At 44.2% G+C, this 60,948-nt stretch overlaps 3 long non-coding RNA genes across 4 annotated transcripts; all 3 read left to right on the top strand.

Moving 5' to 3' along the window:
* Positions 1-1,579: 1,579 nt before the first annotated feature.
* On the top strand, positions 1,580-16,428 carry LOC111934882 (uncharacterized). The gene is made up of 3 exons (XR_002867473.2): positions 1,580-1,668; positions 13,600-13,675; positions 15,193-16,428. It is a non-coding gene; the product is annotated as an uncharacterized LOC111934882 (long non-coding RNA).
* Positions 16,429-19,627: 3,199 nt separating this feature from the next.
* On the top strand, positions 19,628-26,523 carry LOC111934883 (uncharacterized). Of its 2 annotated transcripts, none has more exons than XR_002867475.2 (5): positions 19,628-19,809; positions 21,982-22,203; positions 22,311-22,353; positions 23,561-23,677; positions 26,388-26,523. It is a non-coding gene; the product is annotated as an uncharacterized LOC111934883 (long non-coding RNA). The 2 variants fall into 2 exon arrangements; XR_002867474.2 differs by having other exon boundaries at positions 22,311-22,552.
* A 17,650-nt stretch (positions 26,524-44,173) lies between these two features.
* On the top strand, positions 44,174-51,644 carry LOC147651052 (uncharacterized). Its single transcript, XR_015274959.1, has 2 exons — positions 44,174-49,171; positions 49,381-51,644. It is a non-coding gene; the product is annotated as an uncharacterized LOC147651052 (long non-coding RNA).
* Positions 51,645-60,948: the final 9,304 nt, after the last annotated feature.

Genomic DNA, 60,948 nt, shown 5'->3' with positions numbered 1-60,948 from the left:
CAGACTAGCCACCACTCTCCTGCTGCTGCCCCTTCCCTCACACCCATGGCTGGTTTTGCTGGTTTTGTGTCAGGGCCATGAAGGGAGTGGCTTTGGGAACTGCTGGGGATGAAAACCCTGCCCAACCCAAGCTCCCAGTGCCTCCAGCTCCCTGCCCAGACAGAAGCTGCTGCTGGAGGGAGATGCCACAGGGAGGGGAACTGCATCTTCAATTCAATTCCAGCTGCTGAATTGAAATGACCTCCCAGCCACGGTTTCACTCCCAGCCCCCTCTGATGATCTTTTGTGCTCTGATTTTTGTGCTTTTATGCTCTTCTGGGTGCCTGGAGCGTTCAGCTCTGGGGCCTCCAGCATAACAAGGATGTGGAGCTGTTGGAATAAGTCAAAAGGAGGCCACGAAATTAATGAAAGGGCCTGACCCCTCTGCTTTGGAGCCAGGCTGGGGGAGCTGGGGATGCTCAGCTGGGGAAGGCTCCAGGGAGAGCTCAGAGCCCCTTCCAGGGCCTAAAGGGGCTCCAGGAGAGCTGGAGAGGGACAGGGGACAAGGGATGGAGGGACAGGACACAGGGAATGGCTCCCAGTGCCAGAGGACAGGGTTAGATGGGGTTTTGGGAATAGATTGCTTCCTGTGAGGGTGGGAGGCCCTGGCACAGGTGCCCAGAGCAGCTGGGGCTGCCCCTGGATCCCTGGCAGTGCCCAAGGCCAGGCTGGACAGGGCTTGGAGCACCTGCGACAGTGAGAGGTGTCCCTGCCATGGCAGGGGTGGAGCTGGATGGGCTTTGAGGTCCCTCCCAACCCAAATTTTTCTATGATCCTTTGTAATACCTCTGTCCCATGCAGAGGGAGAAATTCTTCCTTTAATGCACAACACACTCATGAAAAAATCTGCTCTTTCCCCCTGAGGCACTCTCTTATACGGCAGCCTGCAACACAGGAAATGAAATTCTTTTCTTAAAGGCTTTTTCTCATCTTGACTACCCAAGCCTGGCTCTAATAAGGAAAATGTGCTATGGATTTTGACAAAACCTTTCCACTCCTCTCTGACTGTGCCACTCCTGGGTGCTTCTGTTTTACTGTGTGCCAGAAGCCAGAGCCAGGCCCCTGTTTCTCCCAAGATGTTGCTGTCAGCTGATGGAGAGGCTCCTTCCAGGCTGTGATCAGCTCCATGGCTTTTAGAATTAGGGAGTCCTTGTGGCATTCCAATTAAAAAAGGATAGTCGAGAATTCCTTGCTAGCAATGGTTAATGACAAAATACCGGAGTGTGCTGGTTAATCCAGCCCCTCAATCCCCTCTCCATCCCACTCTGGAAGAGGCACAGCAGCTTTTCTTCAACACTGTTGTAAAACATCTGAGGAGCTCTGAGATCGGGGGCTGCCGACACCCCCTTCCTTCCCCTGCTCCTCACGAATGAATCATCCCTCCCTCTTCCCAAAGGGCTGGAAACTGTCTGCAGTGGAGGCATGCCATGCTCAGAAGAGCAAACAGCAGCTATTTGGGCAGGCAGCTCCAGGCCAGGGCTAATTTTGGCAGCAGCAGCAGTGACGTGGGACTGCTGAGCCCTGGTGTCCCAGCCCTGGCACCCACACACCCAGCGGGGCAGGGAGGGGGGCACGGCCAAGCCACGGCCCCTGTGCCCTCACCAGGACTCACAATGGAAGCCAGGACAGGTTTGTCTTCACAAGCAAACTGGGGGTCTGCTGGTGGATGAAGCTAGGTGCTGAGGGATGGCAGAAGCAATGGGAGGAACCAGAAATTCCATGGGAAAAGAAAAAAATGGGGGTATGCATTAGAAGGGGGTCTGTATTTAGGTGGTCTGGGGAGCCTGTACTTCTCAAGCACCTCAGGCAGTGGGGAAAGGGAGAGGGAAACGTGGCTGGGAAATTAGGATAAAAAGGAGGCTGTGTCCTCTAAAAATCTGAGAGACCCCACAGGAAATGCCCCATGGCCTCTCCCTTTATTCAATAAAGAGGACTCCTCTGCCTCCTTTATGGACACAAACCTCTGGTGTTTGTGGATTGATTTCCCTGACAAGGACAGGCTTTCTGTGGGTTATTCACTCGTGACAGGGGGGTCAGGGCTGTGTTTGTGCTCACAGCCCTCTGTGGCTGGAGCAACAAGAGTTCTGCCTGCTCTGGAGACACCCAGAAGAACAAATGTGCAAACTCCAACAGAAACCTCCCCAGGAATTATTCTGGGCTTTATCAGCTTGCTGGTTTTTGGTGCTTTGGTTTCCTTTCCCAGCTTTTTTTGCCAGAGTTGAAATGCAGGCAAAAAAATCACAAGCCAAAGGACTCGGGACCAGCTCAGAAGACAGAAATAAGAGCAGAATAGGCCATTAAGATAAAACAGGAACAAGGAACCTCTGTGTGCTGTTTGCAGGGATGAAGGCATGATGTGATACAAGTGGCACTTAAATCAGCTTTCAATTTTTCCTGCTTATTTTTAGATCTCATTTCCAGCAAACCAGCCCAGGTTGTGCTTAGAAGTCTCTGCTTGTTTGCCAAGCTCTTTCCTGAGACTTCACAGGAAACTTTTTTGGGTTCCTGGGGCACAGATTCCTCCTCTCCCACCTCCTGTAGGTACCACTTTTGTCCTTGCCCTTCTCTACATCTGAGCCTCCCCTTCAACATGTTCAGCTGCCAGTGCAGCCTCTGCTGCTGGAGCAGAAGGGGAAAGGGCTGTTGGAGGCTATTAGCTAATTGCATTAATTAAAATAATTTGGCTGCACACAATGACCGTGATTGGGGAAGGAGGATGAAGTGACAGGGAGAGAAGGCAGGAAGAGGTTGAATTTTTGGGAAGAAGCTGGAAGGAGGAACTGTGGGAGAGCTGTGGTCTCTCCTTCCTTTGAGCACACAGCAAGGAGGGGTGGCAGTTTGATTTTTCAGCTAATTTTCTAGTGTTGTTACTTCTGGAGTTTGTGGTTTTGTTCGTCGGTTTCTCAGAGGCCTTTTTGTGATTTGAATTGGCAAATTTTTTTGTGGGTTTTAGATTCACAGAATGTGCAAGTTTTTCCTCAATTATTCCCACGCTTGGCAAGCTCAGCCTCCTCAAACCCCTGTTTTATCCACCCCACCCCTGCAGGTTGAATTGCAAACCTGCTCTGTGTATTCCAGTGCTGTTACTAATTTAAAAAAATCCTAATTATTTGACTAATTCAAGTAAAGTGGTTTAAATTTTAAAATTGTTGGAATTAAAGGGTTGTTTTTTTTTTTCAGGAGATATTGACAAAGCCAAGTGTGTTTTTGTTGGGAATGTAACACATAGTCTGGACTAACCCTATTGTGCCTCTCTGGCCTGATAAGTGTCCTTTGAGTTGTTGTAGCTAGGTGAAATAAATCTTTATCTATCCAGCTGAAGGAGTTCAATTTACCTGTATTTTTATAGAGTTTGGGGGTTTTGTGTGAAATGATCCAATCAATGGGAAGCTGTGTTGTGAGCTCTGTTTTGGGAAGGAATCTGCGGGCAGGAGGGAGGGAGGAGGCAGCACTGGGGGCAGGAAATGTGGTTCTACTTCTCTGGGTTTGTTACTAAATAAATGTGGATATTTCATGGGCTGATAGGACTGTCTGAGGAACCCTCAGACTCAGGGAACTGTGCACACTGCAATTCTGCTTCCTGCAGCAGCCGCCACTCTGCCTTTACGTGGAATTATCCGAGACGGATTATTTCTTCTCATCAAGGATATAGGGAGTGAAATCTGACACAAAAATCAGATTTCTCCCAGCTGCAAGTTCCATTTCAGAACAGAAACTGTAGGAAGCTTTCTGTGCTGCATTTGCTGTGCAGGGCAGGGAGGCAGCAGCTCCCTGGGGAAGGCTCCTGTGCTGCTGGGGCAGAGTGCAGGTGCAGGGCAGCCTCAGCCCCGGGCTGCAGGTGCTCCTCAACCTTTGCACAGAATTTCTGCGGTGCTCTGGGGACACCTTTTGGTTAGAAGCAGTCTGAACCTGGCTTTGGATCCAATCCCCACCTCACACCCAGCTCTTCCCTCTGCTTTTCCCACATGGATTTGTCCTCCCCCTTTCGGGTGATAAAATTTATAAATCCCTTCTGCAGCTGGATGGGCTTTTTTAAAATGCCATTCTGAGGGTTTTTTCTTCCAAAGTTTTGGTTTCCATATCATTAGATGGCAGCACATGCCAACACAAAATCGGTTTGTCCACAAAGCTGAAAGACAGAGGGTCAGGAGAGGTTTCCTTGGATCTGAATAATGATGCAAAGAATGCAGTGAGTCTTTACAAGAGGATATAATGAAACTTCTTTCTTAAATATCCATAAAGCTTCAGGCTGAACTGCCCTGAGCTGCCAGTGAGACTGGTATAGATGTTTAAATTATGGGGAATAACGCGTGGTGTGAGGGAAAACCATGACATCCTGTGGGAAAGGCCTCCCATAAATTTCATGTCTGGGTTTGTTGCTCAGGTCAGATTACATGAACCTGGAAAGTCAAATTCAAATTTGACTTTTTTTTTTTTTTTCCTTCACTTTATTCTTGCTCTGTCTGAGCCCTGCCCAATATTTATCTCAGAACAGCCAGTCTGCACAACTAAAATGTCCCCACTGTGGGGGGGACAGTGGTTGTGAGGTTCCTCATTGAATATTTGGGAATCAGAGCATTAACAGTTTCATATTTAATTTAATTTAACAATATTTAATTAAGAGCAGGTGTAATTAACACCCACAGACAGTTTTGTATCCAGGTGTGAGGTGATGAGGCCCAGGTGAAAACCAGCAGGCGAAGGAAAATGGGAACAAAGTGCAATTTGTATTTAATTGTGTTCATGCTTGCATTTTCAGCACAGCCTTCCCTATCTCTGTGTCTTCTTTGTGACCAGGGCTGAAAAGCAGCTTTGTGACAGGAGAAAAGCACCTGAGATGGGCCAGGACATGGCTAAGAGGAGGGAAGTCAGGATTAATTCACACTGAGGCTCCAGCTGAGAGACCATGGTGGTCACTGGCAGGTTTCTCATTCAGGACCTTTGGCAGCTGGACCTTTGGCAGTCTGTCAAGGACCTTCAGCTCTAATTTATGGGAATTCCTTGAAATCCCCAGCTTGGACCCTCAGGGTTTGCCCTGGGAATTCTGGGATCCTGCAAAGGATCTGCATTGCTGAGTTTTTGTCAATATCAGTCAAAATTCTCCTGCTCTCTCAAACCCCTCACCTTGTTAATGCCTCCAAATTTAGTCTTGGATTGGAGCCCTGAACATCCTCAGATAATCTGAATTGTCTTGTCACTTCTGACTAGAGTATTTCTTTTTCAGACAGGAATAAATATGTATCTCTTACGATTTCACATGGAAAGGAAATTACCTCAGCACAGTTCTGAACAAAGAGCCAGATTTACAATCCTGAGGTGGCCTTGCTTCCATTACTACCAATAAACCCCAGAAGCTGGTGACTATTTCAGGCCCCAAATCGCTCCTGCTTTTTCTCCTGACAAGCTTGCACATTGATTCTGACATGCAGACTGACAGCTCTGTGGCATTTTGGAATGTTCCAACTGCACTGAGGATGTGCTACTATTTATTTCACTGCCCCCATTCCCAGAGCAGCCACTGACTCACAAGAAAAAGCTAAGAGCAATATTTGGCATTTGTTTCCTGTGCAGTACAATTTGCCTGGTTCATTAACCTTCTTTATGTAGATGTAAATTCTGAGTCTGACATGGCTATTTTGGGGGAGCATGTCAGAACCAGATTTGTCTGTCTGAGCAGCATTTGCTTCGGAAAAATGTTTGAAATTGCTTCGGCAATTTTGTCTTTTGAAGCAAATTTTGCATTGGTTAAGCTGTGTTTGTGTTGTACTTTTGGCTCTTCAGCACCATTAAACTTGCAGGACAAATTGTGTCTAAAGCACCAGCTGGAGGACAGTGTCCTGTGTCTGTTAAACCAGAAATAGTTCCTTTTCTCGTGCATCCCAGCAGATTGATGGAGGCTGAGCCTAAATTCTGCTGTCACTTTTACCTGGAGTACCAGAACAGTGCTGGCATAGTGGCTGGGCTCAGTCCTAGGGGGCATTTCCAGCCTAAATGGTTCTGTGATAGTTCTGTCATCCCTCAACACCTTTTCTACATTTTTCTCCCTGTTTCACCAAGAACTGTGTGGGAAAGGAAGGAGAGGGACAGAGGGAAACCCACTGGCCTGTTCTGCTGCTAATTTTGTGGTTTTGTCTCACCCTAAATTTGACTTCAGCTCTGATTCTCCACTCCAGTGGCTCCTTCCTTGGAAAAGATCCTCCCTCTCTGTCCTTCTTGTGCTGTCCTTTGTAGCATCAGATTACACCGAGGAACTGGGCTCACATGGGTGTGCATTCTCCACATCAGTGCAAAATTAGTTTTAGAAAGACTATATTCTGGATAGAGCTTGGTTCTGCCATCAACAGCGTGAACTGTGCTCTGCTGTTGGAATTGGTTGAGAGATTTGGCCTGTCTATATAAGAAAAAAGAAACACTGAATTAATCTGGATCCTAAGCTAGCAGAAGCAGCAGGCAGTAGACCAGGTTATAATTTATACTGGAATGGCAAAACTTGTCCAAGTTGTTCCAATACCTCCTTTCTGGCCTGTGACATCTGCCTCAAACTGGAGCCTTTCCTGCTTTCAGTGTGTCCTGTGTGGAGAAGTGTTTCATCTCCCTGTTGGTCTTTTGACCATTAAAAAATTAATTGATTAATTAATTCCTTTTTGCAAGGCTTGGAGCAAGATGTGTACAGGGATCTGGTTCTGAGGTTCTGCTGCCTTTTCTGTGTTTTCTGTGTAAAAAGCTGTGCCAGAAGAGAGATTTTCCCACGTTAAAGTCTGCAGGTCCCAGGAGAGTGTGAGGTTATTGCATTAATGGGCTTTGCTGAGGTGTTTTAAGGGTGTCTTTGAACCCAGTGAGCTGTGATTTCCAGATCTTCAGAAATTTCCATTAATCCCATAATCAAGTGGAGGGTTCTGCTTTTCTCAACACCAGCAGGTAATTTATATAAATATATCATCACTTTCCATGTCCTACTTTAACCTGGAGAGTTCAGCTGATGCATTTGCTTCTCCTGTTCTGGTCACTGACCTGATCCTGAGCAGAAATGTTTGCACAGCTGCTCCTGCTCAAATAGAGATTTCTCTGCTTTATGCTGCCACAAGCAAGAAAGCTTTCAGTGCCACTGGATGTCACCCTAACAAAGCTCAGAGTGCTTTGGCAATCCAAATCCTCACGTTTCCATTGTAACTCAGGGTGTCTTAAACTCTGGGCTCCTCAGCAAAAGGGGTGAAATAATTCAGAAGTTCCCATGTAGGATGTGGATAGCTCAAACATTATACCAGGCAAAAACATCCCAGGTTTCATTTTGGGTTTCATTCTGGGTTTTCATTTGGGTTTTTGTATCATCTTGGCTGTTTCAGGAGTTCTTTCTAGAGCCTCACTGTGCTGCAGGGGCTGTTTGGGATGTACAAAGAAGGAAAATGTCAACTCTGACTGTTTTTCTGTCCCATTTCCTGACCTGTTTGAGAGTTTCTGAGCAGTGTGGAAGTTGGGTGTTCAAATCAAATCCAAAGTCAGTAAAACCTGACCCTGCCCTCAACTTTCCATTTTCAAAGAAGGCAAAAGTTAATTTAGTTCAGGGACCATGAATGGTGCCATGATAAAACTCAAACACAAAATATCTCTGTAGAAGAGTGACTCTCCTGAGGACCAGCAGCGAGTGATGAGGTTGGGTTGCTGCACAGAGATCTTGAACCACAAATCAGCCAAAAATTATAAATTGAGGGTGGGCTCCTAAAAGAGATAGAGAATCATCTTTTCAGGTGCTTGGGAGGGTGGAGAAGCATTAAGGGCACCGGAGGAGCCCCTCCATTCATGAATTACTGCTGGAATAATTTGGATAATACATTTTAAATTATCCAGGTGTGTTGTCTTGACCTCTGCTGAGCAGAGTTGCTGTGACTCTCTTACCCTTCCCACCTTGATTAACTTTTACAAACCCCTGGTCCAATTCACTGCCACACAGCCTGGGCTGGTTCTCCCTCCCTCTTCCACCTCCTTTTTACTCCCAGTGTGACAAAAGGTGCTGAAATAATTGCACAGAGGCTGCAGACAGCGCTTAAAATCTAAAGAGACTCCCTAATTACTCCTAAAATATGTTTAATAGCAGATAGAGATAGCTGGAAAATCCAGTGAATGCTGTTCTATGGCAAGCTGGGTAATTTCACCATATATTACAACAGAATGGAATGTCAGGGCACTGTACAAAAATTTAATTATGTCATTAGTTGACTGAGTCACACAAGTTTCTCTCTTTACTCAAGCCTTGCTGTGGAGGGGTTTGGCAGGCAGGGAGCTCTTTCCTGGTGGATGCTCCTCTGGAATTTTGGTAGAAATCTCAGAGGGACCATGCTAGAAATCGCAATCTGGGGCTCCTTTGGGAGAGATGCAAGGTGAGGTGAGATCAGGGGTGCCAGACAGCTCCTGCTGCAGAGGGGTGATTCTCTTGGGTCATTAATGACCTGCAGTTGACTCAGTGACTCCAAGTGAAAATCTCTGAATTCCATTACCCTGCTCATCTCTGGGCAATCGATGAATGTCTCCCCAGGGACACATAAATAGCTCAGCCCTTTAAACAAGTGTCAGGAAAGGGCCTTCATTTCCCCCGTGTGCCTCTTTATGGTTCATTTAAATGGGCAGGAAAACGCAGCCCTTGGATGTTTCCAAAGGCACATTAATACAAAATGCAAGATGCACAGACCAGGGGGGAAAAAAAAACCCAAATCTCTTTTTCTGTTCATGTGTGAGGGCTGTCATCAAAGAGGGGACGTGCCTGCTATTCTGGAAATATCCCCACAGGTTTTCTTTCTTATTTTGGAGGCTGTGCCAGCTCATGGCTTGTGGTGCTCCGTGGGCTGGTGTGGCCACTGCCAAAACCCCATTCCCAGCCTTTTAGAAGGGCTGGATGTGCTCAGCTCGGTTTCAAATCCAGGTTTGTGGTGAGAAAAGGCTGCAGAGACCAGAGCCAGAGAGGAAATGTGCTCTGACACTGGGGGCTTTGAGGTGCTTCCACCTTCTGCCACAAAATTGAGCCTGGAGGGATGAAAGGCTGCTGCAAACTCCTCTGAAAGGAGTCCAACACCAGTGATGCTTTTTGGGGGTTCTCTGATACTCTTTCAAATGTTAAACTGCTGGGGAGGTGGGGGTGGGCAATAAAAGCCCTTGTGAGGCAATGGTGCAGCCATTGGTGCAAAATAAATGCTTATTTTATTTTTTTTTTTCTTTTGCTTGGATTCTTGATTGTCTCAACACCACAGAGATGTTTTGTTTTATCCACCAAGCAACATTGGCCTCAGTTATCCATAAATACATTTATACCTGGCCTTGCTTTGGCAGCTCCCTCTCTGCTTCTGTCTTTCTTTTACTGCACCTCCCCAAGGTTTGAGTTAAACAGCAATAAAAATAAAACAAAAACTGATTTGTAACAGGTAGTTGTGGTGCATTCCAAGCTATTTTGGTTGATTAGGAGCTTGATTACACTGGCTGATTGTTGGTGCATTTTACTGCAAGTTTTACAAACCACTCCAGTGGCCCTCAACATCATTTACGTGCCTGAAGCAGCAATGAAACCCTTTCTGGAAGTCCTTTTAGGAATGGGAGCAACCCCTTGCATTATTCTGGCATTCTGGCCATGCCAAAACCTCACAGGGTGTAGGGGGGTGGTTTTTTATGGGACCTGCTGTGGGTGCAGAAGGAACATGAGAGGCTTTGTCCAAAGCTTGGCCTCCTCAAGTCTGGTCTGTGAATGTCACACCAAACCTTAAACCCACCCCAGCTCCACCTAAACAGGTTTGCAGTTCATATAAACAGCCCTGAGCTGGGATTCTGGACAAAACCAGGATTGGAGCAAGGTTCTCAGCCAGGGGAGGCTCCTTGGTGCTCCGAGGGATGAATGTGGTGGCTCTGCAGGCAGCACCTGTCCTGCTGCACCTGGGGAGATTCAGAACCCTCAGAAATCCAGATCAACACGTCCAAAAGGAAATTTGCAGGGTGAGTAGCCTGGAAAAGGCTTTCTGTGCAAAGTTTCTGGTGACTTCAGGAAAATCTGCTTAAGAGATTTCGGGGGAATATTCCTGCTTAATTCAGCAGAGCTCTTCAAGTGGGGAGATGGTGCTTCTGGGCTCAGTTTAATTTTGTATCTGCAGTGGATTGTGGAGGGTTTGTAAGAGCTCTCCTGGATGCAAGTGGAGCTGAAAATTTTGCCCTCAACCTGATGTGGTCAAAAGACTTTTGATTTCTTGTTCCCATTTAAGCTCATGCAGGCTGATTTTTCATCATTAAATTTGCATTATGATGCCAGGAGTCTGAGCAGATCCACAGCCCCAGAGCCTGTTGTGCACAGGGAATTCTGGTTTGGGTGGGAAGGGGCTCTAAAGGTCATTCCTGCCATGGGCAGGGACCCTTCCAGCAGAGCAGGCTGCTCAGAGCTCGTCCTGGGATGTTCCCAGCAATCACAGGCTCTGCAGCCTGTGGGCAATCTGGTGTTACACCACCCTCACGGCAAGAAAAATCCTGGAACACTTCTGGCTTAGTTCCAACCCACCCCAAGACAGCCCTGTTGTGTTTGGATGCCCCATTTCCTGGTAAAAACAGAAAATGATCAGCACTAGGAACAGAGATATCCCATTTTTAGGTCCTTGACGTGTACACCTATGGAAAAACGTATATCATCCTTTAAAAACCTTTCTGAATTGCACTCATAGCTGAGGCACAGGTGGAAAGTTTGGGTTTTTTTTTTCTTTCTTTTGTGGTTTGCTCACATCTAATTGTGCCTCACTGATGGGAGACACAGCTCAGTAAACGTGAGGGGTTTTCAGTCTCAACTCAGAGCCAGGCAAGATTCAGCCTTGACTGCCTGTTTGTTTTTTTTCATTTCTGCATTACAAGTGTCCAGTTATCTGTGGGTTTAGATAAAGATTTCCTGCAGCTCTTATCAGTGAGAGGCTGGCAATAACAGGCAGCACGCCGAGCTCTTGCAGAGCACAAATATTGTTTTTGGGACAGCACTTGGTGCTGTTGGAATCCTGTTGAACACTTCAAATTACAGCAGCTTCTCCTGAGAGGAGGAAGCAGATTGTAGGCACCTCTTGTCCTTTTCTAACGCTTCTAAAGTGTAAACCCTCCAAAACTTTGTGCGTGGTGGTAAAATGGAGATGCTCAGTTGATTTCTGCTTGCTGTCTGAAGCCCCTACCACCCTGTAATTTGAATTTTTCCTGCTGGTAATTGTTTCTTTAGGCTCTTCTCACTGCCTGAGTGCTGTCCTGGTTAAATGTCTGCATGTCTGAGCGCACCCAACCATTGAAAGTTGGCAACAAATAGTGAAAAATAGTAAATTAATAGTAAATAGACAGCAAAAGATGCTTAGCCAGTCTTTTTTCAGACAATATGTAATTTTTGCTCAGGTAAAAGGGTTTGAATAGTGAAAGGCCACTTGTCTAATGACCCAAGGTATTTTGGTTTTTCACTTGTCTGAGCCAGTGTATTGACCAGAGTGCCATCAGATCTTTAATATAATTTTATTTGTGTTGGTGCTTAATTTCCAGCTGTTATCTCCAACTTCCACTGGCAATACTTGAGGAGCTTCTTCCCTTCTGATAGTAAATATTCCAGTAGCTCCCCATAGAAAACCTGTGCCCACCACAAGCCAGGTAATTCCTGCAGTAAATTGAATAATATCTTCAAAGACCGATGCAGAGTGTGCCAATCCTTAAATTAAATCCATGGATATCTAACATGGAGATCCAGATAATGTGTGTTTGGGAATAACTTTTGGGACCACTGGGAGTTTCTCAGGTGGGACAAAGCCCTCCCACAGCCAAGTCTGAGCTGTGGAAGCAAGAACTGCTGGCCAAGAGAAGAATCCACTGCAAGCTTTTCCCCAAACTGTGTCTCTGACCCAGAAACAGCTCCGGCCTGAGATCAGTTGTTGCATTGAGTATCCAGTGGTTGTGAGGAAAATGATACCCTGAGCACCCCCTAACTATAGATTAGAGAAGTGCTGAAGCAGTTTTATTTCTGGAAATGTATAATCTCCTTACATCAGCCTCGTGCCTTTGTGCAGAGGATTATTTGCACCGAGTGGCTGGGGCTGGGACAGGTTTGCAAGGAGGGAGTGCTGAGGGTGCTGCCTGCTCCCAAATTGCATCCCCAGTTGCTTGGTAACAGATGCTGAGCTCCCGAGGGACTGGGAGCACTGGGACTGTGTGGCTGTGTCCTTGGACAGCCCTCCTGGAGGCTTTTTCAGAGCCAGGAAACCAAACCCCTCTTCTCTGGAAATCAGGTTTTTTATGCAGTTGTCAATATTCCAGGTCTGGTTGTGGAGTTTGTTCTCTGCAGGCATTTCTTAGGCAATTATGAAAGCTGGGGAGGTGAACTCGGTGCTCACTTGTCCCTCAGCTCCCAAACTCGAGTCAGACAAAAAAAAAAGAATAATTCTTACTTGTGGGGATTAAACTGTTCTATTTTATACAGAGAAATGTTCACTGGGCCATGGTTAAACAATGGCCACCTCAGAAAACTGAGTCAACCTAGAGATCATAATCTTTTGAGTCAGTGATGCTCTTGGTTGGCCTAGATTAAGTATAAATTGTAATAAAAATTGTAATATCAATTGTAATATAAATAGATTAAGTATAAATTGTAACATTCTTGGCCATATTCAAACCACCACATTGTCCATGATAACGTGGCAGCAGTGACTGAGCTGGAATCTGCCTTTGCAGGGCACCTCAGCTCAGCTCTTCCCCAGAATCCCCATTTGCAGCAGTTAAGGGAAACCTGGGTTTTAGCAGGAGGAAAATTCCTGGCTTTCTGGCACAGGAATTCAAGAGTCTCTTTGGAAACTATTCCAGCAGGTAGCCACCTTCCAGTAGAATCCAGGATAATTTAGATTCCAAGCAGAGCAGCAGCTCACTACCCAGGCCATAAAAGCTTCTCCCTTTCCACTGACTTTGCAGCAAAAGAGAATTAAAGACTGGGGTTTTGTGAGAAGGAGTGAGATTCATCTAATCCTGTTATCACAGACTGAAATCACCCTGCAACACCACTCAGCTGATAAAAGGAGGAATGTGAGGAGCTTTAACTCTGTGCTGGGGAAAAAGAAACGCCAAGAGGTTTTCAAGACATGAGAATTTCTGCTCACCAAATAAACCACCAGTGAATGTGGCAGCCCAAGAGCCAGGTGAGCGTTCTGCTCTCACCTGCAACTTGGATTCCCAAAGAAATCTCACCTGAAAGATGGACAAACACATCTTTCAATGAATCCATAAAAGTAAACACTGGGAAGGATGGAGACCACCAACTTGAGCAAAATGATGGCTCCAGGAAAAACACCCAGCCTTCCTCAGTGCTTTTTGATAACATTTGCAAGGGCCTGGAGTGACAGGATAAGGGGATGGCTTCAAGCTGACAGAGAGTGGTTTCAGAGTAAATATTAGGACAAACCTCTTCCCTGTGAGGGTGGGGAGGCACAGGGGGCCCCAGAGAAGCTGTGGCTGCCCCTGGATCCTGGAAGAGTCCAAGGCCAATCTTTGGCAGTTTATTCTCTACCTTAAAAATGCCTTTTCTTTTTTCTCTAGACAGCTCCTGAGGAATTGCTTCTGGACCCTGGGCATGAAAAATGAAGCCCAAACACACGGAATAAGCAAGGTTTTGGTGAGAACACTGAATAAATTATTTGATAGCAAAGATGAAACTCACACCTGCTGTGAGATAAGACATCTTGTGGCCATTTTTGTATTGGGTAACTAAGGACCAACATTATTTCACAAAGTTATCTCCAGCTGAGCAAAACACCTGAGTGTATTCTTAATTTTTAAGCCCACAAATCAATATATGGCCCTTCACTTTCTGTTCTTTATTGCTGTGTAAAATCCTGAGCTCCTTCCTCAGAGATTTTTTTTTGCTTCTCCTTTCTCCTAATCAGGCAAAACTCCCAATAATTCCGTAACACTCTTGAGGCATTATGCAGGTTATTTATAGCTGCTTTTAACAGAAATAACTTGGACAGATCCATCGTGCAGAGACTTCCAAGCAGCAGCAGCAGGGTGCAAAGTTCCCTCTGCCTCTTTTCTGTGCATCCACAATAGAAACTGGAAGGGCAAATGGGGTAATTTGGGCCCTGGGAAGGATCCTGTGTGCAGCTCCAGGGTGTGCTGGGGAATGGAGTCATGGAATGGGTAGGGGTGGGAAGGACCTTGAGGGCTGAATCCAATCTTTAATCCAGCTAAATCCACGCTAAACTGTGGCCACAAGTGCCACATCCAAGTGTCTTTTGAAAATTCCCAGGGATGGGGATTCCACCAGCCCCTTCCAACGTCTGACCAGCCTTTCAGAGAAAAGATTTTCCCCATATCCAACCTCAACCTCCCCTGGTGCAACCTGAGGCCATTTCTTGTCCTGCCCCTTGTTCCCTGAGAGAGATCATCTTCCACTTTACTACATCCCCTCTTCAGGGAGCTGGGCAGAGCCAGAAATTTTTCCAAATCTCCAATCTAAATCTGCCCTGGAGCAACCTGAGGCAATTTTTTCTCCTCCTGTCCCTGTTCCCTGGGAACAGAGCCCGACTCCCCGGCTGTCCCCTCCTGGCAGGAGCTGTGCAGAGCCAGAAATTCCCCCCGAGCCTCCTTTGCTCCAGGCTGAGCCCTTTCCCAGCTCCCTCAGCTGCTCCAGCCCCTTCCCAGCTCCGTTCCCTGCCCTGGACACGCTCCAGCCCCTCCAGCTCCTTCTTGTGAGGGCCCAGAGGTGCCCCAGGGTTTGGGGTGGTGGCTCAGCGCTGCCAGCACAGGGGACAATCCCTGCCCTGCTCCTGTGGCCTCTCTATTCCCAGCCCAGGGGCCAGCGGCCTCTTGCCCACCTGGGCAGCCCTGGGCTGGTGTCCAGCCGCTGTTCCCAGCCCTTTCCCAGCTCCTCATCCCCAGCCTGCAGCAGAGCAAGGGCAGGACCCTCACCAAGGTGCTCAGCCCGTGGATCCAGCCTGTTCCAATCCCTCTGTGAACAGTCAGATCTGCTGGTCCCTGCCCGAGCTGAGACTTGCATTTGTACAATTTAGCTCGGTTTGGAATGAAAAGGGAAGGTTCACCCACGTGCAAGAACTTCAGAGGATGATGGATGGATTTAGCTGGAACAACCTACTCTAAAAATAGATCTCTGGTTCTTTTATTTTGGCACAGGAACAATGAATGTGGGAAGAGAAGGAGCCTGAGAAACTCCACATCCACTGCTCCCAGCAGAGCTCAGAGACAAGGCTGGAAAATCGCATCCTCCCAAATTCTCCAGCCAGGGGTTCATCTGAAAATATCTGAGAACTGATTTATCTTCATCTGGGGTTCCAGAGGAAATGCATCCTGGGAGGTTCCTCGGGCATCTTTGCACTCGGTAAAGTTCAAGTGGACAAGAGAAGGGAACAGAGGGCTTGAGACACTGAATTACTAAAAGGTTCCTGGAAATATGTGGCCAAGAAGAGAAGAACCAACCTGTGAAAGGTGCTGCATTTACAGGAATTAAATCTCTTTTCTCACAGAGGGAAAAGCTGCACTGCCATGTTTTGACAGAAGAAAACTGACATGGAAGGAAGGTGTTGAAAACTTCCAGTCAGGGGAAGCTCTGGAATCCTTTTGTGGTCTCAAAGCTGGAACAATCCCTTTGGAAATCACAGTCCTAGAACCGCTGTAATCTTTGTCATGGATTTTCTATGACAATTTCCCACTGCTTTCAGTCCATGGAATAGCATTGTAGGAGATTGGGAATATCTGTTCCTCTGAAGAACCTCTCCTTCTTATTCTTCATATAAATAAATCACTTAGAGAAAAAAAAAAAAAAAAAAAATTCAGCATCTCCAGTCCTAATAAAAAAGGGACACACAAAAATGTGAAGTGGGCAATGAATATTTTAATTTGCTTCAGACTATTTTAAACTTTTCCCAACTCCTTTGCCATTAAAGCAATGGAAAACTGAATGGATTTCATACCATTGACCAGCGCTATGAAAAATGCCCTGTCCAGCACAGAAACGTGACTGTGGGTTTGCATTTTCAAGCAGTTTGGTTTCCCCTGCCACCACCCTGGGGTGAGACCTGACTGAGGCTTTACTTTGGTTGCCTGGATTAGTCCCAGAGTCAGCATGAGCTTCGTGCTCAGAGCAAATTTAGACAAGCAAGTAAATCAAAGTTCCCTCATGAAGAACTTGTAAATCATGAGGAATGCCTGAATTTTATATAAAGCACAATTTGAATCTGAATGAAAGCCCACATGAATGTTAGAGCTCCTTTTTGTACCTCTGTCATAACTAAAGGAAGATGATGGTACATTTTCTTCCCCCTTTGTTTGTTTGTTTGTTTGATTGTAAAAATAGTATTGTTTTTAAAGAAAAAAATAAAGTGTTTGCAAGACATTTCACTAAAAAGAAAACAACCCACTGTTGTGGGGGGTTCTTGTGTCTGTGCTCTTTTCACTACAAAATAAAGAAGCAGAGGAGGATCTGGGTTGCAAACTCCAGATCAAAACTGGAGCTCTTCCCTGATGAAGGGATCTGATCCCTCCATCCTCGCTCTGCCCAAGAACAGCAGCGTCAGCCCCTGCTTTTGCATCCCTGTGCATTTTCCCAGCACTGAAGAGGGGCTGGAAGCTCAGAGCAGCTTTTCTCTCTCACCTCCATCGGCAGAGACCCCTGCTCTGTGTGCTCTCCACAAATGATGTGCATTTAAATATGAGATTTTTCAGTTCTTTTATGTATTTTTTGATGCCATGACACAATTCAGCCTCACATGCATGTGTGGAAGCACATGCACACACCCAATCACACCAAGAGCTCCTTTTACTTCCCAAATTTTTTTTTTAAACACAAAATCAAGCCTACATTTTAGTCTCCACTGTAATTATAATCAACGTCTTCTTCTAGGAAGATAAAAAGAGAAAAGTGAGAATCAGGAAAAGGGAAATGTTACAAGCCTTTTCATTAGGGTTTTATGTATTTAAAGAATTTACATTTTTAACCAGTGGCAAATTTATTTCATACTCCATAAGCTCTGAGGATCCTTTGGGATAAACAGCATGAAAGCTGTCATTTGAGAACAATCATCTATTTTCTGTTTATTGAAAGTTTGCTTTTTTTTGTGCCACGGTGTTTTGCGCGGAGCTGGAAATATTTGTTCAAAATGATAATTGTCGAACCGCTCGTTCTGTTTGGGATTCACTTGTTAAAGAGAGCTGCCTCTGCCATGAAAATACAGGGAATGGTGCCAGCTGATTGCTGTGGGATGGAGGTTGAAGCCTTCCCCAAAGCCAGTTGAGGTCCCATTGCTGTTTCCTGGCAGCCACGGCAGAGGCAGAGAGGAAAAGTTTAATTTGAGGAGAGGTGGCAGAAATCTGTGTGTGGAGAGCTCTGCAGACCTTGAGGGCTGAAATTCAGGTTTAAGGGCATGGACAGACAGTCGTTTTCAGTGGGAACTGATCCCTTCCCGTGTGGAATTAGTGGAATCTCGCTTCCTGTCAAACCTGGGCTGCTTCCGTCACTGCTGCTGCGAAGCCAGTCTGGGCTGGATCTCTGGGGGGTTTCGGGGTGGAATACCCTTGAAATCCTACAGTCTGACACCAGCTTGCACAGGAGCATCTGGGCAAGGTTTAGCCTTTAGTCTGGGCTTTGTTCTGGGCTCAGGAGCGTGGTGTTCCCCCAGGAGCACAAATAATGTGAAGGGGACTGGGCTCTGACCCACAGTGCTGGAGGGAGCCATCCTGTCCCTGCTGCTCCTCAGATCCCACGTCCTGCTCCCAGCCCCTCCCTGTCCTTGAATCCCAGTGCCTGCTCAGCCCTGGAGGCATCAACAATCAGGGGCTTCAAAATCCTGTTCGGTGTCACCCTGAAAATTAAACCTTCTGATAGTGTTTTCATGGTTTTAGTTACTTTCCCATGAAAGTTCTATAAAGGTGGGTTATCACATTCCTTCTAGGAAATGTCTTTTGATGGATGTTTCACATGACCAGTGTGCTTGGGAAGGCGGTAATTAATTATCCAACCCCTGGTGATTGTTGAGAATCTATAAATACTGGAGTCAGAGAATAAAGGTCAATTGTTTCCTGTTCTAACACTGAGAAGAGTTTGTGTGAATCATTTTGTGTCCTTTAGCAGCAGTTTGGTGTCAGCAGATTTCAGCCCTCTGGAAGAAGAAGAATCCTCCAACTCCTGAAACCACCAGAAGATGAAGGAGTAGGAATATCCTAAAACTTTCCCCAAACACAAATGAAGACCCATTTCTAGGATGTTCTTCACACCTTGTTGATTTATTTGAAGATTTTGTTAATTCTCTGTCTCATCGATTCTTACTGTGCTGGCCATGGGATTTAAGAGCCCCAAGACTTTCTTGCCCCCAAAAATTTGGGCATTTTAGTATTAATAGAAGAAAAATATTTATTGTATCAACAGCTATGACTTCTCTGTTCAGATCAGCAGAAACAAAGGGGAATAAAGTCCTGCCCTCAATTTTTGAAGGCCTTTCATTTGTATCTTTGAGCTGGTAATGCCTTAGGGCTGGGGCGGGATAGAGCAGGAATTCACCACTTAGCCCAAGAATATTATTCTGTTTTCTTAAAGACACCAATAGTTGCTGCCTTACACTCTTTGGTCTGGATTTAAAGTAATCTATTTGTATGTAATAAACAACTCCTGGGCCTTACACTCATTGCAAGAATGGAACAGGATTAATTAAAGAGACCTTCATGGAGTTGAGGTGGTGTTGGAGTCATCTCCTCCACCTGAAATGTTTTTTTTCCTGTGGCCTTTGGGAAGTCACACTGGGCAGTAATTCATGGCAAATAGTGACTTTTGTGTGGATTTAGAGCTCTCCAGGTGCTGATGGTTTGAAACCTGTGGTTCTTTTGCTGGACCCAGTGCCACGTGCTGCTCCCAAATTCCCTGAGAGAGCTGACAAATGGTTAGGTTTTTTTGGAAAGCAGTGACATTCACACCAGCAAAAGCATTAATTAAGAAAACAGGGTTATTAGCATCCTTTATCATTCCAAAGCATCCTTGGGAACCAAAATATCAATGCAGGAATCAGTAGCAGGATGATCCCACCAGGCTCAGTGCTGTCGCTAGGCAACCCTTGGTGTTGGCTTTGAGGCCCTCAAAGGATGGGCTTGGGCTGGAAATCAGAGGTGGTGTGTTAAAAACCACACTGACAAACAGGTTTGCTGCTGTTTAGTGGGACAGGAGGCTCAGCATCACATGGCTTTCTGTGTTTAATGGAGCTATGGGAGGCTGAAGTTGAAGCTTTTCTTCATCTTTTTAATATCTCATACTTTCTTTTGTCACATCTCATTTATTCTGTGCTCTTAACTGAGTTTTAGAGCCAGGGGTACGTTTTATTGCAGCTGTTAATCCCATAAAAATGTCATTCTCAGCTAGTTAGGGAAGCTCTGGGAAGCCTTGTCTTAGAAGAGTAATAAAATCCCTGCTGCAATGTAGAGAAAAAGATTGTGTGCCAGCCTTTGGGTACCTGTGGTGTGGTCTGGGACCCACAGGCAGGACTGAGGATTTGAGTTATAGGTGACAAGAAAGAGCACGTGGGAATACTTGAGATATTTTTCTTCTTCTTCCTTTTAACTCCAGGTCTTTGAAATGAGATTGGAAAACCTTGCTCCAGTGAACAGGAGCTGCAATCTCTTCCTCTGCAGAGACAGAGCTTTCCCTGATGGAATAGGGAACCTTTTGTTCCCTGCCTGGCAATCCGTGGACCCAGCATCCCGGCAGGGCTGGGCACAGAGACCCTCTCAAAAGGCACCAGCAGCCCAAGGGTGAGCTACAGGAGGGTTCTGGCTCCACTCCTCGCTTTGGAAGGGAAGCAGCAGGAGCACCTGGTGCTGTCTTTGCTGGCTCTTTGCAGGGAGGGCTGCAGAGAGCTGTGCCAGGGGCTGTGGCACGGCTCCATGGCCAGCTTGCTCCTGGGGGTCTCTAATGAGACTGCCACCAGGAGAACGTGGGACTGCTCCAGCCCCAGCCAGAGCTGTCCCTGGGGTTCTGGATATCTCTGGGAGTCAGACGAGGGGAACATGTCAGAAATGAGCTCCCAGCTTTGTTACACCAGCCTGCAGCCATCCCATCTCCTGCAGCCTCTGAGCCTCCACCGCGTTTGCTTGGGAGAGGAATAAACAAGGATCCTTCCAGGGGCTATAAAGCTGTGCTTGTCACACTGCCAGTGGAGCAGATCCAGCCCTGTGCCCGTGTCACCAGCCTGCCTCTTCTCCAGCACAGCTAAATCAGGGATTTCTGCTCTTGCCCTGTCACCTACAAAGAAAGAATCCATGTGGTGAGCCTGGATTTGTGCTGCTCTTCCCAAAACACCCCATTCCCGACCAGAGAAACGTGAGCTTCACCAGCACAGCCGGGGAAAAAATCCTGTGCCAGAAAACATGGTTAGGTAGCAAGATTCACTGGCTGTTTCCTGACCTTCATCCCTTTTCTTCCTGGCTTTAATTGCCCCAGATGAAACCCCCTTGCAGCACATGGAGCCCAGCAATGCCCTGGGCATTCCCTGTGCCTGGCTCTGCTGCACCAGGGCACTGACGCTGCTTCTGACAGCTTTTCCCTGCAGCTTTTCCTCCCTGTGGACTATATTTGTACACTCCAGCCTGTGAGCCCTGAGAAGCATCCACAACGCAAAATTCTCCTTGACTCTCTCATGGAACAGAAAAATTAGCAGAGGGCTCGGCTCAGTAATTTGAAATAAAAGCTGAATAACCCACGTTTTACCTCAAGAGGAGGCAGGCAGGCACTCCAACATGGATGCATCCACACAGGCTGGGCTGGAGTTGATATTTTCACCCCTGCCATGAGAGTCAAGTTCTGCTGGCTCCAGCAATCCTGGGATGCAAAATGCCCTGGAAAACCCCAGGAAAAGTTTCAGGGACACATCTCCAATGGGATGCTCTGCTCTGGGGATCAGGGTGTGAATGAGGTGGGATGTGGGAAGTTCTGCGTGGAAATGAAAGAAAAAGCTCTGCCATAACCTCACATCACCAAAGATATCAGCATAAAATAAAATAAAATAAAATAAAATAAAATAAAATAAAATAAAATAAAATAAAATAAAATAAAATAAAATAAAATAAAAATAAAATAAAATAAAATAAAATAAAATAAAATAAAATAAAAAAATAAAATAAAAATAAAATAAAATAAAATAAAAATAAAATAAAATAAAATAAAAATAAAATAAAAATAAAATAAAATAAAATAAAATAAAATAAAATAAAATAAAATAAAATAAAATAAAAAATAAAATAAAATAAAATAAAATAAAATAAAATAAAATAGAAAATAAAATAAAATAAAATAAAATAAAATAAAATAAAATAAAATAAAATAAAATAAAATAAAATAAAAATAAAATAAAAATAAAATAAAATAAAAATAAAATAAAATAAAATAAAAATAAAATAAAATAAAATAAAATAAAATAAAATAAAATAAAATAAAATAAAATAAAATAATAAAATACTGAAAGGGTCTCTAGATTTTCCTGTGAGTAAACCTGTTGTTCAGACCAGCTTTTAAGTTGGAATTAGCTCTGAGTATCCCCCTTTATTGAAAGGGATGTGACCAGGGCTGAAGAGAATCAGTTGGACCAAAAAAAATAAAAAAAAAAGCCCAATATGGAATTATTTAATGGTATTAAAGGAAAATCTGTTTTTGCTGAAAATTAGATTGAATTTTCTACCTTATCTGAATATTTATAGAATATATGCAATGTATGGAATTCACCAGGCCAGGTGTTGAGGTCTGGTCCTGAACTTTTTTCCAGCAAACTGAGGGAGGACGAGACATTAATTACTGAGCATAATAATGTGCAGCACGTAGGGTAAGAGCACGGAAATGTGCCTGGATCTCCAAATATTTCCCTCAGATATCAAACAGAGAAATCAATCCATCATTAATAAAGCCTTTCCCTCCTTGGCTTGTGCTTGCAGAGGTGTCAGCCCAGCCCTGCCCTGGTTTATTCCCCGTGAGGTGCAAAGGGGTGACAACGCTGCCACCACCCTTTGCCAGGCTCTGAGCTCGGTCAGGGATTAAGAGAAGATCAAGCCAAGCTTCTTCACACAAAACCTCCAGAGCACTGGCATCCTGACTGGCAAATTTAAGAGAAAAGGTTAATATGAAACTCACAGCTGAGACACTAAAGGATATTCGAGGTGACGTGTTGGCCATGAGCTCTGCTTTGGGCTCTGGGGGAAAAAAAAAAGCAGAACAAGGTTAGTTCTAACCTTCAAATTAACCTTTTTCTATTTTTTTTCTGCAGCCAGAAGAAGACCTACAGGCCAAGATGTCGGCTTGGATGTTTTGTGTGTATTTCAAAGCTCTACTTTGACCCCATTTTCATGGTTTAGTCTCTGGACTTACCCAATATCAAGAGGCTCTGTGCTGATTACTCTGTTTTCCTGGGACCAGAGGAAAGATGAAATATTATTTGTGAGCTGCTTTAGAATTCCTGCTTTGTTCCAGCTGAACTTAATTCAGTTGTCTACTCTTCACCATGCTGGGGTTTGTTGTTTTGTTGGTTTGTTTTTTTTTTCCTGTGGCCCTACTATTTTATTTATATTTTTTTTTCCTGGCTATTTGTTCCTTGTCATTTGCAGTAATCTGATTTCATTTGTTCAGCTCTTGGCATAGTCTCCCAATATAGTCAGCTGCTGCCATGAATATGTGGAATTTCAGCAATCTGACTAAATATCAATAGACTATTGAACTTTTATATTATGCATACTTGTAATCAAGTCAACTGCTTGAGAATTTGCACATCTATGCATTTAGATGTGGAAAAAATAGGCTGTGTTCATGTAATTAAAGTCTATATCATAATACTTAGGCCAAATTAAGGTTTTGCAGGCAAGTTTAATTCTAGAACTTCCTCTTTGTTTGGTGCTTGACTTTGCAACCTGGAAGAGATTTCTAATGTCCTTTTTTTATTATTATTATGATTTTATTCATAAAATCCAAGGAAAATTGAGCTGCTGAATTGTCTGTGGCCACAGCTCCTCGCTGTGAGTTATTAGTCATTAATAAGGTTTGCAGCTATTGAAGGTGAAGTGAGGCAGGGGAAGAAAAAGTTACTGAGTTTTCTCAGCACCAACTTTGTATTGGGATGGAAAGTGAAGGACAAAAAAAACCCAAAATCAGGAGGTTTGTGCATTTTGTACCTCGGAACCCCAATACAAAAATCACGTTTTCTTTAAACAGAGATGCAGGAACATTTTCTATGCAACTCAGCAAGAGAAGGGCAGGGTGAGACAGCTGTGACTGAAAAAATGAAATGGGTCTGTTCTCAAATTTTTCATTACCTGTGGAGTTTTGAGCCCAGGATGTTTGGTTTGGGTGTTTTTGTGGTACCAGAAATTCAGGGGCCAGCTTCAGTTTGTAGAATTCCATCAGTTTGGTATCATTTGGGTGCTAAGACAGGAATTAAACTGTGAGATAAAAACTAAATTGTCTCCTTTGGGTTGGAATGGAGTGAAAGGAAGGAGCTGGAACAATGATGATGTCTCCATGTAGAGCATGAATCAAAGAGAAGATGATGTTTGTCAAGGCTTGGTCAACGTGGGACCAGAGGGGCTGAAAAGAAATCCAAAAAATCTGGAGTGACAATTGTCTTCTGCCAAGAAATTCAAGGTAACTAATCAGAATAATGGCAGCAGCTGCTGCAACTTCTAATGGAGTTAGAAACTTTCAACCCCACAGAAATCATTGTCTTCAAGAGAAAAAATTCAGGCCAATAAATCACCACAGTGGGCTCTACAGTCTTTGCCACCTGGAGGGAGATGCAGAGGAGTTGCTCATCATAACAAAGGACATTTGGTTTAAAAATTATTCTTAATTTATTGTAAATTTATTGTTAACTTATTATACATTTATCTTAATTTATCTTAATTTTATTAATTTATTATAATTAATCATTATTGATTTGTTATAAACTTTACTCTAAAATATCTAATATTTTTGCCTGCTGTCTGCAGCCTTTGCACTAAAATCCTTCCAGCAGTGGCCCTTGTGCTCTGTCCTGTGCTGGATGGCTCCAGCAGCTCCCACCCTCCCAGAAAAGCAGAAAAAGTTTCCAGACAGATCCTAGGAGGACCAAACTTATTTAGGGCACACGTAAAAAGCTGACAGAGGATCAATTTTCTAACTGGAATAGCTGGTGGGGAAGGTAGGAATGGAAAGAGAAAAAGAAAAGAAATTAAAAATACTGAATTTGGTAACAGCAGTGCCTTTGAAATGGCTTTAAAAGTGGAATTTATGTGGGCAGTATCACCAGAGGAATGTACCCTCAAACTTAAGAGGCCTTTTTTGTGCTTAGATCTTGGACTTTGCTTAAGTTTAAGCTTTAAGACAGCCTATCCCCACTGGCCACAGCAAGAGCCCCAAAGTCCAAGAATTCAGCCAGAAAATTGCTCAGGAAGTTTTCCCATCAGCAGCACAGCTGCAGAATTCCTGCTCTGCTGTGTGGCAGAATATCCTCTCTGAATTTTTTCTGCTCTGTATGGGGCTCCTTTCCATGGATGTCAGGAATGGGGATATTCTGCTTTTTTTGCTTTTTTTGAGTGTTCCAAGGTGTCTCTAATTTACATCCCTGGATTATCTGCTGGTCCAGCACAGGCTCCTCTCCTGAACACACACAAATAGAGACATTTCCCTCCTTGCTGAGAATTCCTTCTGCACGGCCTTGGGATGATGATTTTTCTCTGAAATCCTCCATGAGGCTGTTTGCAGTGTAAACACTCTGTCTTTAGCTGGAGGTACACACAAAAATGCTTTGAGGAAGTTCCTACTGATCCTGCAGCACCACACTGGGAATATTTTGTGCTGTTCCCAGCAGATCCTTCTATTATTTCTGTAAATATTTGCTCTGAGGAACAGCAAACAAAATTTTGGAAGGCTGTAAAGACGTTATTCAAAATGATGGTTAATATTCAAGGAATGTTCTCTTGAGTCACTATCTGCTCTCTCCTGGCTGCCTCTTTTTATTTCTTGTGTGTGAATCTGAATTCAGGTTCTGCATCTGAGAAATACCAGGATTTCTGTATCTGGATATTGTGTAAGGGAAAAATAAAATAATCCAATGCATTCTTTTCAGCCACTCTGTAACACATTGCATAAGAGATCCTAACAGATAAAAGTGGCTCTGACTTATATTTAGCTTTAAGATCATTTTTTAAAGTATCACAGGTACACTTAAAAGCGTGAAACTCTTTGCAAAATTAAAAGAAATTCAGTAATTTCTGTTTTATTGTTCAAATTTAAATTTAGAAGGAAAGACAGAAATAAAAATAGGTTGTGTCAGGGTGATCCAGCAGAAGAGCATCACTATTTGAATTTCAAAATAGTGAATTCTCAAAATGGTCGTCATAAAAATTAGAAGATGTTGTTTTCAGGCCTTTTAAATTACAATTAGCATGGGTAGAAGTGAGGATCAGGTCTGTGATGGGAGCTGGGATTCACTCAGCCCCTGCAGATGGGCTGTCAGCACCATCCCAGAAGGGCAGAGCCCACGGTGCAGCACCAGGCCTGGGAAGGTTTGGGAATGAATCCAGGAGATCCTGGATTCTGCTGGACCCAGCATCTTCACCTCTTTGCTGGCAAAAACTCAGCCCCAGAGGGAGGGCAGAAGAAACTTCATGGAATTCTTCCTCCTTCCATGAAAACCAACACACAGCTCTGCCTCTGCTGGCTTTCTCCTTGAAACAGGTGGGGATCCATCTAAATTCCAGAATATTCCCTTTCCCCAGCCTCTCCTGCTCCTTCCTGGCCACTCTGCTCCTGCTCCTGCCCAGCTGGGAGACAGAACTGGGGACCCAAAATGGGCTTTCCCCCCACCCCCAGCTGCGATTCCCATTCTGTTGTCTCTCCCAAACTGCAGCCCCGCTGTTGGGATGAGTTTTCCTGAGTGTTCTGACACCTTCCCCAGCCTGCTGAATAGATTTAATAATTAGACAATGGGACTTTTCTGTTCCTGCCCACCCTCGCTGAGTGCTGCTTGCGATTCTATTCTTGTCTGGCATATTCCAGCAGTGTCCCAGCTTTCAAAGGCTTTTGGGGAGTGCAATAAGAGGAATAATTCAGCAAAATATCAGAGGAATAATTCAGCTGAAGTTGGAGAGAAAGGACAATGGGCCTTGTGTGCATTTCAGCACATCAACAGCCCCACAGGGGTTTCTGTTCCACCACCCCGTTCTCGGGTAGCACAATCGTTTTCCATGCCCATACTCACATGGAATGAAGTTCTCTCTCTTCTTTGTTGTTATTCTTGCTCAGACATTAAATGGGAATCATTTCTGTGGGTAAATAAGCGCTGTGAGTGATTTCAAATGTTTTTCTTCCTCAGGGCTGTGTGGATGCCACTGATTTGACTTCTCTGCTGCTTTCAGAGCTTATCTGAAGAGTTTCCATCCCACAATCACCAGTTTTCCAGACTGGTGAAAAGAACAAAATCCATGTGCTAAATAAATATTAAACATCAATACCTGTGGTGCACTTTTTATTTGAGGAGAAGGTAGCTTGGGAGACCTTGGTAAAGGAAGCAAAGCCCTTAAACTCTATTTGTTAATGTTGTTCCTGCTATGGAAAGTTTGTTTTCCTCTATAAAATATTTCTGAGGCGAAGCAGAGGGACAGAAATGAGTTGATTTACACGCTGCTGTTGTCCTCAGCACTGTCACTTGCCATCAGCTGTGTCACCTCTGGATGTGCCCTCAGCCACAGATAAAGCTCTGTAATTCCTCCTCACATCAGTGTGGGAGGGAAATTAAGTAAATTCCAAAAGTAGGAGTATTTCTTGTTTCTGGTGCAGTTATAGCTAAATATATCCTGCAGTAGAACTTGGAAACAGGAGAAAACCCTCTGGTGCAGAAAACACAACTGCAGCCTCTCCCCCTTCCTTGTGCAACACTCTGAGCTGGCTAAAATATTATTATTATTATTATGTAAGGAAGAGAGGCAAGGTTTCCTGAATCCAGGCTCATCCTTGTGTCAAGCTACACAATTCTGCCCTAATTCCACAGAATCAAAATGATGGTAAAGGTCAGAGATCAACAGAAAAATTTACTTTTCTCCAAACCAAAAATCTGACTCACATCAGTGTCTTTTTTTTTTTTTTGGTGCTATTTTCACCAAACTTGGAATTAAGAACCAGGTTTGGGGGAGGATATAAATATAAAAAAAAAAAAAAGTCTTTCTATTCCATATATAACTCAAAGATATTGTTTTGAGCTACAATGGAAGAGGCTTTCCTTTCTAAGTGATGCAATTAACTTCTAACAACATTTGTTAGAGCCTGGGCTGCTTCTGAGCCCACTCCTTGTCAAGGACAGAGGATCCTGCTGTGGGTTTTGTTTCGTTTATGGGGACATGAATCTAAAAGCAGGAGGAATTTTCTCCATCCTGACAAAATTTTGGGCCTGAAAAAGTTCTCTGGGCTCGTGACTGGTTTCCAGATGAGAATAAACAAATCCAATTGCTCTTCCCATCAGTTTTGCATCCAGCTTTCAGCAGGAGCTGAGCAGTTCCTGGGGTTTGAATTGCTCTGGTTTAGGGATCATCCACAGAAATTTCACTTTGAGAGGGCAAATTGCAGCAAACACCAAACGAGGTCAGCTCCCTTTGGTAGAGAATAACTAAAAAAGGGACATTCCCCTGAGAAATTACTGCTCAGTGGAGATGAAGGCCCTGGTCAGTCTCTCAGTGAAATCTCACCAGTGTGAGGGTTTTTTTTGAAAAGCTGAGAGGAGACAGGCACAGAGAAGTTTCTTTGTGATTTTTGCAGCTCACTTGCTGGCTCCCAGATGTGTGCTCGACGTGCTAATTAATCCTCATCCCAAAAGCTTTTCAAGCAGGCAGATGAAGGCTAGCACTTTGTGTTCCACATGGCACACATCACCCCTCAGAAGAGGGGCAGAACTCACCAGATGGATTGTTCAGGGGTTAATACACAGCAGCTTGGGGTGTTTGTTGTGTTAAATCCTGCTCCAAACAGCTTTTGTGGGGAAAAACAAATAAAAGCAGGCCTTTTGCTAGCCTGGAGGTTAAATATCTGTGTGGTGCTGGTGAGAGGAGACCCAGAACCACTGGAATTGCACACTGATCCCACATGAATGGGTTCACAAGGAGACAGGTTGTTAAACAGGGAATTCTGTGCTCCTGTGCTTTGGGGTGGAGGAGCTGCCCAGAGCAGGAGGAAAAGGAAAAGAGTTTGATTTTGGGAGTCAAGCAGCTCTCTGGAAAGGGTTCTGTTGGTTTTTCCCCAACAACACCATGTCCTGAGACATCAGCCTCAGCTCTTTGAGTGAAAACCATGCCTGTGCTCCTGAAGGGGAAACTGGGACAACTTTTCTGCAGGTCGATTTTCTCTCAAATAGAAAAAATGCTGCTGGGCTTCCCAGAGCCGTATTCAGACCCAGCATTCCCTATCTGACCTTCCTTTGCTGCTTTTCAGGTTATGTTTGGAAGATAATTTGGCATTTTGTTGCTAATTACTGCAGCACTGAGCAGGGAACTCTTATTTTGCAGAGGCTTGGAAGGGTCTTGGTGGTTCATCTGCTCTGGGGTGGTCACTGGAATTTTCCTGCTGGTTCTGTGTCCCACACTCTTCCAGGGCTTTTTCTGTAAAATGTCTCAGTTTTACATCCCAAAAATAACGCTAAGAAGTTACTAAGCTATCATCTTGGGCCACCTTTATGGGCTATTTCTTCATTGCTTTGGATTTAAGAATGTAAAAGGGTTTTCTAGGCATTACCCAGCTGCTGCTTGCAGTTTTTAAAGGTTTTAAAGAGCATAGGTGCATGTTTCCTGTGCTGTCTCTGCCCTCCCTTGAGCATGTGTACATCCACAAAATGTACACTTTAACAGCAATTCTCCAAGGGATAAAAATAAACATAAAATAAAAATAAAAAATAAAAAGAAATAAAAATAGAAATAGTCTCATGAGTTTGGGATTTTTTGCCCGGGTTTTGCTTCCAATGTGATTTCTGCAATACTTTATTTTTTTATTTGTTCTTTTTTTTTATTACATGAATTTATCTGAACAAAAATTCATTCAAACAGCAATATGGTTTGAAAGAAAACCCAAAGACCTCAGAGCTCTCACTTTCTCATCAAAATTTCCATAACTTTTATGTAGGTTCATTTATACAGGAATTATGTGTGAGAAATAAATTGCTGGGGTGGTGCAATGAAATTTTCTGTGTAAATACAGTGTTAGATAGTATCTTGTAAATAACATATTTTAATCTCAGTGCACTGTCTGAGGCAGGGACCACTGAAAAAGATGCTCTTCAGTTCAGAAAAACTTCTCTTGGAGCGTTTGATTCAATTCTGTGCCTTTTGTGGAGATATTTTCTGTTTGTGGGGTATGATCTGAGTTGCCAGTGTTCATTCTTGTAATTCCCTTCCAGTTTACTGGGAAATGTGATACCAAAATGTCCTGAATAGGTTTTGGATGGCAGAAATCTCCATGGTGCTCAGTTTATTGCACAATGCCATCTGCCATGGATGCCATGGTAGATGGAAATCCATGGAAATCCAGATACTGCCCCAAAGTGAACGAAAAAATCATCAGAGCTGTTCTGCCATGGAGAGATCAGAGCCCTGTCCAGGGAAACCATTCCAGAGAGATGATTTTATAAAGGAAAAACCAGAGAAAACTTGGAAGTGTTGTCCTGAGACGAGCAATGAAAATCCTTCAGGGATGTGTTTGAGCAGTGGAATTCCCTGTGGACCATTCCAGCAGCATCTCTTCACTGCCCACACTCTCCCAGCCCCAAAGTCATAAATCTGGGATGGCTGTAAGTGCTTGTGAGCTGGTGGGAGGTGCAGCCACCCTGGAATTTGGTTCTCAGATGTGTTTTCTCTTTGTGACCGGGCCAAAAGGAAGGACTGTGTCGCTGCGTGAGCGTCCTGGCTGCTCCAAACCCTCAAGAGCCCTGCTAAGCTTGGTGTCTGGCTTTGCAAAGAGCAAGGTTGGTGTTCTCCTGCCAAAAAACACATTTAGCCAGAGTTCTGCCTGCTGAGAGGCTGCTGCAGATAAGGCAGTAAAACCTCCTGGGCTGACTGGCTCTGGAATGAACGAGGTGCAGCACAAAGGAGCCTTCTCGTGGCTGGCTCTTTTATTTCCTTCTCCCCTTGGGCATCTTCCTGTGCTGCTCCACTCCAGGGAAAGGTTTGCCCTTGGGCAGAATCAGGATGTTTTTCATATTCTGCACTTTGTTGTGTGTCTCTTCCAAAAAGAAAGAAATTAATCAAAACTTTTTCCTTCTGCTCATGGCTCCCAATAAATTAGTTTTTGGCTGGGCTAGTCATTTCTACGTTGCCACCAGCTCTGAAGTTTGACTTCTCTTACCCTTCAGCCGTAACTTCCACAAAGAAGGATGGCTTGGTTTCTGTAGAGGATGGAAGAGACATAATATTCACATAATATTCACCTATAAATACTTACTTTTCATTTAATTTATTTAATATTTACTATTTATTTAATATCTTTTTAATAGGTAACTATTAAAAAAGGTTTTATGGCCCCTGACAAAAAAATCATTTGAAAATGCTCTTCTCTCCCATATGATCTGGAGGTGGAATGCATGTTTCCTCTCAAAGTAGTATTTAGTGGGTCAAAACTGGGATGCAGGACAACCTGATTAAATCAGCACAAAGTATAGTGAAGGAAAAAGAAACTCAGATATACCTGCCACGTAATGTGAAAGCCTTAAGCTTTTATCTGTGGCAGCTTTCTGGTCACCTGGGCTGAGAGCAATGGATATGAAACCATTCCCCACTTAGATTTAATTGAATGAAGAAGGAAAACTCTGCTCTGTCAGCTGGGAAAAACTTCCAGTTTCATTTTGCTTTTCAAGGTTCTTGTGTAATTTTTTACCTGCCAAGAATGAAAATATTTGCCTGTGTATTAATCTTCAATATCCTCTTTGTGCTGAGGATCCAAGATACAAGCAGAAATGCCACTGGATATGTCAGAGAGTGAACAATCTCATAATGGGATGTGACACTGCTGAAAGACTCCACAGTGTTTGAGGGAGGTGTTGAGGTCAGAAAGGAAATACATCCCTGCTCTTTCACATCCAGTGTTTCCAGATTGCATTTCCAGGACACACCTTGCTGGCTGTTCCACACTCACCTGGCTGGGGGAGGATTCATTCCCTCCCAAATTCCCTCAGAACAAGACCTGAGCCAGCAGTGCCACAGGAAGGTGCTGGGGAATTCTGGACATCCCAATTTAGCACCCTCCTCTCCATCTTTATCACTGACTTTATTGAAACCCCTGAACACTCAGACTCACTCCCACCCAAACAAACCCCCTGAGCAGCTCCATGTTCTTCCTGCACACAGTTATTTGGTTATGTTTGACTAATTATCCCTTGCTGTAAATCCCAGTTCAAGCTGTTTGCTGCTTAATTTCTCCCTAAAATATAAATAAAAATATATATAATAATATATAATATATAATATATAATATATAATATATAATATATAATATATAATAGATAATATATAATATATAATATATAATATATAATATATAATAGATAATATATAATATATAATATATAATATATAATATACAATATGTAATATGTAATATATAACATATAATATATAATATATAATATATAATATGTAATATGTAATATATAATATATAGTATATGATATATAATATATAATATATAATATATAATATATAATATATAATATATTATGTATTATTAGTTTAATAATATGCAATATATAATATATTATTATAATAATATATAATATAATAATATGTAATAATATAATAGTATAATACTATCTCATATATAATGTAATATATAGATAATATAAATATAGATACAAATATAGATATAAATATAGATAATACAAATATAAATATAAAATAAATATAGATATAGATATAGATATAGATATAGACATAGATATAGATATAGATATAGATATAGATATAGATATAGATATAGATATAGATATAGATATAAATATAAATATAAATATAAATATAAATATAAATATAAATATAAATATAAATATAAATATAAATATAAATATAAATATAAATATAAATATAAATATAAATTAAAAAAGGTGGGGCCCTTGTGCTTTAGAGAAAGGAGCATACACTGTTCCCTGCTGTGTCTCCCAAATGGTTCATCTCAAGTTTTTATGAGGTAACTCCACACAACAGTACCCAAAAAACATTTGTGCTAACACCAAACAAACAGGTGAGAGAGAAACATCTGTGTGTGCTCAGTTTAGCACTAAACTACCCTCACACAGCACCAGGGAAAATTCACTTCATTCACTTCATCTGAAATTCCAGCTGGAAATTCCAAGTGCAAACAGGCAGTGTGCTTGTGCTGTCTGTCGTTCCCAGGAGTATAAATTGATGTGCTCAGGGGTTGAAGTGAGGTATTGGATTCCTGCTTTCTCTTTGCCAAACACGGACGTGGAAATTAATGGGGAGGAAAATTATCCATCACCCTTTGTGGTCAGCAGGCGCTCTCAGGTCTCAGGATGCCTTTGGGGACGCTGTTTGTTTGAGGTTTGGGTGTGAGCTCGGTGAAATTGATGCCATTTGGGTTTTTTTGCCTTTTTTGCTTTTATTTGTTCCCTGTATTCCTCTCATACATCTATTTGTAGCTCTGTAGCCTATTGTGTTAGGAGCTAATTTTCCCAGTAATTTTCCAAGTCCTTTCTCTAAGCAAAAAAAAAAAAAAAAAAACCCTAAACAAATTCCAGACCTCCAAGGCCTGAGAAATACGAAGCCCCTATACTACCTTGGGAACCAGGGCCAAAAACAACCCTTCAAAACACATTTTCATAAACAAAGTACAGCTAATACCAAGAAAAAAAGCTCCAGAGAAGGGTCTTAACATGGGGAGAAATTAAATCACCACTTGTCCTCCTAATGTGCACCTCCTAGGTGCTTTTTATCAATTATGCTAATTTCCTAAAATTTTTGAATACGTACAAAATGGCTTTTGTATCTTTCCATTACTGCCCCTGAAAGTCTTCAGATAAAGATCCACTCTTATATTACCTCTTTACTAAAATTATCTCTAGTTTCACTTCCAGGTTGGGGAAAAAAGGCAACAGAATGACCCAAAACCAGCTGAGCTCACCTCACCTTTTGCTGGGCCTTTTGCAGGCACTGGGACAAGGTCAGATGGAGGATAAAGGGACACCAGTGCTCAGAGGCAGCTGCAGAAAATGCCAGGAAATAGAAACCCAGGTCATTTAACCCCCAGTTTTCTGCAGAAAATGCCAGGAAATAGAAACCCAGGTCACTTAACTCCCAGTTTTCTGCAGAAAATGCCAGGAAATAGAAACCCAGGTCATTTAACCCCCAGTTTTCTGCAGAAAATGCCAGGAAATAGAAACCCAGGTCATTTAGCACCCAACTCTGCAGCTCCACAATACCTCACTGAGACAATAAGATGGTGGTGGGGGTGGTGGTGGTTGAGGTTTTTTTATTTCATAATAGCCACAGATAAGGAAATCAACTTGCTCAGTGTGCCTGTTCCTGTGTTTGAGCTCCACAGTGATTCCACAAGGCTGGGGCCTTCTGTGGACACTCATTTTAAGCCATAAAATCTGATTTAAATATGTATCTTCTGTGTGTTTTTCTCTGCAGAGCAGGTTTGAGCTGTCTTCTGGAGCAGGGGAGGACATTTCACTGCTTATTTTCCTGTCAATCCATTCCAGATGCAGGTCTGCATCTCATGGGAGTCCTGTAGTGACTGCCAAGATGAAATGAAGAGAATTAGGGAATTATAGAGCTGGCAGTAGATTGAGAAGGATAGAAATGTGTTTGAGCACTGAAATAATCCACCAAGACCAAGCTAAGAATCTGGCTCAGAGTTCAATAAGGCTTGAACAGGAAAATGTCATTTTTGATACTTTCAAAGTGATTTTGTGGATGTGAAACCTTGAAAATTGCTTTTTTGTGGGAGTGTATTGGACAATAAAGTGGATACAAGGGAGAGAAATTGAGCTCGAGGGAGATTTGGTTGCTAAATGTGATTTTGCTCCATTAATTTCTGGAAAATAATTAAAAGTGCAGTGCAATTCCTTCATCCTCCTTCTCCTGAAGTTGTTTTTCTTTGCACTCAGGCTGTGATCCTTGGGGATAACCAGTGGCCCCTCCAGTCCTGGGAGGATTCATCTGTTCAGCTTCAGGAAAAAAAAAATCCATTTTCCACACTATTTCTAAACTACTCAAACCAAACTGAGCCCCCCAATCTGGACTTGCCCCTTTCCCTGGTGTTTTTTTGTTCTTTCTTTGCTTTTCATTTTTTCTTCTTTCTTGTTTTTTTATTTTTTCTCCTTCTTCTGACTGTGGCAACATCATTAAATCTGCTCCTTGCCTTGATCTTGATTTTTTTCCCCCAACTATTTGCCCTTGACCCTGTTTATGCCGACCTATGGACATTCTATTTTATCTATGAGTTAAAACATTATAAACCCACTAAATTCCTACTTTTGCCTTCAATGAGAAAAGAATTAAATTAAATTGTGCTCACACTGGATGGAGTTTAAATTTTTATTTTTATTTTTTTAAAGTCTATCAGTGTTCTTCAGACAAGCCAAGTGTCACATTGAGGCACCACTTGCATATTTATGAAATGATTTGTATTCAGAGGCATTGTCTGATGTTTTCTGGACAGTTTTCCACACTAATAAGTGTTTAACTCAAGAGACTACGCAGGTAACCTGAGAAAACAAAGCCTACCATAATTTTTTTGCAAAACTGCTTCTTGTAAGTCCAAAATAAATAAATAAGAGAGCGCTGAATGATTGCATTTCTTTGTTTTATTGAACGTGTTGCTTGCACAGCACTGAAATACCCTTCTTACAAGAAAATAATTAGGGCTGTCCTGATTCCTCAGAGGCACATTTATTTCCTTCTGCTCCTTGCCTGTAGATCAAAGAGATATTGGACAGTTATTTTCAAGTAATAGCAGGGTTCAGTTCTAAGTTTGATTTATATCAGCGTTTCTCATGCATTGAAAATGTGCACTTGGTGCTCCTCTGGCTAAATTAAATCTTGATTTTCAATTTATATATTTGTCAATCAATAAATATGCTTGATGGGAGCAGATAGACTCCCTCTCCTTTTTCTGTAGTAAATAGACTTTCTATAATTTTTGGATGTTAAATACAAATAGAGAGCTCAGCTGGCAGTGAAGTCTTTGCTCTCCTCCAGGGAATGGTAAGGAGTTAAGGGACACTACAGAACCCTCCAGATCCAGTGTATTCCATGGTTATCATCCCTGGGGGATTTTCTGGGAATGTGGTGGAGGCAGTGCTGCCAGAGTGGGCTGGAGGAACTTTGCTTTTATTCATTTCCCAGTCTGGTGGCTCAGTCAAACCCACAATCTGAGCCCTAAAATCAAAGTTCACCCCCATCTCAAGTGAGTCCAGCCTTCCTCTGGGCCTGTCACACAGCCATGAGCAGTAGAAAAAATGTCCTATAGAGACTTTTTAAGCATTTCTAGTTATAAATCTAGGCAGGAATGTGAGCACATCCATGCAAAACCTGTGTGAGGACGACAGCAAGCCCAGGAATGAGCCCCTGAGCAAAGCCTACACCTGCAGTAAACAGCTCTACAGGTTTAGAATTAATATTTGTGATCCCCAGAGGAGCACAATCAGATAAATGCCTATTTTAAGTTCTGGGTGATAGTAAAAGATTTTAAAATCATGGAAAATTCAGGGATTTAGAAAGAAAGTTAGGCTTGGCAAGCCCTGAGAAATGTTAGGCCTTGTGCTTGCTAAGATCATGTCGAACTGCACCTGTGTAGTCAGTATATAATAAATGATACAATTGTTAGATGTGATTAGATATAATTATTGTTTAAAGAATCATGAGAAACTGTGTTAGGGTTTTGGGGGGATCATGAGAAATCCATGCTTGGGTAAAATCAATGCATACAATAGAACAATGTAAGTTTAATAATTAATATGTAAGTTGTATAATGATAGAGTATAAAACATGTTCAGCTCAAGACCAAGTGGGGTCAGATTTGGGTATGTGTACCCCTGACACCCAGAGCTCTTCAATAAATCACCCTCATATAATCATTCTGTGGTTATGTGTGTTCCTGAACTCTAACATGGGGAGCTGCTGCTGCAGGAACTGGTTTGTGTTTTCCTTTCAGCAGAGTTCCCACACTGACCATGGGCAGCTTCCAGTTCAGTGGAACTCTCAGCAGTGTGTGAGCCCAGTCCTGAGCATCAATTCCCTCCTTTGGACTGCAGTGTAGGAACTCTGACAAATTGTTTGCAACTCCAGCTGAAAAACTGGGATAAGGCTGACCTCTGCAACTGCATGATGTCTTTTTTTCTAAAAAAACCCTTCAAATTAACTAGGGGTAAACACAGAGCAAAATCAGGGCTGTTTTGCACCAATTCTCTCTTGAATGGCTCTTCACCCTCAGCTTTAGACAAAAAGTAACCACAGACCCAAAACCAATGCACAGTTTTCTTTATTGTTAATTTTGAGAGTTACAGCTATAATTTCATAAATAATAGTTCTTAATTACATCAATTTTTCCCTTAAAAACAGAGGGAAAGAGGGGTAGAAAGGTGAAACATTCCCTATGGAAGATAAGGAAAATATCTCAGGAGGGTTCAGGAGGAGTGCTGCAGTGCTCTGTCCATTGCACCCAAAGGAATTTTTGGAGCATGATCCACTTCAAAGAAAAAAAAAAAAAAAAACAAACAGGAAAACCAAAGTATTTAAAACATTAAAAGCTACAGATTTTCTGTGACCTGCCTAAAGGCATCCCCACTCTGCATTCCTGTGTGTTATGGCTGCATCCTCTGGCATGAGCTCTGCTCTCATGTGGGATCAGGGGTGCAGGGAAGTTTTTTGCTTGGCTCTGCCTTTGCACAACATTTGAGGAGCCCCATCAGAAGCATAATGAACATTTTCCAGCAGTGAAGCTGAGCAGCAGCTTATTCCCCCTCTGACTGGTGGACAGAGTTGTCTTCTCTCTTTGATGGAGCAGATCTTGCTGCTCGGTGGTGATTAATTCCTACCACGGTTTATGGTTAAATATAAAATTACAGAAAAGCTAAAACACCTCCTGTTGTTCCCTAAGTCCTTCTTACAGGGCTTGTAGGGAATTGTTTTGTTTAAGGAGTTCTCTTCCACTGGAGGGTTCTTAGAGCAGCGATCAGTGAAATATGTTCACCTTGAACAGCCAGGATGGTTTTTGGTTGTACAGCTGAGTAACTGTTCCAAGGCTGGAAGGTGGCAAGTGGGACAAAAAAGGGGGTGAGAACTCACAATTCATAACCCTGCAATAGCATTTGTGCTGTGGAAAGATGAAGCTGGGCAGAATTCCTTATGGATCCACAAATGAGCTGTGAGAATTCACACAGAATTCACAGAATTTCATTAAAGGTGATGTTTGATCAGTGTGGGTTCAGAAAACCTTCAGTTCAAGGTACCTAAAATCAAGATACTTAAAATCTGTACAGTTTGGCACATCTGTGTGAAGTACCCATAGTATTGGGGGGATCTTTGGTGTGACACGTGAGGATATTTGGGGTGTGCAGTGGTGTGTGTGCCTGTGTTTGGCTCTGACACAAGCTGCTGTTCACAAAGGGTCATTTGATAAATTGCAGAGGTCAGGCTGAGCCCTGGGTAGATTTTTCCTGTATTTCTGCATGTATGCACACAGTTAAACTCAGCTACCTTCAGCAGCAGCGATTCCATTTGCAATTAGATTGGTGCTGCATGGAAATGAGCTACCTGCTTTGCACAGAACACTCACAGCCCTATTTTTTTCCTGGTGATTGACAGAAAGTGGGGGCCTCCTTTCAGCAGCAGGTTAGTGTTAGAGGAGGGAAATGCCAAAAGTAAAACCTCTGAAAAGCCTTTCCTTTGGTTGCCTTCCAAGCCCCAGCAGCTGCAGAGGGCGATTAGCTCCGTGTGGTGTCATTGCACTTTTCCCCAGCTTTATTCTCTGTTTGTTTTCTCTTACAGACATTTGTCCTTGCTGAGGCTCCAGCTGTGCTACACAAGCCCACAGGCCTGTTCCCTGCGGATGGAGAGCATCCAGCCCCCAGGAAAGGTGTCCCCAAGGGAAGGGTGACCTCCCTGCCCTGCTCTGTCCCCTCTCCCCCGGGAGGTGACTGAGCTTTGCTCGGCAGAAATCACAGCTAAACGGGGCCGTGCCCGTGTCACTGCAGCCAGGGGACAGCCCTGGCTGTGTTTGGTGGCCCCTGGAACCAGCAAGGCTGTGCCTCTCGGGGTGCTGCAGGCACAGGGCCCGAGGGACAGGGCTCAGCCACTTGTTCCATGTGGCCAAAGTGATGCCACCACCTCAGAGCAGAGCTTAGAGCAGTTCCCTTCTCCTCGCTTCTCGTTTTCCATCCTGAGTTTCTACCTCCACATCCATTCCTGCCTTCAGGCCAAACCCCATTCCATGGTTCTTGCAGGACTCTGATATTTCATGGAATATAGCTTTAGGGCAGATGTTAGGGAGAAATACTTCACATGAGGGTGGGCAGGCCCTGGCACAGGTGCCCAGAGAAGCTGTGGCTGTCCCTGGATCCCTGGAAGTGCCCAAGACCAGGCTGGAAAAGGCCTGGAGCAGCCTGGGACAGTGGAAGGTGTCCCTGGGTGGAACTGGATGTGTTTTAATGCCCCTTTCAACCCAAACCATTCTATAATTTTATTATAATCTCCCTTAGGAATGAGCTTCAAAAAGCTGCAGGGAGGTTTTTTTCCTGGCCTGGTTTTGGGCTGGGAAGGTCACACTGCTCATTAAGAGCTCTCTACCTCTGAAAAGGAAACCGAGGCAGAACCTGCCCAGGTTTGTTTTGAGCACTTTAAATCTTTGAGAATATCAGAGTCAGACTGAAACAGATAAAGCAGCAGCAGTCCCAGGGTGCCACCAGGGCACCAGATGTGAGGAGCATCATCCCCATCACCAACGTCTCCCCACAAGAGCTCTAAGAGATAAAACTTCCCCCTGCTTTTTGTACCCAAAGTATTCCTCATGTCAGCTTCCTCTGTGGCACTGTGGGGCCTGCCAAAGTGACAGTGCCCATGGAGTTACCCAATTTTCTCATGGACTGATGGAACTTGTGCACTTTGATGTCCAAGCCTTGCAGCAGTTGCAAGAAGTGAGCTTGTCAGTCAAGCCCTGTAGTTTTTTTTCCAGGGGTAACTCTCTGTCTCTCTCAGAAGCTGTGCTTTTCAGTTCTTTCCACATTTAATGAAGTGATAGCTGCTTTAAAAAGTGCTGTGATGTTCTGGTATATTCTGCTGCCCCACTCTGTGTTTTAGAGCCACACTTGCACTTTGTTCACCCCACCCTTTGTGTCTGTGAAATCCTGGCAGTGCAGAGCACAGAGCAGGGCTCCATTCTTCCCAGCCAGCCTGTATCAGAAATTATGATTATTTAATGATGCTCTCATCGCTGAGCAAAAATTTTTATTTCAACTTCTGCTTCAGCTCAGAGCACTCCACGTTTTTACAGCTCTTTTGTCAAGTGAACTGCTGAGCTCAACCCCCGCTGCACTGACACTGGAATTCACCCACTGCTCCATTAACATCTCCTTAATCTGCACCCAGCAGCCTTTCTCCTCGCTGCTGGAAGCACCAGCCTCTGGAGAAGGGATTTGCACAGCTGCACTTGTGCAGTCCTCCTGGGTAAGAACAGTTCAGAACACCAGCACATCTCCCCAGCCCAGCCGGGGTGGCAGCACAAAACCAGGCAGGGACAGTTCAGGGATGGTCAGAGATTCACTCAGAGCCTGACATTAATAATTACTGAAAAAAAAAAAAAACAAAAAAAGCCACTTTTAGGTTTCTAAAGGCATCTTACTACATCTAAATGATCGCCTTTCCTTCCACATTTCAGCTTCTCCTATCTTTGCCTTGACCTAGGAAATGTTTGCTGGATTCCCTCTAAATGCCCTGGTGTTTCAGGCTATTAACCAAGAGCTTGCCCTGGCATTTCCAGCTGCTCCCATCATTCCAGGACTTCCAGGACTCTGCCAAGCAGAGCAGGAGCAGTCTGTGGCAAAGCCACCAGAGCCCCGTGGGGACAAATGAGCTCTGCAGTCCTGCCTTGCTGTGGACAGACAGGACAGAAAATCTCCAGCGTGGCTGATGCCAATCAGACATTAATTATGCTTTGGGAGACATGGGTGCTGTGACAGCCTCCCCACATGATCCCCAGAACATGGAATTACTCTCCACACAAGAAGATGTCAGCAGAAATCCACTCCTAGGAAGCACTTCCTCTGCTAACTCCACTGATTCCGCTGGAAAAGGGAGCAGGATTTGCATTCCAAGCTTTCTCTTTGCTGCTTCTAAGCTGTTCTGGCTCTGCTTCCAGCTCTCCCCATCTTGCATTTGTAATGTTGAAGCTTTCCTAATTGTGCCCTGTGTTGTTGGGGCTCTCCCATCTGCATGGGAATGGAGATGCCTCAGGGATCACACAGGGCAGGAAACCCTCAAAACACCCAGGTGCTGCTGAGGAGACAATTTCTTTGCCAGGGGACAGGAAGGAGAAGTTGCCTTTCCTCTCTGAAATCACCACAAACATGATCAAACCCCCCAAAGAAATAAATAAACAGCTTTGCTCGGGGTGTGTGGGATTACTGTGATAAACACCTCCAAAAGACAGATTTGCTGCCTTGGAGGGTGGGTCAATACTTGTTTTCTCCTTCAGCTTGACATTTTTCTACTCCTTATTAGGTCTCTGTCACTTGCTCCTTCTCCTCAGTCTCTTCAAACTGCTGGAAGGACCAGAAAAGGAAAAAATGGGATTTCCCATTCCACACCAGAGGATTTTCAAATGCTTCAATTTGACTCTTGCAGTAGCAATAGTTTATAACTCTGGGGTTATTTCTGCTGGACATTTCAGTGCTCATTAAACCCTGCAATCAGCCCTCAGAGGATGCTGCTCACGAGGTGTTCTGTGGGACAGGGAACTGGAGCTGTGGGGAAGGAAGCCAAGCTGAACATTTTGAGATCATAATGCCAATATTCAATATTTTGAATTCAATATCTTGAATTCCTTTCCAGAGCATGAAGTGGATTGAGGAGAAAAGCCTTGCCTTTCCCACCTCCAGAGGCTGTTTGTATTTGTAGCGTTAGAGAACACAAACATTGGAGCAAAATGCAGCAAAGGCACGGGACACTGACTTAGAAATCCACCTCAGCACCAGAGAGAAGAGGAATGTTTCCCTGCCACTTCACTTTGACTTGATTTGACAACCTCATTTCATCCTAATGTCACAGGAAATCACAGTCTCATTTTCCCTTGGCACAGTGTTAGAGGCAAAGAGCCCTGTGTGTGCTCTGCATGTTTTGCTTCAGAACAGAGCAGAGTTAACATTTCCAGGGGCTGCCTGGAGCACCAAAACTGCCTGTTAAGTCCCCTCCCAATTAAAACACAAATGGAGAGGTTTTACTATTCCTGTGTTCTTTTGCCTTTTCACTTGGCTGAGCATTACTGGATGCTGTCTCTCTGTCAGTCACATTTCATCTTATCCCTTTGCCTCCAGCCCTTTCGGTCTGGAATTGATTTTCTCACCACTCTAAGCAGAAACTGTGAGATCTGAGCATTTCTCAGAGCTCTGTGCAGTGGTGGCAGTGGGCTGCATCCTCCATGCAGCTGCTGAATGTCTTTATTCCCCTCTGGAAGGCAAAGGAAGTCGCAGACACTCGGTAATTGTAGCGGATGCTGGGGATTTTGCATACTCAAATCCATTTTGGATGCTCCTGGCGAGTGTTTTGCATGAATGTCTATGGATAAATCCATGTAAATGTGGGCAGGCCTGTGTGCATCTGCATGTATAGATGCACATGTTTTCTGACTGGAAAATTCTGCCTGATAAATAAATTTGTCTCTCAGCCATGGGAAAAAAAAAAGTATTAAAAGCTCTCAATGATTTAAACAAAACTCAGCAAAACTGCATTCCAGTCATATTCTGTCAGTTTATTTTCTAAATAACTGAAATAGCCTCTGATTTAATGTGTGATGGAATTCTTGGTGATTTCTTCACCAGCCTTGGTGTGAGGGGCTCCAAGGCCCTGCACTGCAGCTGGATCTGAAAACGTGAAAAGCTGTGTCAGGAAAAAGGTGCCTGAGATATTTGGGATGCTCCACATCCTCCTGGCGACCATTCCCTTCCCCAGGACCAGCAGGGATTAGATTGCTGTGGCTTCCTTTGAGAGAGAAGCTGTGGGATTTTGGGTGATTTGGGACACGGGCTAATTAATCCAAAATCCTGCCCTTTGTGGCTCTGTGTTTCCATGGGGTTGTTCAGCATCTCAATTTGCCCATTGGAACCTTCTCCAAAATTCTGACCCCCTGGGAGGGTTTTCTACTTTCCCTCCCTTCACTGTGCACATTAACCTGGCTGGGATTTCTGGGCTCTGCCATACCCAACACTTTTCCAACATTTGCTTTCTCTGAACAAAGAAATACTTGAATTATTTGAGTTGTTTGTTTGTTTCCACTGGGGGGAAAAAAAAAGTTAAATCAGAAATAACAGGATGGAGTTAATAAAGGAGAGATGAAGGAGAAAATGAAGGCAAAGGAGTCCCATACCAAATTTGAAACTGTTTATAGAGTCTTACAGAGCAATTCCCAAAGTTCTCTCTCAAGAGAGCTGGTTCAGTGAGCAGATTTATTTTCGGGTGTTTGATGGATGTGATCTGGTGTGGATCAGCAATCCACATGCCCTCACCTCTGGCTGGGCTGCATTTGAAGCCCCAGACGAGTAAAGATGACTCCCCATGCCCACAGCCCTCCAGAGCCTCTCCTGGGAGCCAGCAGCCTCCAAAGCCACCGAGGAGCTTTAAGGAATGGTGATTAATTCATCAAGCCAACGAAGCAGAAAGCTGGCTCTCCCTGAATGGCTCATTAGCCATCACATGGAGCTGCTAGCGCTGGTTCAGTCACATCTGATGGGGCTGGCTGGCACGTTCCCTTGGTGCCTGCCAGAGACCCCTCAGGATGGGGAAGGAGCCCCAGCTCCCTCCCATCTCTGTAAAGTGCTGAGGGGCCTGGAGGGGCTGCCCAGAGCAGAGGCCAGGCAAGGGGAAGGGAATAAAGTGGGCATTTATTGAAGGCCTTCCCCAGGCACACCTCGGGCAGCCAAAGCCTCCCAGAGGCTGCAGCCAGCACGGACAATGGGCACCAGTTTCTCACACAATTACCAGTTTGCTCCAGTTCCAGATCGGGCTTCATCCTCCAATTCCAGCTGCAGGCAATGAAGTCATTCAGCCCCAGTTTGCTCCCCACAACTCACTTTTGGTCAGACTTTTTGGGGCCTGGGGCACTGAGGTGTCCCTGAGATCCAGGCCTAGAGAGGGATTGTGTCTGAATAAAACCTGAGGGCAGTAACAAACACTGTCTGTGCAGTTTAGAGTTAGGGTTACTAGGGTTACTGGGTTCTAGTTGTACTAGAGCAGTACAGGATCTGAAAAATAGAAAAGCTGAAATCCTGAGACATCAATGGAACCATCAGATGTGCTGGGCAGAGTGGGATCACGTATGGAAATGGAAGTCAGGACTGGGATCCCAATGGCAATCCCCAGAGAACATCCCCGCTCCATGCCAAGCAGGCACACCCCACCCCTGGCACACGGCTGTGTCTAACTCAGCCTCACCCAGGGCTCAAATTAAAAACCTGTGAGACACCCAGGGCGTTTCTGTGGCCAGAGCAGCGAGGCAGAACTGTTTATCTGCATTAACCAGTGATTATTGCAGTTTCTCTCCATGTCTGTGCTGGCAGATCCACAGCATTGCTCAGGGCACAGCTGCAATTATTTCTTTACCAATCCCGTTTGCAGCTGAGTTGAAACAAGAGTTGACAAGTGGGAGATACTTTGGGTATATAATTGAACTGAGATGCAGTTGAAAAGAAATTCTCCCAGAACGCCTCTTGGAGCAGCTTCTTGAGGTGTTTGGGGGCTGATTCTGCACAGACCTGGCTCTTTGGGACAATGGATTTGCTGTGTTTATGTTTGGAATCCTGGAGCTTTGTCTTCTGTGTCTTTGGATAAATGTTGCTTCTGCATCATGAGGGAAATGTGAAAACATTCTGTTTGCCTTTTTCTGCTTCTCTTCTACTTCTTTTTTTTTTTTTTTTTTTTTTTTTCCCTTTTGAATTTTATGGGGAAAACCCAGTTACAACCACTATTCCTTCCTTCAGCTGCACTGGTTCGGTGTGTACAGATAAAGGTGTGAGAGTCCCACCAGTGCCAACAGAAAATTCACACCTTAAACTCCTTCCTTTCCCACCCAGCTGCAATTTGTGCTGCTCTTTTGGTTCTTCCTGCCCATAACATCCTTGTTTTGCTGTTTAGCATTCCAAACCCCAGCTACCTGAAGCTGAGCAGTTTACTTGCCATAGTTAAATCAATTTTACAGCCACACATGCTTGTAGTTAGCTGAACTGCAGGCAGAATTCTGCTATCTTATTTATTTTTTTGACATATTACGCTGCTTACATTAGCAAAATCCCTGCTGTCACAGCACCACTCATTCTTTCTAATACTGATTATTGCCCCCCTTTTTATCTCCTGCTCTCTGTTCTGAATAAAGCAGCTCTTGCCCACCAGCAGAGTGCATTTAAATGGGGAGGATATGTGGTTTGTTCACATTTTCAGCTAAAATAAACACAAACTGTGAAGTTATTAGCTGGCTGTGAAAGGTTGGGCTTAGTTCTGTGCCATGTCCTGCTTATCAGGGCTGTGCTCACTGCCTTTCCCTGTGAGCACTAACTCACTTGGGAGCAGCATTTCCCTAAATCCATGCCCATTTCTCTAATTTAGCAGAGTAGGAAGTGGCTGGAAGCCTCTCCCCTCTCTCACTGATCCAACACCTGCTGTCTCACACAGCCTGGGTGGGTTTCTTTCCTCCCAGAAATTCCCAGGTGCTGGGCATTCCCAGGAATGTCATCCTCAAGATGAATCTCTGGGGGTTCTCGATGCTTTTTAACTGGAATTCTTTGGCCTTTGAGCAAGAGAAGGTGCAGGCTGAACCCCCAAGCTGTGAGGGAAAGGAATTGCATTTTCCCTTTGGTTAATGGCTGCTGAAAGATGAATTTCCCTCTGTCAGTCATCAAAATGCACCGAGCAAAGACTCAAAGGCAAAAGGGATAAACAAAACCAACATCTGGATCTAATTACTCCGTGAAAGCAAGAAGAGTTAAAAAAACAAACTGCACGGGAACATCAGCTCTGCTGCTTTTCTGTCCTTGTTTGCCCTGCACAGAGGCAGTTTCCTGGCTTTGGGGGCACTGGGGGATGGATGCTGCCTGTCTCCAGTGAATGGAAAATGCAAATGTGGCTTTCCCTCCTGCTGGACTCCTGAGAGCCATGGGGAGACTCCTGCAGCCCCCAGGGAGCAGGGGCCCCTTTGGCAAGAAGGGTTTGGAGGTGTTTTTGGCAGCCTGTCCTCCCTCCAGCGGTGCCTTGCTCTCTGCCGGCTCCAGGTGCGCCTCTGGAAAAGGAAAGTGTGGAATTCACAGGGATCCGTTTTCCCCCTCACTCCCCATCTTTTGCTTCTCTTTCAGTCCAGAGGAAAGTGCAAGACACTGCATCACAGAGCTCCCAAATCCCAGATGTATTCCCTGGGGAACCCAATTTTCCAATAAAATTCAATCCAGCTCACGCTGAGGGCTCGGCGGGACCCTTCGGGGCCATAAATGGGACGTGGGAGGAATAAAAGCTGCAAATCACCTGCACCTTGTGGCAAGACATGTTCAGGTCTGAGGAGAGGGGGGGTGATCACTGTGCAAGGATTTGGGAAGGAAATGTCATCAAGCCACATTCACAGGCAAAATCCAAAAAAAAGAAAAAAAGGGAGAGAGAGAAAAGACTACTGAGCACTGCTGATGGCAGATGCTGGTTGAGCAGGATGCAAATTGCAATCAACCCCTTACAAAAATAACTGGAACAGACTTTGTCTTCTATTTGGAGAATTTTCTTTTTGCTTTTGCTGCCATCTTTTTTTTTTTTTTCCACCCCCCCTCCTTCCTAGGAGATTTTTATTTTTTTTTCCAAATTTCTTTTCTTTTCAGGATAATCCATGCTGTCACAGGTCAATTAATAGAGAAATGTAGGCAAAAGTGCAAGTGTGGTGATTTGTCCACTTTTTATATTCACTACAGAGTGAAAAAGAACCAAACTCCTTTTCTTTCAGCACCTGACCCAATAAATGAATTTAGAAGAGCTGAACAAGAACAAACAAGTTCCCAACAGGTGGGCATGGAAAGTGTAATGCTTCCAACTGAAAGGCATAATTTGAACCTAAGGTCTCATTACTTTAATTAAAAGGAGAAAAAAAGAGGTTCTTGACTTTAAATATTTAAAACTCATGCCTTTATGCATAGAAATGTCTGTAGTTTGCTGACTTGCTAAATGCATCTTGCTTCTTTCTCCCAAAGAATTGATTCAGAGGATGAACAGGCCTCTTAGACTCCTGATTTTAACTGCTGAGCTATTGACTGGCAAGACTTGTTCCATCAGATCTGCCCTGCTCAGTCTAAAGTTTCTTGTAAATTTGGCATCAAATTGGGAAAAGGAGATTATTTTTTTTCTTCCAGGGATCAGAGGAACTGGATTCTGTCAATGTCGTAAAATTTCATTTGGACTTTTTCTTTAAGTGGTTCAGTTAGAAGCTTTAGTTGGACTTGTAAAGGGTGCTCCAAAAAACCCCAAAACCACCCCCAAAAAGATGACCTGCCCAGAACTAAAAAAAAAACCAAAACAGTTTGACCTAATCCAGACTTTGCTGAGTAGGGCAGGTAATAAATCAGAAATCCCTTGCAGACTGTGAGCAGACAGGACCTCTTCACATTCTCAGTGCTTCATGCAGCACCTTTACAGACTGACCATTTTGGGAGACTTTCAATGCTTTTAACAAAAATATTGATGATGTCAGTGGATGGCAACCAATAGAAAATTATACTGAGTGAAAGCAACTGTCTAGAGAGGAGGGCAGAGCAAAGGGAAACTGAAAATTGAATTCCCTCCCCAACTCCTGTCATACTGAGGCTTCCTGCCAGCCCCTGAACTCTCCATAATAAACTTGGGAATGTATGAAAATGTACATTTTTGTGGTTCTATTTCTCCATTCCCTCTTTAATTACCTTGCCTAGATGGTGGTTTCTTATTGAGATTTTTATATTTATCCATGTTAAAAGCACAGATTGCATTCACTTTAAATAGTATCCACGTGCCACGAAACTTCTTGGGCTTTCTGGGAAAATTTCCTCCAACATAACTTCTAAATTAGCATGAAAATTGATAAAAAATAGTAAGAATTTTGTATTTTCTCCTAGTGGGATGTGCAGTTGGCTTGGGACTTGACAACGGGTTGTGACTGCAGGAGGAATGACAGGCTGAACCCCCTGATAATTGATATTTGATATTTATACAAAGCCTGCTCCCGGTGCCTCCTGCAGCATCCCAGGCTCTCAGCACATCTGATAGGACATGCAGGGATCACCCTCATGTCTGTGCAGTCACGACAGGAGAAAACCCAAGTGCCTGGGCTGGCAATTTGTGCCAAGTGCAAACAGGGAGAGCGACTCACAAACTTTATTTATGTGAGTAATTCTAACTGGTCCAGAGCCTCATTTCATGCCCTGCTGCCTTAGGCACAAAATGAGCCTTTCTCTGGGCAGCAAAGCATCTCCAGAGAGAGAATTGAAACAGAAATCCTGTCTCACAGAAGTCCTGAGAGCCCTCCAAGGGAGGGGGATTGCAGCATCCCTTTTTTCTGCAGCCATTTTGGGACCATCCCTGGTGTTCACTCTTCCAGCAGGGAATGGTTTCTCTCCTGGCCGTTGCTTTCGCTGTGCTTGTGCACGGTTTGTTTCCAAGTGGAGCTCACAACGTGGAATTAAAGCCCAGTGTGTTCAGAATGTAGGGCAGAATGGTAATTTAAAGGCGAGAAAAGGTCTGGAAAGCCTGTAAGGGAATATCAGAGAGGAGAAGTGGTTTCCATGACAACAAATCCACCAAAAATCTTTGCATTCATATTGATTCTAGTGATGGATGAGTCAATTTGGGGGCAGGGAAGGGGAGGGGAGAAAAAAAAAAAAAAAAGGAGAAAATTATTAACCCTGATGAAGAATGCAAAATAAATGACAGAAGTTTTTCTTTCTGAAGTCCTTAAGTCAGACCACTGCTAGATGAGCCTGAATGCAAAGCCTGGCTTATTTCCCTGCAGTCTGGCCCACTTTGGAAGGGGTTTTGTTAATTGTGCCCCCCAGCTGTGCTAGAAATGAAATGACGGAGGATTTTTTTTCTCTGGGGGTGGCAGAAGCCAGCCCACGGAGGAGGGAGCAGGGCAGGGATGAGCTGGAGCAGCCTCAGGACACCTCTCTGCTGTCTCTGCTGCTCACAGAGGATTGTGCCCTTCCCTCTGTGCCTGCTGTGCTCAGCTGATGCTCCCTGCACCCAGCTCCAGCATCCGTGTGTCTGTCCTGTCCCTCTGGGGCTCCACACAGCCAGCTGCTCCCTCAGCTTTGCCCCTCCTCATGTCAGTCACATTGGGGGTTTTTACACCTTTTGCTGCTTTTTAAAAACCTTCCTTTTACCAAGGAGAAGGGAACAAAGGGAAGGGGATCAGGAGGGCTCCAGCCTTGGGAGGGCATCTTAAGGAAAAGCTTTTTGTGCTGGGTGATGTCCCATGGAGGCCACAGGCCCTCAGGCAGCCCCTGCTCCTCACAGGCCCTGGCACACCGAGCTCTCCCACCCTGCTCACCAGCACCTGCTCCCCAACATTCCACACACCCAAAACTCCTTTGGAGAAATGCCTGTGTCAGATTTTAAATGTGCTAAATGAAACCAGGCTGGAGCCTCCCTGCAGTCGGGAGCTTTGAGGGAAACTGCCTGCCTCATCCTTTCCAGGCAGGAAAGAGCTTCATTCTGCTGGGGCTGGAAGCAAAAGCAGAAAATAACCCTGCAGTTTCTGCAGGAGCCAGCAAGGTTCCCGTGCAGGATTCTTGGGATCATTGCTGGCATCTCTGGCATCTCCTAGAGCAGAAATCGGTGCCCAGCTCTGGTCTTGCCCTGCTCTCCAAGCACTGGCTTTGCTGTCAGAGGCCTGCAGGATCTGGTGAGCCAGGCCCATTTTCCTTCTCAATTCATAACCTCCAGCTTTTCAATTTCCTGGGTGAATTCTTTTCTGTTCTTAAACAAATAATGAACTGAGAGGCTGATATGGCTGATTTAAAAATTATTGCTTTTACATGTTGGGGAAAAAACAAAATAAGACATGGAAGGTCTTTACTGTGACATTTGTCTTTTTTGTTTTTGCCATAACAGGGAACCACAGAATATTCTGAAGGTCCAGCTTGGTTGGAAGGTCCAGCTCTTACGTGGCTGGTTCATACAAGGATCAAACCCTCAGGCTGGATTAATCCTGGTTATTGTCTGATGAAAACCTGGGGAATGTTGTTAACAGGCAGCTCTTTGAGTTCTTACACTCCTGCCCTCACTGTTTAAAGTCTGCTTAGGTTTTGTGTCTGATTCTCACTATTTGCACCTCTGTAACTTGAAGGTGTGACTGGAAAGTGAAGCTCATTTTCCCATGATGAAACTCATGTATTAATGACAATGAGTGTGACAATGGTGGAAAATACGATTTGGTTCCCACACAGGAATAAGTCATAGACTAAGACCTAGAAAACCTTGGGGAAAAAAGGTGAAAGAGAAGGATGGCACAGCAATAAAACAGCAATAAAACACAGCAGTGGGTGTGGATTTGTAGCTGGGGCAGCAAAAAGGCATCCCCAGAATGCAAGCAAGTGGCAACCAAGAGAAACAACAGCAAGCAGATTGAAAAGCTCTCAAAAAATATATCTTTGGGTCACAGTCCTTGCCTGGACTTCCAAAGGCCTTGCTGGTGCAAGTTTCAAAACCACAGCTTTAAAAAGAGAAGAATTTGTCCTTGCTCCTCTGTGCCTGGCTGGGCACCTCCTGCCCCTGATAATTTTAAACTCAAAGCCAAACGTGTCCTGCTGCTGTGTCCCCCAGTGCAGGCACAGCTTTTAGAGGCAGGAAAAGCCCTGTGGAGAGGAAGGATACCTGGAAACATCCCCTGTCTGTGAAAGGGTTAACTCTGCTCCTTCATTTCCATATTTTGGAGGTCACACTGGCTGGCAGGCTCTGCACTTACACAGCAAAGGAAGCTTCACTTACAGCTACAAAGGAAAGAACCATCAAATCTCAGATAATAAATTCACTTAAGATTTATTCCTGTGGTGGGATGAATTTGTGATTTCAATTCAAATGTGCTTTATTTAACTTTTAGGTCCTTTCTGAGATCACTGGAAGGCCTGAATGTGGTGTTAAGTCAGCAGCTGGCATTGCCTCTGCTCCTCACAGCAACTGGGACCATTATTCAAATTTAAGGGTAGAATATATGTTTTAAGAGGGTGTTTGGAAGGTTCTCCCAAATCTTTAGGCAGAGAAAAAGAAATTCACTTCACTGAAAGAGTTTCACACCACCTCCTGTGATAATAATGGAAAAGAAACTACGGATGTAGATGAGGGAGCAGAACACCCCAGTGATAGCTGAGTGTCAATGTCCTCCTTTCACCATTTAGTTCATTTTTAGGAGGAAAATCTTCCTCTTTGAACAGGGAGAGAGAGCTGGGCTGGCAAAGCTGGTCCTAGGGACAAGAATTCAAGCCCTGGACACCCAGTGTCTGAATCAATTTGTCACTAGTTTGTGTTTTACTGTCTCCACATGGAGAGCCACGTTCATCTTTAAGCAGCAACTCCTCAGAAAGTTTCTGGTTAAAGGCAGCACAGAGCTCCTCTGCTCTAATTTGGCACAGTTTCCTTGAAATCTGTGGATTTGGCTGAGCCTAAATCACAGTCATTAGCAGTGCTTTGATATTCACAAATTCACAAAAACAATCACAAAATTCACAACAAAATTCACAAAATTCACAACAAAATTCACAAAAGCTTGGGAGGGAATTACCCAGTGCTGGAGTGCTTCAGCCTGATGTGGAATTCATTCTGAGCCTGCCCTCAGAGGAGCTCCATGGAAAAATGACAGGTTTCTCTCAAAGATAATTGTTCTGCAGGTTGTTTTCCAGCCAGTTGACTCCAGAAAGTGATCCCTGTTCATGGTATATTCTGTTTATTTATTCATCTTCAAATGCAGCATAGGAGGACTAAAGATAGGCAATGTGGGAAAGATTTGGCCCTGGGGGATTCTGTGCTCACAAAGACAATACAGCTGTGTCCCTCACCAGGGCTGTGTGGGAAAGGGGAGGTAAAATAAGACCAAAATATAAACAAGATAATTTTAGACAGCCTTAAACTAGTGGAAAATCAGCCAGCAGAACCAGGAGGAGTTGATCCTCTTCACCAGTGCTGGAATTAATTAGAGATGAGTGTAAATTGTCTCTTTTTAGGGAGGATCCTAAAGCTCTCAGCGTTGTGTTCTCACCTTTCCTTGCCAATGCACTCCAGGGAAAACAACCCCAAAGGAACACCAAGGAGAGCCTGGAGATCACAAAATCTTTCATGAAAACATGTAAAATAGCTAAATAAAGGTAGAGTTGTGCCAAAAACCTGTATTAAGGGTACAATTGTTATGTTTATAGACATAATGCTGACTGACCATGTGATACTAATGGGAAAATCTTAGATATTAAATAACCAAACTCCATTTCAAAAGCTAAAAGGATTAGCCTGGAAGAACTTTATGTGTTTGTAGTTTAATGTAGACAAAAAGTTCCTAACAGACCTATTTGAGGGGATTATTCAGTATTTTTTACTATTCTGCACAGAATATGACAATATAAAAGCAACCAACATCTCCCACAGTAAATCCCAAATACAAACACAATGCCAAGCCCAACCTAATTAAAGCAAATCAGGTATTAAATCACTTTTTTTTTTTTTGTCAAGCTAAGTGCCAGTGGATTTGGGAGTTTTGTTAGTGGGTGATGCTAAATGGATTTTTGACTGCTGTGCTTATTTTTTGTCATTTCAGCACAGCAACATCTGGCTGAGCCAGGCTTAGCTGGGGTGTGCTCTGTGCACATGTGAGTCCTGCCACACACTGCACACAGAGTGCTGGCAGTTTTTCCTAAATAGTCAGTCCTGAAGCCAGCAGGAATCTTAGGGAATGCCACCAGTGTTGGGAAAAACTAGGAGAATGAAGCCTGAGCATACTGCATTACCAAAAAGGAATGTACTGCATGTAATAAATGCAATTTTTGATAGGTAAAGTAGCATTTTCAAGTGGAAAATCTATGGAAACAAATGGAATATTGGTAGTGATAATGAGAGGTTGTCAGAGGATAATATTTTGAAAAAATGTGTCTAGAAATACTTGGCATTTCCTGTAAAAAGTGTGGTTTGTTGGTTTTTTTTTTTGACATATTCTCACTGGCACATTTCAGAACCTCTCAGCAGGTGATGTGTGACCATCCATGATTTCCAGGAGGCACTTTGGAGCAAAGTGCAAGGCCAACAGAGATGATGATTGGATTAACAGAGAAGATAATGGATTTGTGATTTAAATCATTTTAATGTGGTCCTAAATTCATTACAGAGAAGGAAAGAGCAAATCGTGGCATCCCAGGGAGCACCAAAATTTGAATATTTGGATACTCAATTTGGGTGACAATCAGAAAATGGAGGTGTGAGAAATCTAACCAGGATTTAAATGATTTTAATGTGCTCCTAAATTCATTTTGGTGAAAGGAACAGCAAACCATGGCATCCCAGGGAGCACCAAAATCCAAACATGGATTTGTGAGAAATCTAACCAGGATTTAAATGATTTGAAGGTGCACTTAAATTCCTTACAGTGAAGGAGGAAGGAGATCAGCAGATCATGGAATCCCAGGGAGCACCAAAATCCAAACATGAATAATGGGTTTTTGACAAATATAACCAGGATTTAAATTATTTTAATGTGTCCCTAAATTCCTTTTGGTGAAGGGAACAGCAAATCACAGAATCCCAGGGAGCACCAAAATTTGAATATTTGGATATTCAATTTGGATAACAATTGGATAATGGAGGTGTGAGAAATCTAACCAGGGTTTCAATTATTTATCTAACCAGGATTTAAATTATTTTAACATGCTCCTAAATTCCTTTCGGTGAAGGGAACAGCAAATCACGGAATCCCAGAGAGCGCCAAAATCCAAATGTAACAAGAGAATCGGGGCTGCTTTTAGGAAAGCCGCTGTCTCCAGCTTTCTGCCATAAAAATAACACAATTTCTGCAATAAAATAAATTATTTTATTATTAAAATAAAAACTACCCCCCTGGCAGGGGCTGTAATTGGTGCCTCCTGTGCCTCCCAGGCTGAGCAGCCAAGGAGAGCTCAGGGACCCAAAGTGTCACCGCGGGCTTGGGGACACAAATCCACGGCCAAACCCCGGCGGAGCATTTGACTGGAAAGGCGTTCCAGATGGGAATTTAAATGCTACATTTCCCCTCGTGTTGAGGAGCAGGTTACTCTATCCCTCATTTGTTTGCCATCTGTCATTACTGCAGGAAAAATCTGTGTGCAACTCATCACCCCGCACACCCAGATAAAATTCCACCGCCACTCACTGGGAGATGCAGTCTCAGAATAATTGCAAATGATAATGATGCAATTAGGGGAAAATTTGGGGGTTGCAGTTGTTGTTTCATGTAGTAAAATCAGGGCTAACACTCCAGCCCTGATATTTTTTTTTTATTTTGTTTTTTTATTTTGTTTTATTTGGGTTTTTCTGCACACACAACTGAGTGGGTACATCTGTCTGGTAAATCTGTGATAGGAGCAGCTCATAACCAACAGGCACAAAAATGGACTGAGGATAGAAAATATCCCTCTGTTGACAAAAAGTGTTCTCAACTACATTTGGGGTTTAATTTCCCTGCAATTTGGGAGTGAAATTCTGCAGGTAAAACCCCAGCACATGGGGATAAAGGGCAGCTCTTTATCTGCCAAAGAATAATGAGCTGGTCTTTGCTCACCTGAATTTCAGTAGGGAGGGGAAATATGGTGACATTTCTGAAGAGAAAATAATGGCAAAAGCCCCAAACCTGATATAAAAGAAATGCAATGAAATAATGTCATTTCTGGGTTTAACTATTCCTCTGCCAACAAAAACGAAATGCAGAAAACTTCAGAAGTCATTGCCTATTTTGAAAATTTAGTTAAATAACATAATCATTCTTTTAATCTCCTTGGTTTTTATGGAATTGCCATGGAAGAGTGTAGTGTGTCAGACACCGAGGCCAGGACATCTATTCACATCTTTCATTCCACCAATCAAATGTGGGAATCCTGCTGGATTAAATTATGCTGTGGTCACAAAATTCTATTAAATTTTATAGGACCAGAGGGACTGAATCTCCTGGGGACTTTTATATTTCATTGAGTTGATTCTCACTATTTCTTGGTCTGTTGGGTTTAAAGGAAGAAAATTCTCTGCTTGTCCGTGGCCAAACTGTTGAAGTCACCAGGCAACCCCTGTGCTGCCTGACACACAGGAAAATGTTTTGGGGTTTTCTCAGCCACTCGAGGATGTTCAAAGAGAGGAAATCTCAGAGTCACCAGGAGTAATATTTGATAGCAGTCCCTGTGCTGGCAGCGCTGAGCCACCACCCCAAACCCTGGGGCACCTCTGGGCCCTCACAAGAAGGAGCTGGAGGGGCTGGAGCGTGTCCAGGGCAGGGAACGGAGCTGGGAAGGGGCTGGAGCAGCTGAGGGAGCTGGGAAAGGGCTCAGCCTGGAGCAAAGGAGGCTCAGGGGGAATTTCTGCCTCTGCACAGCTCCTGCCAGGAGGGGACAGCCAGAGGGGCTCCCAGGGAACAAGGGATGGATTAAGAAAGAACAGCCTCCAGTGGCCCCAGGAGAGATCAAATTGGATATTTGGGAAAATTTCTTCAGTGAAAAGATTGTCAAGCACTGGCAGAGGCTGCCCAGGGCAGTGTTTGAGTCACCATCCCTGGAGGGGTTCAAAAGACGTGCAGATGTGGCACTTGGGGACAGGGGTTCGTGGACTTGGCAGTGCTGGGTTAATATCTGGACACAACAGTCTTAAAGAGTCTTTTCCACCCTAAATGATTCTGTGATTCTAATTGGGAAAGCACAGTGCAAGTGATAAAAGAGAATTCAGGACTATTCACAAAATGCAGCTGTAGGGGGAGGGAAAAAAAAAAAAAGGAGAAAAAGAAAGAAGCAGTGAGATTTCATCAGCTGCATTTGTGGGGGAACATGGGGAGTGGTTTATGCTTTGAAGGGCTCTGTATCTTCAGTGCTCCTGGCTGGCTACAGGGGCTGTGTGCTCATTTTCCCTTGCTCCTGTCTGCCCTGCCTTGCTCTGCCTGCCTCTGGGACAACCCCACTGCCCAGCCTCTGAATCTCTGCCCTGTAATTAGGGGATAATTTAGCCTGGGCTGGAAAGCCCATGTGGATTCCCCAGTCCCACAAGCAGCTCCTACTGCTCACACTGAGGGCAGTGGGGTGGTGGGATCATCACTAGAATCTGGTTTTATGCTCTCTGCAAGGGATGGACACAGGCAACAGAAACCTGGGGGGTTGATGGGCAGGAGGAGCTCAGTCCCAAATCCTTGTCTGCCTCCCACCATTTCAGCAAAGACACAACACAGCCCCACAAATCAAAGTTTCACGTCTTCCCCCTTGACAAAACTGCTTTGCTCTCTGTTTAGAGACATAACCAGCAAGAATTAATATCAGGTTTGCTGGAGAGCTCCTGTAAGGAAATGCTGATTCTGCCATTCCTGTCAAACCAGAACTCTAAGGTCACCTGACACCCTTGGGAAATGAGAAATGGATTTAAGGATCAGAATGTGAACCCAAATAGGGGTGTAGACTTTGCCATGTCTGCTTAACTCCTCAGTACCTCAGTTTCCCAATCTGGGCAGTGCAGGGTGACAAAATTTAGCTGGATCAAGCCTAAGGAATGGGATACAGCCAATCCAAAGGAGGCAAAGCAAAAACCCCTTCCCTGAGGCTTCCTGTCCAGCCATATACATTCCAGCAATGTCTAAAATAAGTTCTTGAGCAGACAGAAAATAGTTGATAACTGTCAACCCATCCTGCAAATGGCAGGACCCAGGAAAGGAGCAGAGAAGCAGGTGGAAGGGGAAGTGCCTGTGGTTTTCTGGGTCCCAGCCACTGCACAGAGGGATGCAGAGCCAGGGTGTTGTGTTATTGTGCAAATAAAAGGGCAAAGAGGGGGGTCTGGCTTGTAATGGAAACTGTGCTCGGGGGCCAGGCACTGCTGGGACTCCAGATGTCAGGAGTTCGCTCAACATACCACAAACCATCATGAAATGTGAAAAATGCAGCTGGAACAAAAGGTTAGGCTGCCTCTCTCCATGCTTCAGCTCCGAGGATGGGAAGAACAACAAAGTCTTCTGGCAGCTGGGGCTGCTCAGAGCCTGCTCTCCCCATGGCCAGGCCCTCGGCTCGCTGCACAAGCAGCACCCTGCCACAAAGCAAACAGGTTTTTTCTCATCCCAGCAGTGCACAAACAGCCCCCTGCCAGGGCAAAAGCATCCTCTGATTTCCCTGCAGCCTGCTCCCTTCCCAGCCCAGCAGCCCCGTCACCCAGCGTGTCCCAGCCCCGTGGAGAGAGGGGATGGAAGCGCTGCTGAGCTGCACAAACAGCCCTGAGAGCTCTGCTTCTCTTCAGCTTGCTCCACCTTTCCCCCATCTTCGTGTTCTCCAGCCAAGGGCCAGACTGGCTTTTCATGGGCAGAGTTACAGCTGGGTTCTTTAGACCAGAATTGGGGGAGAAAACCTGGGGAGAAAACAGCCTGCAGGGCCCGAGTGCCCACCTTGCTGTCCTGGTGCTCACCTGGGGCTGCTCTGATCCTCCTGGATCATCCCTTCCAGGAGAATGAGGATTATCCCACCTCCCTGCTGGTGGACTCAGCTCTGCTCACAAGGACTGCTCCCTAAAGCCTGGACCATCAGCGTGGTCCTAATTATTGGTGAAGAAGCATAAAAGACAATATTAGGGCTCGTCCTAATCAATCAGGTATTGAGGTGAAAAGAGCAGGACTTGGATTCTCTGCTCTGAAGGACAGTGAGATTTCAACACTTCAGCTCTGCTTCTAAATGGAAAAAAATCTTCCGATTTTTAAAATCCTACACTCAATCTGGCTCTTTAAAAAGCCTGTTCTCTTCTAATTCCAACAAAAAATAATAAAAAAATAAAAAAATCCAAAGGTGCACATTGAAAACTGTGAAATAAAAAATCGAGGCAGGTAAGGAAGGAGGAAATGGCAACCATTTTTATTGTACCAGCTGCTATTCTTGGTAAACAACAGGGTTTGGGGCATGCAGCTCCTGCTTCAGGGCTGAAACAGAAACAATCTTTGACTCCTTTCCAGATGGATCATCTGGCCTAATAAAAGGTATTAGGTCTCCCAGCATGCCTTACCTTATTCATGTGCTTAGGCCTCTTCTGCTACAATAAATAATAAGAATAGGATATTTCTGTAAGAAAATGGCATTTCAACAGTGTTAGAACCCTTTTCATCTAAAAATCACTCAGGAAAAGACACCTGGTTTTGTCAAACTCTCTTTTTCAGCAGTCTCTGACTTTCATATTCTGAGTAACAATTCAATTTAGGAGAAATCATCAGTGTTCCAAAATAATACATAAGTGTTGGTAAAACCCAGTGATAACAACTTTTATTTGGCAGAAACCAAAACTGGTTGGGAAAGGGTCAGAAAGAAGAATAAAAACAGATCCAGCAGAGGCACCACATAAAGCCTAAGCTCCTTATAACAGGCAGGGCTGAGGAAAATGATATTATAAGAGTCAACAGGCAATTTTTGCATCTACAGCTGAATTTGGAGTCTCATAACTCTGAGCACAATCCTGTCACCAGCTGTGATCAGAGAATGCTCAGAGAATTTGTGACTAAACATTAAAAAGGCCCCAAACTTAGGGCACTTCCCACTTTCTGTCGGGTTGCTCTCCACGCTTTGAAAAGATCTACATTTATTTTGTTAGCACACAGCCAGGGCAGGGATCTCTGCTGAGATCTCTTTGCTCTTCCTGACCCTTTTTTATGCTCCATCTCAGACATCAAAGCTTTGGACACTCTTCTCTCCACCTGCACCAGAGATCCAGGCAAGGACCCTGTTCAATTTTAACACTTTAACACTGACTCCAAAAAGTCATCAGGGACAAAATGAGCTCTCCTGTCACCTCCTCCTGCTCATCTCATGCAGCATCAAATAATTTTAATATTACCCTCAGGTCAGGTAGGCAGCAAATTATTCATTGTCTGTGGCAGTCCAAGGAAACTGAAGATTATTAGGTCTATTCATCTAAAATAGGAGTGTGCATTTTGCTGAAGAGCCACAGGACAACACTGACAAGAAGAGGCAACATTTGGAAAAGGAAATGAGTCTGGAGAGAGTTGTTGGCTTTGGGAAAGAATTTCCATTCTACCACTCACAGCAGTTTTCTCTCATGTGAAGGAGGGCAGAGAATGAAACCCATGTCCATGTTCCAAGACATTTCAGACTGAAATTTTCTGTGTTGCTGTATTTTCTGTGGCTCCTGTGGCTGCAGCGTTGGGAGGGAGGGATGGGGGAAGGACGGGCAGGGGACACGAGGAGGGGACGTCCCCTCTGTGTCACAGAGCCCACCTGGGGATGGGTGAGGAACCACCAGGGATCAGGAGTGAGGGACAGCAGGACAGGTGACATCTGGGGTTTGCTCCAGGCCGTCTGCCCAGTGAGACTCTCCAGGAGCAGCCTCACCTTAAACCCTGATCCTTGTGGGGGATTTCAGCCCAGTGTCTCTTGGAGGGACACACAGCAGGGTGGGAACAGCCCAGGAGGTTTCCTGGAATCACTGATGGGAACTCCCTTTCATGTCTTTTCAGGGGCTGCCTAAAAACAGAGGCCAGACAGAATTAAGGGAATAAAAAGCAGTTCCTATTTATTGAAGGGTCTCCAGGTACATTTTGGGCTGCACCCAAAAATGGCCAGTGGGTCCCAGGTCTGACACTTTTCTAAGCTGGCTCCATTTGCACATTGGGGGTTCATCTCCCCATTGCAGCTGCAGGGAATGAAGTCATTTAGGGCAGCTTTGCTGCCCCCAAGTCCCTTTTGTTTCCATCTCTCAGGCCTGGGGCAGTGAGGTGTCCTTGATTGCAGGCCTGGGGAGGAATTGCTGTGTCTGAGCAGGATGGGGAAGCAGCAGCTGAGCCTGCACATGGAGTTTGGAGTCAGGCACTAAAGAACTGCAGCACTGCAAATGGATGGAAAATACAAAAGCTGAAATCTCCAAAGGAGGAAAGGGGCTGGGCTGGACCTTGTTCACCAATGGGGGGAAAGTGCAGCCCTGGCTGCCATGCAAAAGGATTCCCAAAAACAGCATTAAAGTGACTTTTCCTTTCCTCTCTCTGCTGAACATCCCTCACCTTGTGCCTGACACACTGAGCAGCCCCACCTGCTTTTCCTTGCAGAGTTCAGTGGGTTTAGCTCCCAACTTTGTTCCTGATTGTTTCAGCTTCCAGTGAGCCTGAAGATGGCTTTGCCTCTCAAATTGCCTCAGTGGCTTTGTAGCAGCTGTCTGTTCAATGGTACCATGGGATTCCTGTTTAATGTTTAACCATAGGGTTCCTAATAGGATTTCTAATATCTCATTACTTAGGGCTTAGAACTGCATTTCCAGCCCCAGTAATGTAGAGACAGGCAATCCTCTTATCCCAAAGCTTATATTACAGGGCTCCAGACTGCACCTATTTCCTCAGGAACAACAATAAGAGAAACTGTTCACTCAAATGTTCTTTCTTTTACATATCAGGACCAATGAGGATGAACATCCAGTTGGAGCAGGTGAGGTTGTGGCTTGTTCTGCGTTATCCCAGCTGCAGTTGTTCATCCTGAATCTCACAGGTCTCAAACAGATTCACCCTCAGAGCCCTCAGTGCCTGTGAGAAGCCTCAGCACCTTTCTGCAGGTACAGAACCCACATTCTGATCCCTTGAGACTGGAGAGAAACAAAATCATTTACCTGATAGCTCCAAAAGAGCTTCCTTTGGAAAGCAAAACATCTCCAAACTGGCATTGCCTGAAGTAAAGCCCAAATATTCCCCTTTTACAGAGGGATCCAGCCCACACTATCGAGGAGTAGTTTACTAGTTAGATTTAAAATGGTATTTTGCAATGAATCTGAGATGACAGACCATTAAATGCTTGATTGCACACTCAAAGAGAAGGATGAAGCACTGCTAACTTTCTTATCTGTGAGATCTAGTGAAAAACTTCCAAAGCTATATAATCTGCTTTAAATAATTCCATTAATTTGAATAGCAGATGCCTATCTAGCCTTTTAAGACAGCTCTGAAAAATTCCAATTTTGATTTCAGCATTTCAAATTTGTTGCAGTGGGAAATAATTTCACGTGTCTCCCCAAACCTAAAGCAGGGTGTCTTCAGCAGTTCTGTGAGAAGCCAGCTTTAAAAAATATATTTCTATAGCCTGTTATTTGTTATCTAATTTCACTGTTCCGAGTTTTCCCAGGAGATGTTGACTGGGGAATGAACAAGAAGCGTCATTTCCAAAACTCAGAGCAATGAGAACATCATCCTCCCAAATATCTGAGTGCTTCCATGCTCCTGGGCACTTCTCCTGAGCTCCAGGAACGCTGTCAGGGTGCCAGGGGCAGCTTCCAGAGCATCTGTGCAGAGGTGAGACACGATGCACCACGAGCACCAACGTGACCTTTCCATCATCAGAACATCTCCACTGGAAAGCTGATGACTGCTATTGTCTCCAGTGCCTGGCAGGACCCCAGAACTGCTCTTTATTATTAAGTCTTGTGATTCTGCCTCTCCTTCTCCACATGGATTTTCTCACTACA

Source organism: Cyanistes caeruleus, chromosome 11 (assembly GCF_971803275.1).
Source record: "Cyanistes caeruleus chromosome 11, bCyaCae1.hap1.1, whole genome shotgun sequence".
NCBI classification, from domain to species: Eukaryota; Metazoa; Chordata; class Aves; order Passeriformes; family Paridae; genus Cyanistes; species Cyanistes caeruleus.
This window is presented reverse-complemented; position numbering and strand designations above follow the sequence as displayed.